At 39.8% G+C, this 60,948-nt stretch overlaps 6 protein-coding genes across 8 annotated transcripts; 2 read left to right on the top strand and 4 right to left on the bottom strand.

Moving 5' to 3' along the window:
• Positions 1-284: 284 nt before the first annotated feature.
• LOC135162715 (cAMP-dependent protein kinase type II regulatory subunit) lies at positions 285-9,461 on the bottom strand. Of its 2 annotated transcripts, XR_010299001.1 has the most exons (9): positions 8,376-9,461; positions 7,011-7,102; positions 5,308-5,391; positions 5,104-5,210; positions 4,750-5,008; positions 3,703-3,861; positions 3,262-3,364; positions 2,320-2,511; positions 285-2,213 (listed from the first exon to the last, which is right to left on the bottom strand). XR_010299001.1 is itself a non-coding variant. In XM_064121476.1 (8 exons), the coding sequence occupies exons 1-8, from the start codon at positions 8,587-8,589 to the stop codon at positions 2,381-2,383; spliced, it is 1,149 nt and encodes a 382-aa protein (XP_063977546.1). In that variant the 5' UTR covers positions 8,590-9,458; the 3' UTR covers positions 285-2,380. The 2 variants fall into 2 exon arrangements, 1 of the variants encoding a protein (XP_063977546.1); XM_064121476.1 differs by having other exon boundaries at positions 285-2,511; positions 8,376-9,458.
• Positions 9,462-10,576: 1,115 nt separating this feature from the next.
• LOC135162209 (ribonucleases P/MRP protein subunit POP1) lies at positions 10,577-13,757 on the top strand. The gene is made up of 3 exons (XM_064120419.1): positions 10,577-10,806; positions 11,028-12,272; positions 12,622-13,757. The coding sequence occupies exons 1-3, from the start codon at positions 10,686-10,688 to the stop codon at positions 13,599-13,601; spliced, it is 2,346 nt and encodes a 781-aa protein (XP_063976489.1). The 5' UTR covers positions 10,577-10,685; the 3' UTR covers positions 13,602-13,757.
• Positions 13,758-15,983: 2,226 nt separating this feature from the next.
• On the top strand, positions 15,984-19,146 carry LOC135162210 (acyl-protein thioesterase 1). The gene is made up of 7 exons (XM_064120420.1): positions 15,984-16,217; positions 16,541-16,572; positions 16,646-16,711; positions 16,775-16,822; positions 17,406-17,652; positions 17,736-17,900; positions 18,269-19,146. The coding sequence occupies exons 1-7, from the start codon at positions 16,170-16,172 to the stop codon at positions 18,314-18,316; spliced, it is 654 nt and encodes a 217-aa protein (XP_063976490.1). The 5' UTR covers positions 15,984-16,169; the 3' UTR covers positions 18,317-19,146.
• An 11,906-nt stretch (positions 19,147-31,052) lies between these two features.
• Positions 31,053-34,117, bottom strand: LOC135161998 (uncharacterized). Of its 2 annotated transcripts, none has more exons than XM_064120037.1 (2): positions 32,459-34,117; positions 31,053-32,359 (listed from the first exon to the last, which is right to left on the bottom strand). In XM_064120037.1, the coding sequence occupies exons 1-2, from the start codon at positions 32,684-32,686 to the stop codon at positions 31,940-31,942; spliced, it is 648 nt and encodes a 215-aa protein (XP_063976107.1). In that variant the 5' UTR covers positions 32,687-34,117; the 3' UTR covers positions 31,053-31,939. The 2 variants fall into 2 exon arrangements, with proteins under 2 accessions (XP_063976107.1, XP_063976104.1); XM_064120034.1 differs by having other exon boundaries at positions 31,056-32,386; positions 32,459-33,631.
• A 150-nt stretch (positions 34,118-34,267) lies between these two features.
• Positions 34,268-36,946, bottom strand: LOC135161997 (venom acid phosphatase Acph-1-like). Its single transcript, XM_064120033.1, has 4 exons — positions 36,700-36,946; positions 35,701-36,117; positions 34,813-35,145; positions 34,268-34,732 (listed from the first exon to the last, which is right to left on the bottom strand). Exons 1-4 carry the CDS (start codon positions 36,895-36,897, stop codon positions 34,562-34,564), a joined length of 1,119 nt encoding a protein of 372 aa, XP_063976103.1. The 5' UTR covers positions 36,898-36,946; the 3' UTR covers positions 34,268-34,561.
• A 1,100-nt stretch (positions 36,947-38,046) lies between these two features.
• LOC135162144 (venom acid phosphatase Acph-1-like) lies at positions 38,047-38,583 on the bottom strand. The gene is made up of 2 exons (XM_064120314.1): positions 38,287-38,583; positions 38,047-38,205 (listed from the first exon to the last, which is right to left on the bottom strand). The coding sequence occupies exons 1-2, from the start codon at positions 38,581-38,583 to the stop codon at positions 38,047-38,049; spliced, it is 456 nt and encodes a 151-aa protein (XP_063976384.1).
• Positions 38,584-60,948: the final 22,365 nt, after the last annotated feature.

Genomic DNA, 60,948 nt, shown 5'->3' with positions numbered 1-60,948 from the left:
CATGGATTTTCTAAATTCAATCGAATAAATAACTAATAAACTATACTAGACTATAACAAAATCGATATAATACAATCCAATTTTAGTTCGGTTCAAATCGATCTCAATAATAATTTTTTCTGCGACTATTCAATTTACAAAGGATTTGGATCAATAACAGAATTTTCATATCTCCGAAATGTTTTCTTGTCAGTGTGTTGATGATTGGAAATGCAAAAAAATGTCAGTTGCAGTCAAGACGACACGGTAATACTAGTAATATTATATAAATAGATCTCGAGTCGTTAAAATTTTTCACTTCATTTATTGATAACAGGAGAATACTTTCAGGACTCGGGAGTTGTTCAACACAATGCATACGTTAAGGCTATGACAAATTATCATCAGGATGCTATGTACAGCGCCCATTGTGGTTTGGAAATTCAACGCAGAGGATTATGTCTGCAGTTGTTGAGATAAATGAGTTTTTAATGCGTGAGTGGAATTTTTAAGGTCCGAATGAAGGTTTAAACAATCCCCTTGCCTCTCCCCTTGGGATAGTCCATGTCTCCAACTATCTAAAGATAGCAGACAATGCTAGATGAATAAATGAATAGTGAATTGATGAACCAATGTTGGATCAAATGGAGATATGGAGTATTGAAGAGAAAAAGGGGAAAGGGATTGTTGGGACCTTTTTTTCAGGCCTCACGATGAAAATTTTATGGATTGGGAAGAACATTGGTTGAAGGGATGATTTATCATCTGATGATATTTCTGGATAAGTTGACTAATCACCTAGGGAAAACACATAAACATCCTATGGTGATTAATAATTTACCAGTGAATTGGTGAATTATAACGAGAATAAATTGCCCATTCACGAATGTATGTTGGTGAGTAAAATTTTCAAATTTTAAACTTTATATACTCTCATTAAATTCACAATTTCATTGGTGACTCTTGCACACCGATAATTCTCAAATGTTAATTCCGATAACTTCAAATCCACAATTAAATAAATAATCACTCTTAATTTATATACATCACACAAAACATTAATTCCACTATTGCTGAGATGTTATCTTTCCATCGATATTTAACGTTAGATATCTTTTAATTACTTATGAAGCTCCGTAATGATGATTGTACCAACGTAACAACGAGTAGAGAGATAGGTAATTCAATTCAGTGATAATAACTCTCTCAATAATTGTTCATTTTTTTTTTTCATTTAGCTCCCTCCATCTTGAAATTAATAGGACATTTATCGATTATTGATTACTTCAACACAGGGAATTTCAAACCAATTTTTAAAAGCCCTTTGGATTCAATAAATATTTTTTTAGATGAGAATCTATTTAAGAAATTTAATACGTGATGAGGGAGAATTAAAAAAAATCAGAATATTGGTTGTTGTTTGTGAAGAAATTCTTGGAAATTTTTCCAAATGGTGTAGAAAATCTACGATACCCCCGGAAAATTGTAAAAATCAAAATAATTTTAGAACTTTTCACTTATGCATGGGCTTAAATTGAACTGTGGTAATTTGAGAATTTTTCTTATATTGCCCACGTATCGATAATATCGAGAAGAAAAGAGAATCATTAGTATTCCATTCAACCTCATGTATAACTAACCACTTTCGAAATTCCTGCAGGTGTTACGATTCTCCTAGGGTATCTCAAATTTTTAACGTGACTTTTGACCGATTCTCCCTCATGACACCATAAATACCTCGATGAAATTATCGATAATAATACAGTGAACTAGAATTAAATCCTATACAATAACATTAACAATATAATAATTATAATTATAATGCGATAGTTATTTTATTGGATTTCATAGTCGTTCACAGGATTGTTGGTCGTGTTTTTTGGATTTTTAATACGTGTATTAAATGAATTTAATCAAATTATTTCTTCTCGAGCATCGATCACAAATACTAGGATTTAACTAAAAATTGTCACTACATAATTAAATAAAGTCGTAGAACTGTAATACTTTCCAATTGATTTACAGTCTTAGGAAGTTTTCTCTTTTATGAATCGTTATGAATTTTCAAGCAGAAAGTTTTTCGATGGTGCGCTTTCACGCAACTATGGATGTGATTGTACTCTCACTGTCCCATTATTATTGCATTCAGGGTACGTGTGAATAGTGTGCTCTGCATATTAATCATCCATCTACCCATTTTATGGATTTTTTGGTTCTGAAATCGCTTACATGTGCTTTTTTCAAACAAAAAAAAACAACTTCATGAGGCTTTTTTTCATACGTTAAATCAATAAGCAGGTGATAAAGACTTTTGTGCTTAATATTATGATGTTACTATACCGTTTTTTTTCTTGTTATTACCCTACGCCGGCAATGATGACTCTTGGAGAGGGAATTACATTCATCGAATATCGGAGATGTCGGTTTTGCTGCCGAAAATTTTCACCAGTTGATCCTCGTAGTCCTCGATATTACGCTTCATGAGTTCCATACAGGGACCGAGCAGACGCTCAAATGCCTCGACATCCAAAACTGCAGATTTAAATGACTCGTTAAAGGTCGATTTGAGGAAGTAGAGTGTTTGGAAATTTGTTAATGTGTGAAATCGTCTAACGCTGCAGCCAAACGAGAGAGGTGAAGATAAAAAATTCTTTCACATATTTCCGATTGTTTAGAGTAACTCTATTAACATCGTAATTTCTTCAAAATTATTCAAGGTAATTATTAACCATTTATGAAAACTCTTAAAAACTTTAGCCTTTTTTTGGTCAGTTGCCTTCCCATTTTTGTTTCTTCAACAAAAAAACATGTTCCAAAAACTAGAATGTAGCAGTGTCTTATGAAAAATTCAATATTTTCATGATAATCTGAATTAAAAGCTCCTCGTGACAAAGTGCCTTGAAAATAAAATCAACCATATATAGATTAAAATCTAAATTTCTCAACATCAAATGTGAAAAAATCAATAAAGTGTTCTACATTAAAAAAAAAAAGATTCACTATTCGGCTTACGAACTCAAATATTTATTTGTAAGGGAAAAGCGTTTGAAAAGAAGAAAAACCATTTTTTGGAATTTAATTTAATTAACTCTGACTGAATATCATTTTTTTTTCAAATTAAGAACAATTAAGAAACCACTCATCACAAATCAAGTGCTGAAGAGAATAACTGTTACTTTCTATTTATCATTACAAGCACCTAATAATTGACATAATAATTATCATAACTATTGTGCGTACGTTTTTGTGGCTGGAAATGAATAGCTTGAGGCTGATACTTACAGGCTAATTTGACATTTCCGACGGCGTATGCTGAGGCGGCTCGTGGCTTGTGTGTGACTAGGGCGAGCTCACCCAAGTATCCGCCAGCGGGAACGCGATTTATCTGATGGAAATTAATTGATTTAGTGGGAAATGAACAGCAATTGAAAGAAATTTTATGTGATTTTTATGAGGTTTTTTAAATTCACATTTAAAAGTGATATTTTTCAATTCCAGAAAGAAATATCGAGAGAAATATTTCCCTCGATAATGTTTGAAATTGAATTACTCATCATCGAGATACTTTCACGCTTAAAGTGTCATTAGTAAAAGTAATGTATATTTAATATTGAAAAACGCAGTACTTTTATTTTTAAGCCAATCGAAAGTTGTTCTAAACAAAATTAAATCTTTTGAATTCATTTCGTTATTATGTAAAGGATTATTAGTTATGATATTAACCTCGACTTCACGGCCATTATCGTTAATTCTGGTGATCCTGACGACTCCATCTTCAACGAAGTACATTCCATCAGCTGTGTCCCCTTGTCGAATAATTTGTTCACCATCGAAGAAGGGCTTCGAGACGAGTGCATCGGCGAGATTCATACGTTCATATTTCTATTGAATAAAAATATTTCCTCAACTCTCAAATCAGCAAAATATATATATACATATATATGTATATAAAGAATACGAAATATATTCATGAAAAGAAAAAAACAAACAAAATATTCTTATTTCATTCAACTTGAAATTACATTTGCTCGTACAAAACTCATCAACAGAACAATTCATTATTGAATGAAATCGAAATGAAATTAACTATAACTGACTATATAATTCGGAAATTAATGATAGACTTAGCAATGAAATAATTCCATATGCAACGATGAAGTCGGCTAATTATAGTCCACTTGATATCCCTTTATCTTTCACCAAAAAATAGGGTACCAATAGTTTTATTATGAAACCCACAATTTTTAAATCGAAACCGTAGAATTACATAACGTCAAATTAACGGCTCCTATTATAATTTATATGGGTTCCATTGTAATTACTTTTTATATCGTACGAACGAAGTTGAATGAATAAATAAATAGACAAACAGAAAAAACGACTTAATAACAGACATTAGACAGAAAAAATAACACACCAAATTCAATAATTCCAAAATTAAAAAATTTCAATTCTTCCATTAATTTTTGTTTATAGATCTACATGTGAATAATTGACGCAAAGCCATTTGATGAAAATTGAAGTGAATTTGAACATTGCCTATTTTTGATAAAACTTCTAACTTTGCATAGAAAATATCTATGATTGTAAAAATGTAAAAAGGTAAAATATATCATTTCCTTCCCACGACGAGCCATTTCGTACCAAATAACCGAAACAAATGGATAAATGAAGAAGAAATATTTCATCAATCCCCAGCGATACTTGTACGTCCCCAAAAACGCTTTCATTAAGTAAATTAATCAATTAAACAATATTAAATCAACTTACCTGGAGTGACTTGAGCATTGGAACTTTATTAAGCAGAATCTCATACATCTTTCGCTTGTTGTACGCAGACTTGAGTATTATACGTCGGAATGTCTGACGATCCATGGCCCAGAGAGTTCCCTTAGTAATTGCCGTGATGGTAGCTGCCCTTGGCATATTGTAGAGGAGTGCAAGCTCCCCAAATGCACCTCCATTATCATACGTGTGAATAAGGGTATCTGCTCCCGTTGGACCTTTGACGTAGACCTCGAACTTTCCCCTAAAAACATGAAAATCGATAAGTGAATTTCCCCCCAGTCCTCCCCATTTCCCCATTGCCCAGAGGGAAAGACTTTCCCCTGAAAATGTATTTACCTCTCGATGACGTAAAAGTTGTCGCCGTCGTCGCCCTGTCGAATGATAAAGTCACCGGGTTCAACATTCTTTTCGAACATAGCATCTAGAACATCTGTCATTTGTTCCTGAAATAAAGAATACGCATATTCGGGTTTTATGCAACGATCAATGCCACCAAAATATCGAATTATTGGATAAAATAGGTGAGGGTTTTTTTGTTACCTTATCGAGTGCACGGAATAACAGAATATTCCTCACACTCTCGCTCAGCCTCTGCCGTTGCTCGTCACTTTTTGGATGTACCATCTGCAATTGAATAGTTCAAACAGTTGATGTTGTGTCTATTGAAACATGAAACTCCATTTTAGTTGATATTGCGAGGGAGGGGAAGGGAGAGAATTGGAGTGAAAGCAGAAGGTCATTTGGGAGGATTGTAATTAGATAATTTAATTGGTAAGGGGGATTATTGACACAGAGGAGGAGTGAATTTGCACAGAAATTCAAGAAGTTATTGTTGATATCAGCCCATCAGTTTTCAGGTTTTTTGTGATTTTCTGTGAGTTCGTAAGATTGAGAATTGTTTCAACGCTCTCCGAAAATTGTCCAAAGATTTTTGGGGATGTCCACAGGGCTTTATTAAAAATGTGCGAAACAATCGTATAACTAAGAAAATTTGTGAATCATTGAATGACGATAGAAGCTGAAGGCTATAGTTTTTTGCCACAATCTGGGCAATCATTTCCCAGAACATCGCAAAAAAACATGAACGTAGGCGTAACATTGATGATGAAATTTAAAATCTTAGCTAACTATTGGAGGAATATCGCAGAATCTAAAAGACATAACGGAATTCTCCTATTTCGAGTTATTCATTGATAAATTTCTGATTGAATTGCCGGGTTTTATCAGATAATAAAATATTCCAAATTACTTTTTTATTTTGGTCCCTCAATGCTTTCAGATCCTACTTTCGATACTGCAGCGGGAAATAGGAAAAATTATGTTGCCTAGAAAAGGTCATTCGATTGAATTTAATTGGATGAATGGTAATCAAATGATTCAATTGCAAGGAGAGATTATGAGTCACTGCAATAGAGAATTTTCCTTTGGAATTCATTTGAAAGAGCGTCCAATAGCGGAAATTATTTCAGTCCATAAAAAACTGTGATGTATAATGATAAAAAGTCAAGTTTAAATTCAACATAAAGAAGTTTTCTAGTTAAAAATAAAATGTAAAAATACTCATCAATTTTAATAATGCTCTTATAATCTAAATCTCGATATTTATTCTCTCCCATCAATATATTTTTGCCATGAAATACTAATAGAAATCATGTTTTTATAATAAAACTGATTTGTACTAACAATTCTAGTCTCAATGCAACATTTAAAAAAAATTCCAATCTATTAAAAAGGAAATCTCGAGATAATCATCAATCAGCTTTTAATAATTATCTCATAATAGAAAGATTCATGATTACTCTCCTCCATCAATATATTTTTGTACTAAATAGCGTAGCGATACTCAATATCCCTCGGTTAACCATCCCATCTACAAATTACGTTTATAGGCTGGGGTTATTGAGCATGTGGCTCTGACGTCATAAAAGCCTTTATCGCACGCATGATTGGGTAAGGCAGACCTTTTGTAATTTCTCAAAGAGGCAGGTGCAAAAACACGAGAAAATTCATTACTCGATGAGGCAAGGCTCGCTTTATCGATAAAACTACGAATACTGTGCCATTAGTTTTTTTATCATATAAATAGGCTTCTATAAAAATGTTCCTGAATTGTTAATCAGCTTAGCCACATCTTTCCTGATTATCAATTTTTCTCACTTGACTTTCACCGATGAGAGTTCTAATAGCTTCATTAATTTGGTTAGATGGAAAAACATGCAATGAGAGATGTTAATTGTCATTACCCTGACACCTTCCTCCTCCTCATCCTCCTCAGGATCATAAGTCTCGGCGAAAACACTCTTTCGTCGAGAAGCAAATCTTCCGACTGGTGGCTCTGGAATGAAAAAAATTATGAAAAATCTCAAGACCATTTCATCCCATTTGGAATAATATTATTATGGACCACTCGAACAGTCGGTTCAATTGCCCGAGGCCAGTTTTACCAGAAAATCCTACAAAGTCGCAGGAGATTTTCCACAATTTAGTAAATAACTAGTTTCACTCGGTACCATCTAAATTAAGGAGATAACAGGTGCAACGTGGTATGTTCCAATTACGAGAAAAACTTGAAGGTAAAATTGTCGTTTAGTTTATTTTCAACGAGGCCACATACTTCTGGGTAAATTTTAGTCTCCAATGAATACCGTAAACTTGATTGACATTAATGGCACGACATTGACACGACAAAATCATTCTAAGAAACGAGATGAACGGGGTAAAACCGAAGATGATATTCATGATAATAAACATAATATTTTTGTTTCATGTTGAAGAACGTTGGGGAATCAGCATTGACACCGGGAGCAGATTTTAAGACTATGAAAAATCAATTATGAGAAAAAATTAAATGAATGAGTTATGAAGCGTGGCAATAATAATTATGTTTTCAAGCCGGCATTAATAATGGTGAAAAAATTGTTGGAGCAGAACACTTGCGATTTGAGGAAAATAATTAGGCTGCCTAATGAATTATCACGTCTGCTAATTGTTATTATGAATTAATTGAAGGGTTGTCACCAATAAATTAACTTTTGTAAGCTAAAAAATATTACAGCAAAGAAGAAGTGTCTGAGAGAAACTTTGAATATGATTACTTGTTTGAAACATGACAGTTCCCATAGGACATGATAAATATGACAGAACAAATATTGAGAAACCAAATTTGTTTGGTTTTCTGGAATAAACGAACTTTTGAAAATTTAAAGTTAATAATGAAAGCTATCATTTGGGTTCCAGTTAATTATTTCACCTTTCCAGATCCGAATTGTACTCTCAAAGTTAAACATTTAAAAAACACTTCACACAAAGTCTGAATAAATTGGGAGTTTCTTTGAGGAGCAACATTCACAAAATAATGTCTAAAAAAAATGTCCTTTTTAACCTAAATATAATTTATTTATATTTCAAAATGTTCCGAGTAATCAAATGATTAATTTCTCTTATTTACTTATAATAAATATAAATGATTTCATCCCAAATATAATGTATGCAGTCGTCTGTACCAAACAGTAGGAAATAGTTGAATATTCTCAAATATAAATACAAAGTAATTGCGAATAAAGATGAAAATAATAAAATTAATTAAATAAATAAATAGTAAAACTCACCTTCGTCGACCGACTCGTCGGGGGTCGACGAGCAAGTAGCATTAGGCTGAATCAGCATTGTCTGTCTATTTTCCCGCAAACGAGTGAAGAAATCAACGGCATAGTCAACAATGTCCCCGGGCTGTTCAAGTAGGTAACTAATGGTAAACTCAAGTAGTATGTCCCTGAGATCGTCGGGCACCGTGATCTTGCCAGCGTTTCTTGGGCAACTCATCGTCGCGCAACGGAGAAAATCGAAGCAGACCGACGAGAGTCAACTCGTGCGCCGAGTATCTACCGGGTCACTCTCTCTCTATATGACGAATCACGATGTAACCAGACCAGAACACTTTTTTTCCCCAAATTTAACCGATATTTCAAGGCTTTCTTCACTCTCAGAGCACTTTTTGACACTGTCCCTGTACCTCTGGCTGCAATGCTGACTGTCGTTCTCTCAGAAAATGACTAAAAATGATATATTTATGTCACTAGAGACCAAACCAATGTCTAGTCTTAATTAGTCATTGAATTTCAACAATTTCTCAATGCTCATATCGTAATTATCTTTTGTGGGCTCGTCATACGATCCCCAGGGATTAATTCGATTGATCTGTTCACCTCTGACAACTTCACGATACACTGAATTCACCGTCACACGAATCACCAATTAATGATGGATTAAACAATTCGTCGATGCAATAACTCGTCTCACTATTGGCTGATGACGAATATGTGGTGTAGAATCAGATCTATTCGTACAACACCCACGAACGTGCGGTGGCACGGGCACTCGTCTTTTTTTTTTTAGATCTACCCACCCCTCCTCTCTCTCTCCTACTCTTTGTGCCCTAAAAAGATGGCGGACAGACACCAATCGGAGAGACTCGAGCGGAAGTTAACTGTAATCCCGATTATGTGGATGATAAAGTTTTATCTATTGGGGGTATGGAATATATCGCAGGAATGACCGGCTTTACACGCTTGCATTCAATTCTCGTGATTTTTCATGCAAAATTTATGAGAATTTCAGACTATTTTGTTGGACTTGAAAAACGCCAATTTCATTTTATTCAAAGTTGGGATTCAAACGACCGGAGACTCGAATTTTTTAAGGGGTTGTCGTGATCCTAATAAGCGAGTGATTTAGGGTGACATTTTGAAATTTATTATCACAGGAAAATTTAATTTGCTAGGAAATTGAAAACTCAGGGGTGGGGGTGCCGTGCACGCTCGGAAGATGGCGTTGTGGAATAATCGAGAATAGTAGTCGATTATTTTAAGGATCGATTGCTTTATGTGAATTGACGAGGCCAATGGCGAGCTCCGCTTTTGAATTTCTCGCTTCGGATATGGGCATATGGAAAGTGTATTGACATTCCCGAGTGGGCACAATTCCTTTCGGTGATAGATGAAGGAATACAAATAGAAACAGATCCAAAAATTTATCGACAAATGTTCATTTGGTACAACGTGGGTACTTGCAAATAAGCACCGATAATGTACATATTTTTCTGGAACATCGGTTATCTATTGTGAAATTTAATTCACAACAGATAAATTACCGACTGCGCTCTTCCATCTTCACTTAGTAGTACAAATCGATGTAAAGCTGACAGTGGGAGCATTGGAGCTGTTAAAAATTTTGAGGGAGAAATTTAGTTGAGCGGATTTCGCTGGTATCTATATTCTTGTTGGTCAAGTTTTATTGGTATTCAAAGGCTTACGAAGTTTCGTCGTAAACTTTCCAACAATTCAAAAAATTTTAGCAAAATTCGGAAAAATACACTCACGACTATCAAACTTTTTGTCGAATTTTATTCATGCAATTAATGGGAAAATTCGACGATGAAATTAACAAAACTCATCAGTAATGAACTTTTGAATATTTTACAAATATTCAGAAGAAGTGCATCAAGTTTGAAAGAGCGATTTCAGCGTAGTGGTGCAAACCTATCTAAACTAACTGTTTCACTTTAACTAAAATATTTCGAACTGCTTTCACCTCCCCAATATCTCCACTGGTCAGACCAAAGAGGATTTAGGCAATCCTCTTTAGGTCAGACTGAAAGCGATTTATACTACTAGGTGAACCGGTCATGGATGGATAACTGATTTTTCAAAGCAATACCTACATTACCGGCCCCTATTTTCATCGACTGCACGAGTTGTATCAGCTGAGAATGTTCCATTGTCGTTTGTAGTCGTGTCTTTTCGTGAGATGCCGAAATGAACTGGGTCCATTCGAAATTATAGAGAGAGAGAGACAGTTGTGGTTGTTCGCACATGGATTGTGTTGATTAATTAACGTGTTGATTTATAAGTTATTAAAAAATGGCTAAGCCGCAGTTTGACGAGACCCTAGGGGGGAGTGTCAGTATCTCTCATGATGTGGAAATTAATAAGTTGATTTCTGCAAGGGCCAGTGAGATATTGGCAATGACACACTCTGTCGGTGAGTTTAACCTCTTTGTTTCAACCAAAATAAATTGTCTAGACGCCGTAAATCAATACTTTATATACTTGTTCATGAATCATTACAGTTTTCCATTTTTCAAACTTTTCATCTGAATAAGTTTGAGGTGATTAGTTTGAAATTGCCCAATAAAAATGTCACGAATCTCATCAAGATGAAAATTAATTTACAATTTAATAAGTTTCAATCTCATCCTCTAGAGAATCCCCAACGAACAAAATTGGTCTTTCAAAAGCTGCCAGTCCATATGAGACGTCGTGTGATGTCGCACAACGCCAAGAGGATGCCCAGAAGATTGCGAGAAGCCCACCAGATGCAAATGGAGAAGTCTGGCCTTCCCCCAAGATCAAAAAGACCATCTAGAAAGTACAGAAGGCGTCCCCACAATCTCCTCCTGGAGTACAACCGAAGGAAACGTACGAAAAAATGGCTGGAGACCCACATTTGGCATGCAAAACGCTTCCACATGTGCGAGAAATGGGGCTATAAAATACCAAATTTCTCGAATGACAGAGGATATAGGGCTAGTTATCGAGCTGTGGCCAAACACTGCATGATACAGGATATCTCCTACTACAGTTGCATCGAGCTGACGGGTCCTGAGGGGGTTTTGATCGAGAGATTGAGAGTTCACTCTAGGGATGAACTGTCTTTTGGGGCCAGGTTATATCTGGCTGGCTCGAGAGAGGGTTCTCTAATGTTTTATAAAAGAGATCATTGTCCTGTGGGGGTTGTCCACTTCTTCTGGAGACCCAGAGTTGAGGAAAGCTTGAGAACTCTCTGGATTTGGGTGCATCCTGCCTTCTTTGACGATGTAGTTCATGAAATTTCATTGAGTTTTGGATTCTCTGGAACAGCTGGAGGCCAAGCATCGATGAATTCTGACGAGTCTGGATGCAGAGTAAACTTACTGGTAAATTACTTCAATAGATTCAGGCTTCGAGGACCTCTGAGTATTGCTGTACTATCATCTACTTTGAAGCTACCAAAATCACCAGGTCATGATGGCAAAACTGCCTGGAACGACGTGTGGTATGCGAATTCTAGGAATAAAAATGATTTCAATCTTCAGGATGAGTTTTTCCAGGGAATTCAGACGTTGAATTCACCTGGACAATTGCCTAGGAGCTCGGTGGTGGCCCTCACTGTTTTAGATCCTAGGATTTTCCTTCCTGAAAAAAGGAGAAAGGCTGTTTTGAATCAGGATGACTGCAGAAAAGTGCTTAAGGTGCCTGAGGGGGTGTCTGGAAGCCCTCTATGGGAGATAGATGTCAGGGAGAGGCTTAAAGAGGATTTCAAGACCAATCACGAGATTAATAAATTGAGGGAGGACAACCTCGTTCCTGGTGTGCAGAATGACCACGAAATTGATGAGGAGATTATGGCCAAAGTGCCTGTTATTCTCGTACAATGCCCGGGGGATACTGATAGGGGAAAGAGTACTGGTAATTATCGATAATCTTTTCATTTATGAGCTGTTCTTGTTACTCAATAATCTGCATGATAACTTAAAAAAAATGCAATTTTTAAACGATGAGGCATTGGTGATTTCTTCAATAGCAGATTTTAATTTTCGCAAAATATTAATCGTTATAGACATTACAAAATTAGTATCCCAATATTTTTTACTTTTTATAATTTTGCCTCTCAATTTCAAAGTAATGAATTGTAATGAATTGAGTTGAATATTCAAATTAAATCTCCATAAAAACAAAATATTCGGTAATAACTCATCTTTTCTTCATTACGTGGAGTTATTCCCGTTATAGTATATTGTCAAATATTTGTTTCTAGGTTTTGCTTCAGGAATAGACATAATCATTCCCTCTAGATGGGGAGTGGCCTTCTGGATAGCTTTCATACACAGGTGTGCTCGACCAATAGGCATTCGAGAGTATAAATCCTTGATTTTTGAGAACCTCAACCTAAATTCTCCAGAAATCCATCCCCCAGATACTTCAGCCTACTGCAAGGAATCATTGGAGATTAAAAATGAACTGACTGAGGTATATTTTCGTCGTCCACCGAACAGACGAATAAACTTCACAAAATTTTCCATAACGAGCCCTTTTTTCTGCGAATGGAGGCTTCTGGTGACGGAATGGACAGGTGGTGATGCTGTTAAAGTTATGAGGAATCCACGAGTTCTCCAAGCACTGGCCTCTACCCTTAGAGGCTTCTCATCGGATCAGAGAGATCGGAGGAGAAAGATCTCATCGAAACGTTTACCACTGAACATATTCGACGAATCTCTGGATCGCACCTCTCTAGTCCCTGTGAGGATTACAATTGTGGGTAAAGGGAGACCAAAGAAGTTCGCTCTCATCTGTATGCCGAACGAGGAGGACCTGAGAAGCCCTAAAGACCCTATCCAGAGTCTTAGGCCCGATCCCTTCCAGAATAAACGAAAAATCATGACGAAGAACCATAAAGAGGCCTTGAAACGAGCCATGAACCGACGAAGGAGGCTGAGAAAAGGGAATGAATTGCCGGATGGGAAAGACATGACCAGCGTTGATATCAAAGGGCATGCTGAGAGGATGAGGGCTTTATACCTCCCAGAATGCAGGGGAGTTCGTCACTCCTGCGATCGAGAGATTATGGGACATCTAAGTCAGGGGGATTTTTGTTTCACGGAATCCACTGGCATCGGATGGGGTTATGTTGTTATGGAGTCTCTGGTCAAATTGATGGGACGAGAGACAAATGTTGTTTTTGTGAGGAATGTACAGAGTAGACAGTATAGGAGGGCTAAGATAGATATTATTGAATAAAGAAAATTATTTGTTGTTCATGAATTCTATCAGAATTGAATTATTCAACTATTTAATGGAGAACATATTTTTTCATCCCTAATGGTTCCAAGCCCCTAAACAGTATTTTTCTTTATGTATAAATAAAAGAAACCATTAAAAAAATTTATGCAGACATCTATGGTATTTGTAATTCTTAAATAAATTTTTTCTATCTAAATTACATCACAGTTCTCGAAATCCTAAGGGAAATTAGTACACGTTCATAGAAGGCTCCGTCCACAAAAATTCCGTAGCGATGGCACATCTCCTTTTGTAAAAAGGACATACACCTCAAATCTCGAATCGAACATATCGAAATTCCGTAACACTTATTCGTGATTGGTAGATACATTCACAGCGGCAAAATTTGAATTTCACAAGTACACAAGTATCAAGTAAATCAAGTCAAAGGATGAGTTAATTAGTAGAAAATAAAAACTTAGAAAATGGAAATGAAACAAGTTACTCATCAAATGTAAATATCTATATCTTATCGAAACTCCTGTATTTTCCAAGTCGTCTTACAGCTTCAAGACATTTAAAATTTTGCATGTTGCCTACAAGTGGGAAATAGATCACCTGTGAATATACCAGCAATTTTTAAGATCCATGTTTACGAAATGAGGACGTGTTCAACGTCATACGCTATTACTTCAGGATCATTTTGGTATAATTATTTTGAGGTTAAATATTTCATTGACTTTTTATATCCATATAATTCAACTGCTCTACTCATACAGTAGTTAAAATAAGGTGCGCTCACCGCAAATGTGACTTAAATGAAAAATATCACAATAATTAAGATTAACCAAATTGCGCGCGGTGGCGCGCGGCTATGTCTCGTGAGTTAAAAAATAACTCGCATCTGAGAATAACGTGAAGTACGTCGATATCGGTGTTTGATTTTCCATATTCGCAATATTTTTGGTTCTACCGTGCTCCAAAATCCAAATGACCATGTGTTGGAGTTAACATGGTCAGATGGTCTTTCCACCCCACCTTCCCTAATGAAAAATGAGACATTCAATATTTCTAGTTAAAAGAAAGAAAAGCGAGGAGGAAACGAGAACCATCATCCTCCGAAATATCTTTAATTTTATCTTGCTCCAAAATGCAGGTGCTTATCTTTCAGATTCAAAATGGCTTCCCCCTCTGCCAACGCCGGTGGACGCCAGGTAAGAGATTGGGGAGGGGACTAATCACAATTTTTATTTGATTGTATTGGATGATTGGGATATGTACAAACGAGCAAACCTTTATATTCGTAACCTAGAAACGATTTCGTACAAAACAAGCTGCAACTCAATTAAAAAGTTGATTTTTAATTTTTTTTCCGGCCAGCCAGCATCATGGGAAAAATTCAAATGACAGTTATTAATTATCCACGGAGCTACATACAAAATCAATACATGTACAACGATGTACTAACGATGTACAATCATGTACATTAGTTAGTTTTTCCATTTGCAACCCTCCGCAGGCTAAATACATAGGGATCTGACGTGCAGATACGCCAGAATTTGCCTATGAGGCCCTCCTTCTTCTGGGCTCAGATACTATGATCCTACTGGCGTCATTCAAACGGGGGGGCTCCGTTTGTACTTTTCCAAATGTACAAATGATGAACAGTAGAGAGAATTTTCAAACGTTGAGAGCACCGGTGTGCAGGGATCCAACCAAAGAGGATAGACCAAAGTAGAGGCTCAGTTCTGGGGGTTTGAGTGACGCCAGTTTCTCCACGTTACCGACATGATTTCACCCCCGAGGAGACGGGGCGCCACGAGTCCTACTGGGGTATCTGCATATCGGCCAAGCGGGGGGACTCCGTTCGTACTTGTTCAACTGTACAAATAATCAACTGTACACAGAATTTTCAGACGATGAGAGCACCACTGTGCAGGGATTCAACTGTCGAGAGAAAAAGCTAGGCTGTACATGTGGACCCAGCGCCACATGTACAGCCTAGCTTTTTAGAATTTTAGAATTTTCAAACGGTGCTCTCACCGTTTGAAAATTCTGTGTACAGTTGATCATTTGTACAGTTGAACAAGTACGAACGGAGCCCCCCCGCTTGGCCGATATGCAGATACCACAGTAGGACTCGTGGCGCCCCGTCTCTTCGGGGGTGAAATCACGTCGGTAACGTGGAGAAACTGGCGTCACTCAAACCCCCAGAACTGAGCCTCTATTTTGGTCTATCCTCTTTGGATCCAACTGTCGAGACAAAAATGTGGCTGTACATGTGAACCCAGCGCCACATGTACAGCTTACCATTTGCAAAAGTACGAACGGAGCACCCCCACAGCCCTCACAGATTCGATTAAAAAAATGAACAGCGATGGCGGTGATGCTAAGTGGTGGGGATTTCTAGGGTCCCCATCAGTAGCATCGCCGAACGCGCTCCACCGATATCATTCCTTCCACATTCACTCTTCAGTATTTACAAATTTTGTTTTTTTGACAAAATCATCCAGTTGCTTCCCACGGCTGACTGCACAGATACTGACAATAGGTGACTTATTGATTCATTAAACTACTAGAATCGCGATGGCAAGTCCTGTGGTGATAGCTGCTACAGCCCGGCACACCGCAACAGTGAGTAAATACTGGAATTTCTCATGGGAAATATGTGCATTGGTTTTGGTTAAGCGTTGATATCTTCAGTTGGCTCATTTATTTAATTCTTCTGACGCAGATACAATATTTTCCAATTCACTGGTCCCGGGATCAACGATTTATCGATTAATATCCATCCTTTACATGTGTAATTTGATTAGAGATAAAAGTGACCCAGTTCACCCTGTGATTGCAGATTATAGAATGGGAACTAGATTTTTTATATTCACGTCTTAAGGGTGTGAATAATTTCGGAATACTAATGCTTGGTTTTTTCTTTCCATTTCCCTGGATTGTTTTAGCTGATTTTCTTTCATGGCCTCGGTGACACTGGGTAAGAATTAATTGATGAACTTATTTGTAGTCACCAATTTGCAAATCAATTGATAATTGTAATTAATTAACAGGCATGGATGGGCAAGCGCTATGGGCTCGATTCGCTCGCCACATATGAAAGTCATTTGTCCCACTGCGTAAGTTATGCACCGGGTGTTTGTGCAAGTTAAGGAATTTTATTATTGATTATTCATTTGCAGACCTACCATGCCTGTTACCTTGAATACTGGATTCCGAATGCCATCTTGGTAAGTAAAATTCAATTTTCTTTTCTTTTTGGTTTTTAGAGAAGAATGAGTGACACCTTTAAGGAGTTATGACGAAATCAGAAGTTAAAATAGCTCAAGGTTTCTTTTATCTGAATTAAGTCGATCAGCTTAAATTCAGGATTTAGATAGAATATAAAACACTCGTAAATTTATTCAATCGATATTTAGACTTTAGAATTCCCGCTTTGGAAATGTTGAAGTTAAACTTTCTCTATTTCTCACAGACGTTAGGATATTGGCGAAAAATTAACGTTGAAAATGATTCGATTTATCATTTCATGGATTAATTCATGAGGACTAGTGATATTTTGGATTATATATTTTTTTGCGAAAAATTTTCCGAGCTTTTCCCTCGATTTTGATGCGTTCACCAAAAACTGACGTTAACAATTACTCATTTATTTTATTTATAACAACTATAGTTATCACAACTACCAAAGACCTCAATGACTAAGAAATCGCAGAAGGGATTGATGACAAAAATGAAAACGTCAATTTGCTAAACGTGCCGAGCGATAATTCTCGAATCATCAGCAACTTCAGGTCTCGTGTAATTTTGCAGGTTTGATCTTCGATCCTTGGATGCGACAGGCCCCGAGGATGAGGAAGGAATAATACGAGCTGCTGCAGCCGTTCACGCAATGATCGAGGAGGAGGTTTCTGCTGGCATTCCAACAGAACGAATTGTCCTCGGTGGATTTAGTCAAGGTGGCGCACTGGCCCTGTACAGTGCCCTTACATACAACAAGCCCCTGGCAGGAGTAGTGGCTCTGTCTGCCTGGCTTCCCCTCCACCAAAAATTCCCAGCTGTAAGCCATCGTCATTTGTGCCAGTTGTTTTATAATTTTAATCATCCATTTTTCTGCTTCATTTGACATTCTGTTTTATTCAGATTGCAGTGGGAAATAAGGATACGCCAGTTCTCCAGTGTCATGGAGATTGCGATCCCATTGTGCCGTATAAGTGGGGACAAATGACGGCTTCACTCCTCAAGCAGTTCATGGGACGTACGGAGTTCAAGACGTACAGAGAAATGATGCATAGCTCATCTGAAGAGGTATTTCAACAGTTGAATTAATTTACTGGACATTCAATTGTTTTTGTGGATAAATTCTTAGAACATTAAACTATCTGGCATATTAGGAGATCACCCGAATCTGAACAATAAGTCCTTATCGATGTTTTTTAATAAAAAACCGTTGAAGAAAACAATGCAAATGATGTAAAGTAAATTGCTGCAAAAAAATAATTTTTTAAATTTCAATTGAAGGTCATGTTAGTTTCAAGAATTCAATAGACGAATAAACACGAAAAATAAATAGTCTCAGTTAAGAATGGATAGTTTAGTTTCATAGTCTTTATCGAAGTTCAAGTGATTAGGTCTGATTTATTCAACGTATACTACATAATTGTTTTCATTTTCAGGAAATGCGTGATATGAAGGCATTCATCGAGAAATATGTCAAGCCATAATGTAGATGAATATATTTGTACGAAGTACATATTGAACATAATCTATAATTATCTTTAGACATAAATAATGGCAGTATCAGCTAAACCAACAGCAATGAAGAAAAAAAACAATAATAATAAATATAGCGATAACGATAAACTAGTACTGAGGAGTTGATAAATAAAACCTCGAGATTTTGAGTGATTTTGGATGGAAATAGCGAGGGAATAAAGTGAGTCCAGTGAGGCAGAGTTATCTGTGCAAGTAAATTTCAATTGTGATTCTAGGTGACTCAAACTACTGTACAATCAATATAAATCGTATGAGAATACGATGTACGAATGATTATTTATATGTATATATAATTTTGTGGTCGTCTGCCTCGAACTACTTGACATTTTAATGCTTTTATCCTAGTGAATTTCGAGATTTAAAAAAATGTATAGTGAATTCAACGGCGTAATTAGTCGCATGCTATCTATGATAACACAAAAATTGAACCATATTTTAATTATATAACTTCGGCTTCCTACGAATACAGAATACAACTGTCGATTAGATCGTTAATTTCATCGAAGTCTTCGATATTTTCGGAATGAGATTTATATTGTTTTCATTTTAATTGAATTTTCTCTTGTCCATTTTTAGAGAAGTGAATTAGCAAGGGAAACTAATAAAGCAAAAAGAGTTTGATAATGATTTATCATGTATCTTTGTATTAATCGTAAATCCTCGATTGTCTTTGCGACATGTTAAGTAAAGAAAATCCACATTTACTGGGTTTAACAATGAAGAATTCGGTGATGTTAAAAATATGTCAAATGAAGAATAAACAAATTCAGACTGTCCAGTGCTTGGAATATTTACGCCTCGCTATTACCTGAAACTCAAGGGGAAATTTGAGGTTTTCCTTGCTTCAAACCTTTTACTTTGAATGAATATCATTATCGCGTCGAAATCCAACGAATATTTTACCTTTTAATAGGTAAAAAAAAGCAATTCTGTAGCAAAAATTGTCCTTGAAACTTCTTTATCTATACCACAGAAAAGACAGTTCCTATCCACCCTCTCCATTTCAAATAATATATTTTTTAACCATTTTAATGGAGTTTTATTCTCAATTTTCCTTCACTCAGAATACAAATTATTTAATTCAGTGAATTAAATCGTTTTTATCAAAATTCATCTCATTTAGTAAATTAAAAAAATTAATAACGAAATATTTTTTTTAATACGCTTCTATTGGCGCCAAGGGAGAAACTCAGTGGGCGGCACAGTTGATAGTTCTCGTTAAGAAATGATTTAGGGAGGTATCATCAGCAGAGATCGGATGGGTCTAAAATAGGTACAGCCGCAAAGAATGGTACAGGAAGTGGCGGGGGGGCTCCGTTCGTACCAGTGATGCCAGATGGGAATTCCCACACGCTTCCCACTCCTCTCGGTTAGTAGTGCGCAGCCTTTAGGGCGCAGTCGGCACGGCGCGACGTTTAAATATTTGATTCGGCTCGTTATTTCATTAGCGGGTCATTTTATACAGGACGAAAGGGCAATGAGGGGCCATGAGGAGAATGGCAAATTTCTGGAGGCCCACGAGGGTCACGAAGAAAAAGTCAAGCCTCATGAGGGTCATGAGGGGCAACGAGGGTGATAAGGGGAACGAGAACCACGAGGGCAACGAGGGGGATAAGGGGGACGAGGACGACGAGGGCAGCGAGGGGAAAGTCCAAATTCTCGTTCTCTTTCCCATATAGAAATCGAAAATATTTTGTGATTGAAGATGAAAATAAATTATGGAATATTCAATGGAGTTATAATTTTTAGGTCATTATAACTAAGAGTGTTATTGAATGATTCGCCAATTTCGGCATCATTTTTCAAATGACTCAAAATCCAACGCAAAAAAAAACAGGATTTTTGGTAATGAATTAAAAATTCCGAGTTGCCACCAAAATTTTAATCTGAATGTAAAACAAAAATTACAATTAACCTGAATTTTGCAACAGAATGAGCAATTTTGGTAAACGAGAGAATATTGCAAAATGTTATGAATTTATTACTCAATTTCAAAGATTTATTAACAGTGCTTCTATTACTATCGAATGTTATTGATGACTAGATAATTGAAAAACTAATAATGCGATCAATTTTATTTATTTCATTTATTTCTTTGATAGTTTTATTGGGCAATTTAATGTCTTCAATTTCATATATGGGCACTGAGCCTGGCATTAGGGGTGGGGACCCGAGGAGTGCGCGAGGGAGCTGCGCACGAAATTCCCACGCGTGGGATTTTTCCCCTCATCTGGCATCACTGGTTCGTACTTGCACAACTCTAAAAATGAACAACTGAACAGAAAATTTTCAAACTGTGAGAGCACCACTGTGCAGGGATTCAACTGTTGAGACAAAAATGTGGTTGTACATGTGGACCCAGCGCCACATGTACAGCTTAGCTTTTTGTCTCGACAGTTGAATCCCTGCACAGTGGTGCTCTCACAGTTTGAAAATTTTCTGTTCAGTTGTTCATTTTTAGAGTTGTGCAAGTACGAACGGAGCCCCCCCGAAGTGGCGGCCATTTTCCCCAGAAGTTTCGGGGGTAGGGCCATCTAGAATCACTGTAGGGAACTAAAAAAGAGAATTTCTTTACCTGTTGTGAAAATTACCGATCGGAGAAAGGAATGCGAATGTCCTCTATCATAATTTTGTTGTAACACAAAATTTTTATGTTTTATAGATGGCGATAGTAATCCAATAATCATCTTTCAACGTTCTGTCAAGGGATGCTCAACCTAAAATACTAACGAGAATGTGCATGGAAACTACATGCCCCGTTTTTTTCAAATAATTAATTAATTGTTAATTAATTAATTTATTGTATCGATGATGGTTATTCACTCTTTGAACTTAATCAGATATTTTTTTCGCAGGGCTCTATAATATTTCTTATTGTTACGATTAATTATATATAATCGAATGAACAACTATTTATTTATTATTTTGTTAAATTTTAAATTCCATCACCGGTAATTTAGGTTGGTCCAATTATATATAATTAACCGTAACAATAAGAAATATTATAGAGCACTGCGAAAAAAATATCTGATTAAGTTCAAAGAGTGAATAACCATCATCGATACAATAAATTAATTCATTAACAATTAATTAATTATTTGAAAAAAACGGGGCATATAGCTTCCATGCACATTCTCGTTAGTATTTTAGGTTGAGCATCCCTTGACAGAACGTTGAAAGAGCTCCGTCCTGTTAGCCCCCCATGTATGAATTTTCCCACTTTTCCGATTTTTCTCCGATTTATGGTCGTATGCTGGTGATTGATGGTTGATAAAAAATGTTTGCTGGTGATTACTTTTTTTTTAATTTAATTATAAAAATTTGTACCAAAAAAAAATCTGTTGACCCCCCCACTATACACTTTTGAAATTTTCTCACCACCAATAGTCGGGAAATCGTTTGCTGGCTATTGCTGGTCCATAGAAATCAACGTAATAAATAGTATTAAGGCCCGGATGAAGGGAATTTTTTGACAATTGGCGACTTTACGCCCTTCCACTCCGCGGTCAAACCCAGAAGCTTGATCTCGCGCGATGCCCTGTCGGGAGTGCGGGGGTGGGGGGATGTACGCAAAACTGCAATGTACTTTTCCCACCCTTACCAACCCTTTTCAAAATGATGTCATGGGGTCCTCAAATAAAAACTTCGACCCCCATATACACATATAAATTTTTACCCAATTTTCCCACCCTCATCACATAATTTCTAAGCCGACCGACGGGGTAAAAAAAAATGTCTCTACAAGGGTGGGTAAATCGACTCAGGGGGTGATTCTGAGTCGATCTGTACCTATAAAAATCCACCCCATTTTTCTACTCTCACTACCCTAGTTCAAAGATGGCCGAAGGAGTAAAAAAAAATGTCTCCACAGGATTTTTATAGGTACAAACTTGAAACAAACTCCGCTTTCGAGACGGTTTAATCCTAAACATGTGCTGAAATTTCAACAATGGACCGCGTTCATTTTCAGTCATAAAACTGTTTTTCTTTCGCCTGAGAGCGTTTTCCCTTTGATATAGTTTTCAGTCTCTGGACAACGGTCCTCTGTCTAAGACGTGTCTTCCTTGTGTTAATAAAGACTATTCTAAAAAGTATTTTCACTGTGTCTCAAATACTGTGCAACAAGTTAACATTAAAACAATAAAAATGCCACCAACGTGTAAAATTTCCGATGAAGAAGCACTCGCGATTCTGATGAAGTACGAAATTTATTTCCGATCAGGAGAGATTCCGATCTACTCACATAAGGTGTGGAAAGATCTTGAAAAAGAGAAAGACAATGCTTGGTCCCATCATAATTGGTACAATAAACTGAAACAACATAAAAAGCGTCAAAATAAAGCGGTTTTATGGTCGTTGCTCATGAAGAAATTGTCAGTTGAGTCAGTCCAAAACGAAACGCTGGACAGTACATTGGACTTATCATGGAAGACCATTGATATTCGATCAATTTGCTTTGATAGTCAATATCTATTTTTTTATTAATTAAAAACTTTTTCAAGCAAAAGTTAGCACCCCATTTTTTATTTTTCGATTGAAGGTCAAAAGTAACCTCGTCATTGGATTGAAAATTGTTTGTAGGTCATATATAGTCCATTGTCATTAGTCTATCAATCATCATTCATGGGCTATTAATTAATTAAAGAATATTATTCTGACGGAAGAGTGCGCATGCGGATGAGCACATGCGCTACAATATAAGAAAAATATCTACTCTTAAACAATAAATGATTTAGATTTAGATTCTACAAACGATTTCTTATTGATGACAGGAAGAGAATATTGTGATACTGTATTTTTCTGACCTGTCTCGGCTAATATAGTTCAAGGGGGGAGGGGGAACCTATGTCAAATGGTATTGAGAAAAATATATGATTCATAAGAAAGTATGGACTCTTAAACGATAATAATTATAGAGGCGGATTGTACAAACGATTTAGAATCGAATGAAAAAAAAAACTCAAAATAATTGATTTTTCAAAATTTCGTCGGCTAACTTCACGCATTATTTTGATTAATGAATTAAAGAAGAATAATCAACTCTTAAACGTTAAAAACGAAGGTACAATCACCTGCTAACGAACTACAAACGATTCTATAAGTTTTTTTGTTCAAAAATCGTTTTTTTGCGGCTAATAGGATACTGCTAAAAAATTCCCTTCATCCGGGCCTTAATACTATTTATTACGTTGATTTCTATGGACCAGCAATAGCCAGCAAACGATTTCCCGAATATTGGTGGTGAGAAAATTTCAAAAGTGTATAGTGGGGGGGTCAACAGATTTTTTTTTTGGTACAAATTTTTATAATTAAATTTTTAAAAAAGTAATCACCAGCAAACATTTTTTATCAACCATCAATCACCAGCATACGACCATAAATCGGAGAAAAATCGGAAAAGTGGGAAAATTCATACATGGGGGGCTAACGGGACGGAGCTCGTTGAAAGATGATTATTGGATTACTATCGCCATCTATAAAACATAAAAATTATGTGTTACAATAAAATTATGATAGAGGACACTCGCATTCTTTTCTCCGATCGGTAATTTTCACAACAGGTAAAGAAATTCTCTTTTTCAGTTCCCTACAGTGATTCTAGATGGCCCTACCCCCGAAACTTCTGGGGAAAATGGCCGCCACTTCCTGTACCATTCTTTGCGGCTGTACCTATTTTAGACCCATCCGTATTTTAGGATGAGCATCCTTCATCTTCTTCTTCTTCTAATTTTTGGTTGGCTCTGACTACAAGTCTTGCGGCCGTTGTTCCCAATGTAGGAACGTTACATGTGAATGGGTGGGAAGTGGTAAGGTAGGGAGTGAGGTAGTGTAGTTAGAAGGCGGGAAGGATTTGAAGTAGTGGTTAGACTGATTTGTGGATAGATTTTAAGTAGTTGTGAATGAGGAAGGCAACTTTGGTGCTTGGGTGAGAGATGAGCTTTAGGATGTTGAATGAGGAAATTTTTAACTTTTTCAAAACTTTCACAAAGGGGGTGCGTTCATTGGTATATAAGGGGCAGAACCAGAAAATATGTGATAGGGTTTCGGGAAGGTGACATTCACAGAGTGGAGAGTTGACTATATTTTTGCGGAAGAGGCTGTCGTTGAGGTTGAAATGGTTGGATCTCATTCTAGAGATTGAGGAGATTTGGGGTCTGTCAATACCTAAGGAGAGGAACCAGGGAGGGGGGGGGTGAAAATCTTTGTAGAAGTGTTTAAAGTAGAGGGAGCCTTTACGGATGCTTTGGGTTGTGAGGAGTTTGGCGGTTTTGGCTTTCAGGCTCCTCGAGAAAGATTCTCTGAAGTCAGAGTGGGGGATGCAGGTGTTGTGAAAGATGCCGTTGGTAATGGCCTCTTTGGCGTGACGATCAGCTAATTCATTGCCTGGGATTCCCGCGTGGGAGGGAATCCAGATGAGAGAGATGTGGTATCCATTGAGGGAGAGATTTGAGTAGAGTTCGAGGATTTCATAGACTATATGAGAGGAAGATATTTGGTATGAAAGATGGGATAGAGCTGTCAGAACGCTGAGGGAGTCTGAGAGGATAACGGAGTGTTCGATTTTAAGGGAATCAATGGTTTGGAGGGAAGTTAGTAAGGCTAGGGCTTCCGCTGTAAATATCGAGGCATAAGAAGTTATCTTATGTTTGATGATGATATCTTTGGAGGGGACAACAACTGCAAAGCCCACATAGGAGCCCTCACATGTTTTTGACCCATCAGTGTAAATTTGGGTGTGGAGGTCAAGGTTGTTTTTAGATAACTCATCAGACAGGGTGGCAGTTATGTTTTTGGCGTTCTTTAAAGAATGGCCAATGGAAGTGTTGATTAGAGGCGGGAAATTGATGAGAGAGAACGGAAATTGGTAAGGGGTAGCTAGGGAGTGGGAGTGAATTCGGTGCTTGTGATGTAGGAGTTTGGTGTACGAGCGATAAATGGGGAAATCGGTTTTGATGTTATGGATGTTGGAGTTTTTCCTAGAAAGGATCAAGTGTAGGGAGGCGAGCTTGTCGAGAGCAGGGTGGAGTGATTGGGAGAAACATTTAGCCATATACCTATTCGAAAGTTGGGAAATACGTAGATTTAGAGGGGATTCAGCAGCTTCAGCAAGGATAACGTTCGTGGGGGTAGAATTTCTAAGACCAATAGCAAAACGGAGAGCTTTGTATTGAAGCTTGTTGAGCTTGTCGAAATGAGAGAAGTTTGAGTACCGAAGGATGTGACTGCCATATTCTATGGAGCTCCGAATTAGACCTCTGTAGAAGGTGATGAGGTTATTGGGGTGTGCCCCATACCAGGTTTTTCTGAGGGATTTGATGAGTGAAATAACTTTGGTACATTTACTGGTTAAGGCTGAGATGTGAGGGGAGAAGGAGAACCGGAAATCTAAGGTGACCCCAAGAAATCTGGTGGTTTCTTTGGCTTGAATGAGGGTGTCGTTGATAGAGATGTGGTGGTCAGAAGGGATGAAGTGTTTTTTAGAAAAGATGATTAGGTGAGATTTTTCGGGGGAGATTTCAAGGTTTCTGTCAGATAGATGATTGGCTATGGAGTTGGTTGCTTCTTCTACAGATTCCAAACAAGAGGAGAGGTTGGAGTTGCGAGAAAAGATTACGAGGTCGTCGGCGAAGGCGATAGATTCAGCCTGGAACTGGTGGAGTTGGGGTAGGAAAGAAGTATAAATGTTAAATAGGATGGGGCTAAGGACTAGTCCTTGGCCTGTGCCTTTGTCCATAGGGTAGGGGCCGTTGAGCTCATCTTGCGTCACGAAGTAGAGTTGGCGGGAAGCTAGTAGGAAGTAGACGAAGTCAGCTAATTTTTGGGGAATTTCTATACGGGCTAGGTCATTGTATAGGGTGAGGGGGTTGACGTTGTCAAATGCTCCCTTTATGTCGATGAAGACACATGCAGTGAATTGGTTGGATGCGAAATCTGTAAGGATTTCGGTGCTTAAGATAGAGAGGTTGTCAGCGCAGGATCGGAATTTTCTGAAACCGAACTGATTATTGGGCAGGACATGTTCAGTTTCTAGCCACCACATGAGGCGGTTGGCTATTAATTTTTCGAGAAGTTTCAGGGTGCAGGAAGCAAGGGCTATGGGACGAAATTTGCCCGGGGTATTTTTGGGGAGGAGGAATACTAAGAATTTTCTCCATGAATCTGGAAATTGGCCGGAGTTAAGGAGGGAGTTGAAGATGTCTAGAAGACAGTTTTTGTAGGAGTTAGAGAGTTTTTTCAAAACAAAATAGTCGATTTTATCCAGGCCTGGAGAAGAGGTGCTTTTAGTGGCGGAGAGAGCATGTTTGAGTTCATGTGGGCTGAACTCTTTTTGAAGAAAGGGGTTGTTTTGGAAGGGGATGGCTGGAGGAAGTGGGGGGATATAGTTGGGCGGAAGTTTGGGACAGAAGTCGGAGATGAAACTCCGCATTTGATCGGCAGATCCATTGTCTTGATTAGGGATATTTGTGGGGGTGTATTCCTTGCGGTTTTTGAACCACTTGATTTTTTGCCGGACTAGGTTGATGGGGGTGTCTCTACTTAGGGATTCGCAAAATGTGGACCAGCCTTTTAATTTTTCTTTTCTGAGAGTGAGTTTGGTAAGGGCAGATTGGTTTTTCATCGCAATGTAGTGGTCTAGACAAATGACCTTTCTGAAAAGGGATGTGGCCTTCCTTCTGGGCGACGGCATGTGAGCAGTTTTCGTTCCACCAGGGAGCTGGGGGAGAGGGTCTGCGGTTACTTTGGTTGAAGTATTTAGACGAGTCTTTGGGTTTTGGAGACGAGGCTTGAATTGCTGACATAATGACATCAATTAGGGATTCGTATTTGAGTTGGGGGGACATGGAATTTGGGGTAATGTTAATGAGGTTTTCGTTAGCTTCAAGGTAGTCTTGGAAGGCATCCCAATCCACCTTGGAGTGGTTGATTTTATAGGAAAAACGTTTGAATTTGTCGGGAGGGACGTTCAGAAGAGTGGCAATGGGGTAGTGGTCGCTACCCATGTGGTCTTTAAGAACATGCCAAGAAGATTGGAGAGCTATATTGGAGGATGCAAGAGTGAGGTCAACGCATGAGGGGGGCGAGTTGGGGGGAGTGACTAGGGTGGGAGAACCATCGTTCAGGGGTAAGAGATTTGAGTTCGCAAGAGCATCTAGGAGTTCAGAGCCAGAGGGACAGGAATGGGACCTCAAGCCTCTGAGTGGGAGTTGAAGTCCCCAGCTATGATGGAAGCGTGGGCATTGGCGGATTTGGAGAAAAGTTGAGACCATTCTGAGGAGTGAACTGTGGCGTGAGGGTTTTTGTAAAGAGAGAAGATAGCTAGGGGTCCATCTCTGGAGGAGATATTAATGCCAATGACGTGGAGGTTTGGGGAGATGAGATTAAGGTTAGGAATTCGGGTGAAGCGTATAGATTCTTTGATCGCGATGGCAATGCCACCCCCCTGTTGGTTTAGAAGGTCATCTCTGTAGAGATAAAAGCCGCGGAGGGCGGTGTGAGGATGAGAGGGTTTGAGCCAGGTTTCAGAAAGGAGAATGATATCATAGTTGAAGGCAATATTTTGGAGGTCACCTAGCTTTGGTCGAAGACTGCGGGCATTCCATTGCAAGATTTTGAGTCCAGGACAGGCAGAATTAGTTGAGGTTGTGAAGTTCATAGTGTGGTGGATAATGAGGGGCGAGAGGTGTTGAAGGGTGACGTAGGGGCGGACAGGGAAGAGGAAGGAAGGTTTGGAGGGGGGGTGGTCTGGGAGGAGGGATGATATAGGTTGTTGATTAGGTTAGAGATGTTCGCGATTTTGTTGGTGAGGCCAAAGCTTTCAACTAAGGCAGCGAGTTTATGGAGGAAGAGATCGAGGAAGCTTCTAATTTGGTCAAGGACCTGAGAGAGGTCGGACGAGGGTAAGAGAGACGGTTGGTGAGAAGGGTATCTCATTTCTGAAGGAGGAGGAAGGTTGGAATAGTTAGCACCATTTGGAGAAATAAGGAGATGGGAATGGTTGGGGGAGGAAGAGTTGGAGATATGTGAGGTTCTTGAGGAGCTGCGGGGGGCTTTATGCATGAGCTTGCGGGAGTATTGGAGGTGCTTGTCACGAGACGAGTTTGACAAGGGTAGAGGGACGGGGTTTGAGTCTTTGCGCAGTGGAGTTGGAGGGATGGCAGGAGAGCGATGAGGCACAAGGTCGGAGTCAGGGAGATGACGAGGGGTGGGTTGGAGAGTGGTTGACATTGGTTGTGTGAGCGAGGAGGTGTGTGAGATTGGAGGGAAGTGATGAGGGGAGTTAGCAAAGTTAGAAGGTGAGGGGGCAGGTAAGTGCCCGGGGGGAGCATTTGGGAGATTGGAGGAGATAATGTGTCTAGCTTCAATATAGGAAATACCCCGTTGGGCGGCATATCTGTGTATGAGTCTTTGCCTGGCTAGTTGGGGGTAGTTGTTGTCGGTTGAGGGATGTCTCCCTTTGCAGTTGATGCAGAAAGGGTCCTGGTCAACTTTTGGACAAGGGGAGTTTGCGGGAAGGTTGTTGTGGTCCACTTTGCCAAAATGGTTGCAGGTTGTTTGGCGTCTACAGTGGGCTTTTGAGTGGCCGAAACGAAGGTAATTGGAGCATCTTTTGATTTGGGATGTGTAGGGGGAGACTTGGAGGCGAATGTTGTATAGAGATACATGGGTTGGGAGAGTCTGACCTTCGAACTTGATGAGTATGGAGGTAGAAGGGGACATGTGCCTGGTTCCATCGGAGAGGGATGTGAATCGGTTGCAACGGGAAATTTCTTTGATTGGGATATCGCTGATGAGGTCTGATTGAAGATCAGGGATGGAGATATTGAGGGGCACATCTTTAAGGGGTTATTCTCATGTGAGCACTTCAAAAAATCGATTTTTTTTTTTGATATTTTGACAGTAAAACCTATTGAAAACATGCTGTGAAAAATTCAGACCGAAATTCATAGTATTTGATAAGTTACAGCTCATAGTCGCCGACGTGTCGTAAGCGATTGTCTACCAGGCTTTCAACTTTAAACGCGTTTTTCTCGAATCATCATTTTCTGAAACGGTCAAGGTCCTACAAGAAAAAGTATTCAACCGATTGCTTTAAAATTTACATATGTTCTTCTACTCATTTATAGTTATCGTCCCTACCACAATTGTTTATTTTCGACAATATCTTCATATTTTTTTTAAACAATTTGTAACGAAAAAGAAGGAGATTTTCGTGATTTTTTTTTTGAAGTTCGATATTTTTTTTTGTTTTTAATGAAATTGATTATATTTGGTAGGGACGATAGCCTCCCTAGATAGATGAATGTTCATGAGAACTTTGGCTAGGTTGACTCCATGAATGTCAGGGGTGTTTGGGTTGGAGTAGTCGGCTTGGAAGAAGACCTCAAAGGATTGGTTTGAGGACTTGAGAGGGAAACAATTTTTCTGTAGTTCTTAGGATATGATGGGGCGTCGAGGTGTCCTCGTTGGGAGAATGGTAGGAGGGGCAGAGGACGAGGTTGAGGTTTCAGGATGAGGGGAGGAGGCTTCGTGAAGCTTTTTTTTCATGGATTTGGGGAGTTCGAAATCTGGTTCTTCGTCAGAGGATCTAGCTGTACGTTTGCCAAGAGCATTTTTTTCTGGGGTGCTCATCTCAGTGTCGTTAACAGGAGGTGATGAGGGATGAACAAGGGGGAGGTGATCGAATTTTGTGGTGAGAGTGCAGAGAAGTTATCAAGAGTGTTTTGGGAAATGGCGTTAAGAGTGAGGGGGGATATGTATCAAGGTAGGCCGAGCGTTGAGCAGCTTCGATAAGAAGTGAGTCGCTAGGATCATGTGGTGGAGAGGGCGAGGTTCGGTTAAGTTGAGGGGGAGATGGAGAGTTCTGGGGAAGGAATGGGTCGTTGAAGATTATATCGCGTTTTTTTAGTTGATGGCTGATGTCGTAGTTGTGCTCGTTGGTAACGTTGGTTGACTTGGTGTTGATTAAGATGGCCTTGGAGGCTGGGCGGTCCTCCATCTTGGAGCGGTAGCGTCACCTCGACGGGGACGCTGTTGAGGTTAGGGCGACACGTGGCCAAGCCACGTGCTACTTACGAGTTTAATTAGTATAGGCACTAATCGGTATGCAGATTCGGCGGCTTGATGTGATCTGCAAGATTTCGTCAGGATAGTAAAGTACGACACGGGAGGAAGCTACTACTGTGGTAGGAAAAACGAAAGTAGAGGCGCGCTGAGGAATACGTCCATACACGTCGGAGGCTGAAGGCCGAATCTCATGAGCATCCTTTGACAGAACGTTGAAAGATGATTTGTGGATTACTATCGCCATTTATAAAACATAAAAATTTTGTGTTACAACAAAATTATGATAGAGGACTTTCGCATTCCTTTCTTCGATCGGTAATTTTCACAACAAGTAAAGAAATTCTCTCTTTCAGTTTCCTACAGCGATTCTAGATGGCCCTACCCCCGAAACTGCTGGGGAAAATGGCCGCCACTTCCTGTACCATTGTTTGCGGATGTACCTAGTTTAGACCGTACCTAGTCATCCGCTAAGTTGCAGCAGCCCCCAGCAGCTTGAGCAAATACGTGACCACGAATGTGTCTCAACTCGCGAGGTGGCGTTAGTATCACCAGGGCGATCCATTTTCGAATATCAAATGTTAGGGAAGTAGGAAAAAACAATATAATTCGTAATATTGATAATAAAAGACGAAAGTAACAAATGTTTTAATCATTTTTATTAAACATAAAATGTGGCGAAAACAAATAAAAAAACAGGTTTCTTTTATACAGAACACATTGAGTGATGCTTTTTTTCAATACCACAATAGTCTTTTATCAATAATAAACGAATTACGACGTGCACCATTTCGATTGTTTTTTTTTGTATTGATTAGTTTTGATTTGACTCGCATTTAGACTAGTGCAATACTCTTGCATACGTCGCATTACAAAAAAATTGAATAATGTGCACTAACATTTCTGTACCGTGTTCAGTACATGGAAACGATACTCGCTTTGATTTTAATACATCAGTTATAATCAAGTCGAAAACATGTAAGGAGTCTCGGTGAATTTCAAAGAGACTTTCTAAATATAATATAAATTTATAAAAATGCGTATTAGGGTGATAATTATCAGTGTCTTTATTCCACTGCGTAAGCGAAGCTTCGGGTCTTCATTTTGAGCCACTGCTTCTTTCTGATAGGAGACAAAGGAATTTTCAATTTCTTTGGCTCTGTTTGCTTTTTCAATGTCTGGAGCCTTTTAGCCACAGTCCTTTTGGCCTTAAGACAGAAGTTACAGATTGTAGTTCCCTCCACAATCAAAAGACAGTGCGTGTGTCGCCAAACATTGCTTATGTCTCTCACTACTGTTTTGGAGTTTATTTTAGGAACGTCTTTCAGTTTACGAGAACCGGCGCAGACGTGAATTTTATCTAAATTGAATAATAGAGCCTCCACCTGCTGGACAGTGTGTAGTTTCTCATCCATACTCAGCCTCGACAAACTCACATTTTGATCGAGAATATATGCTTTCCCAACCATTTCTTGATTGATGATTATTCTTTTCGAAGCATATATCTTTTAATTATTGCCAAATTCAATGCAATGATTTTTTGAGGAGAAAGTGACATTTTCACTTTTCTGTGGCAGATATTCCACAGACCCATCAGCGGGAAGTTTAACCATTTCAGTTAAATTTTTCTGGTGAATCTGAGAAAGTTCGACTGTGGTAGATTGCCTGAACAAGTCGTCCAAAGAATGGTTGGAGGAGTTAATTGTTTCACTTTCTATTTCAAAATTAGAAGAACAAGCACTCAGAGGCCTTGCTTGTGACTCCATAGCCTCTGCATGATAAACACTCGAAACGTCAGATCTTGTCGAACAAGAACTCGAAGATCTGGTATGTTGCTTCGTAGCATGCAATTCCCAATTACTTGAGATATTCGAGATCACATCTGTGTCTACACCTGTCCACACGAATTGAGAAGGAATCGCGCCTTTCTGTAATCGAGCTATTTTATAAGGAATCTAGGAAAGAGAAATACTATTGTGAACTTTGTCAATGAAAATTAATTGATTAATTAGTTAATTAGGACTCACCTTCTGTACTATTGTTCCATCGATGGCATAAATGATTTTATGTCTCTCTATTTCACTTTCAAGAAAATGTTGATAACAAATTGGATCTCCTGACTTGAGCAAAGGCATTTTTGTGGCAAATTTCCATTCTTTCAAGCGTGCAAGATCTTTAGGAGTACTAAAACAAGGCCCTTTATCGGGGTTACTTGAATAGCCTACTGTACATCCAATGATCGTACACGATGGCATAATGTCACACAATTTTTCTTATTCATTTTATTTATTGAATTTTATTTATTCTGATTTTTTTATACTTCTATCAACTAAGTTGTTTGATCGCTCGGGGTTATGTCGGCTCCCAACCAAATGTAAACACGGTAAACACTCCCTGGTGACACATACGCCACCCCGCGGTTTAGTTCATACTTGAAGACAAGATCGGGCACGCCAATATTATATAGAGAAGTAGGAGAGTTACAGGGGGCTGGTTGCAGTGGGCTGCTTGAATCGAACCATATTGAGGTTAGAATCCCTGGGCACAGTTTCATCTCATTTTTCCCAGAAAAACCTCAACTACTAGTGTTCAATCAATGTTATTGCGCATAAAACAATTGTTGATAATTAATGATGAGCCGACGCGATGGCTGGGGCCCATCAGTGATTTCGAGTGGATTGTGATGTGATGACAAGTCACGTGAATTCGAGAGTCGATCGGTAAACAATAAATGGCCACGTGCGAGTGACTCGTAGACATTTACTTGGATTCGGAACATTTAATCCTTTGGAAGACACTCTTCGACTCTGGTTGAAGGCGTTGAAGAATCTCTGCGGTACAAAATGAGCAGATTTTCAAAGTGGATTGATATTTTATGGTTTTTTCTACTGCTTTGGGAATTATGATGACATTACTGGTGGCATAACCCTGGTACCAGATAGCCAAAATCCGACTTGCTGCCGTGTCACTGTCGACAAAAATTGCTGACCCACTGTTCTGGCACTGTCGACAGTGGCAAAATAGAAAGATCGACAGTACATCGACAGTAGTAAGCGGATTAATTTCGAGGGTCGTTTTTTGATGGGGCCCCATTAGACCTCTCTTACGAGCTAGGCTCGATGACTCAGAAGGGGTGGTAGACCCTTTTTTGAGAGATCCACGGTAGATGACACTACCGTGAATTTCGATGGACCAGTAGATGGCAGTAGGTTGGGGGATGGTGGGGAAAAAATCGGGGTCCGTTTTTCATTTAGCAAAATTATTACAAAAGTTATGAAACAGGGCTGCTAAATGAGTTAGATGAATAGAAAAAGAAAAACAGGATGACGAGGGAAGAACAATGGATGAGGAATCATTGGAAAAATCGCCAATACCCCTGCGTCCATCCGTTTACTCAAGCAGCCCGCCTGCAACTAACGCTCTGGTGTATCGACCGCCGGCGACCAGAACGTGGAGATTCGAAAAATTGACCCTACGTCATCTACTGGAAGGTTTTCAGACAAAAAGGTCACAAAGAAATAGTAGTAAAAGGCTTATGAGGGGCCTAAGGATGGACCCTTTGACAACGATACTTTTTTTTTATTCTCCCTCATAATCTCCCAACGAGAGCGCTGGCTATCTGGGGTATATCTTCAGTACACACTAATACATCAATCAAGCATTAAACAACAGAAATAATACAGTTCCTCATTTACTCTATAATTAACTATAAAAAAATTTTCCAACATATGTTTGTCCACACATATTTGATGAGAAAAAAAGTTTTTTGATTGCATTGGAAATTACCTTTGAAAATAATTACAGGAAAATGGGGTAACATAGAACATTTCCAGTAGTCACTGAATGAACTGATTTTTTAATTTCATAGGTTACAAACAATATCTCCAAATATAAAGAATTTATTCAAATTTATATCATCATATTTTTTGTAGATCTTCCTCCACTTTACAAACAAGACAAACATCAAAATCTCTACCACCCTTCCATGTACAGATTTGAGTTGCCTAATATCTTTTCATGATTTTACCGTAGAATTGATTTATGTCATTATCTTATTTACCTTTACTGAATTAACATACAAGCGTATCGAACCTGGCAGATCCGCTGTAAAATATTTGGAAAAACTGACATCAGTTTTTCTCTGTGCTATTGAGATCCGCACTGCAGGATAGTTGTTCCACATTCACACGTTGTATCCGGTTTTTCAACTTTAGTTTGAAATACCATAACGGACACTCATCGTATGACATCCACAGTTGTTCAGGTGGTTCCGTCGGAAATGTGCCATTCTGGTACATCACCTGAATTGAAAAAAAAACCATCTCATTGTCTAGATAATAATGATTCTTAATCATGTTATTTTTCTCCAATGACTACGAACCTTAACAATGAATTCTTCATCAATGTGGTGCAACTCCAACGCAACATAACTACCGTAATAAGGAACATGGGGCTCCCAATGAACATGTAGAGCTCTGATAAGTCCCATAATATTGATATCGTTACCTACTAGAATGGATAATCTACTCATTTCCACATCATTCAAGTAATTCTCTACATTGCGTAAGAACATGGCAAGCTGGATGCCTCCATTGTATCGAATGATGTCATCCGTTGCAGACTGCATACCATATTCGCACAGTACGAGTGCTTGCAATAATCCGTCAGGGTATACATCTTTGATGCACTCATCTATGGGAATGCCAACCTGTTCCTAAAAGTATTTTAGTATATTTTATTTTAGGGTGTCATTCATGATCAAGCTGTGAGTTTTTGGGTTAAGTCGACTATGCTAGCTATTCTCGGCGAAATTTTCACCCCAGCTAGTACCACCAAGAGCCTGGTGCCTCTAGCATTTTCATTTGGATTATGGTCTTTTATATCAATATACAGGGTGTCCCAGAATTGCGCGTCCAAACTTTAAACTTAAGTTGGGGGTGAAATTCTGGATCGAAAAGTCCTGAGCGACTTTTTGATCAGACGCACCCTCTTCAACTTATTCAGGGTTGAAGTTGACGAATCAGGGGCGTGGAATACCCGGTCGCACGACGGTGAGGAAAACATACGAGTGTGGTGGTGTCCCCACCATACCGTACTACTTCCCTGCGGCGGCAGAAAGAGATGACAGGCGGCGGCGGGTAAGAGGAAGGGGAGGGAAATTAAAAAAATGAAGGTGTGAATGAATTAAAAAAATAAGGTAACGCGACTATGAAATGATGAATTACATATGAATTAATTAAAGATGGTAGTTAATGAAAAAGTTTCAAACCATAGCACGAATTTGACGATACAGAAATCCGCTTCGAAAGTTCCAGAAAAAATTACTACCAGTGCATTCTTCAAAGTATTGCTGATATAATTCTGTGAAGTTCTTCCAGTCTTCAACCAATTCGGAATGCTGGACGGCTACTTTGGACAAAATAGGTTGACATTTAAGCCAGCCAATGAATAATGGATCCACTTCCAATTGAACTACATTGAACCAAGAATTGTTTTTGAACGTCATGTTGGCGATCTCTTGATCGGTTGGAACGTAATCTGGGACCAGTCCCTGTGCTAATTGCATCGCTGATTGAATTGATACCTTTGTTTTCTCCGGACGGAAATAAATTTTCTTAGCATCAATTAAATTTTTATACGCCTCACGCAGGGATGCCCCTAATTCGCGTGCCTTTTTTTCCCCAAGCTGTAACAAAAAGTGAAATTAATTTCTTGTGCATTTGATTTCCTCCTTGATAAATGGTGTCATACACGGTGTTTCGTTTAAGCTAATTTTTATGGTGCAATGTTGGGTCTAAAATTTCAATTTCATGGGGACACGACATTTAGGCCCAGAATAACCCTCCCCTCTCTATACATCCAAAAAAAAAAATCCCAATTCACAGAACATGTGAAGTTTTGTCTTGGAACTAAGAAATATTTTTTGGATTATTTTTTCTAAATGGGATCATTTGAAGAGGAAGAAACTTGGATCAAATTAATCATTGTTTTCTTATCCTGGGCCTAAATATATGGGAGTCCTGTTCCATTTTGCTCTGCTATGTACCTCTACCAACTTTTTCAAGTTCCACTTCGATCAACTACAGACTTGCTCCACCCAGTGAACTAGGAATTCTTAACTCTATGGTAAAAAAAAAATTGCTCGGTAGAATAGAGGTTTAGAAAATTTTTGCCCTGGATTAGTTATTTGAATATAAAAGTGGAAACTGCGTTGGTATAGAATAAAACCGATAGTTCAAAAACACAGTTACTAATAATTGCTTCATACTTTCGTCAATCTGTTGGATCCTTCTGGTATGTAGGACTTATTGATTTTTGATAGCAAAGGAAACTTAGCTTGTACACTAAGTCGACTTGGAGTAGACTCTGCGTGATGTACAAGAATTTGAGCTAGCAAAAGTTCTGCATGGGAAAACTTTAATTGTAGGATGAAAAAAACTACTGTCCATGCGTAATCGAGCTTCATCGTTACAAACTTGTTGATTTACGGGGAAAGTACAGAAAACTGATGGACTGATGGTAGCGCAACTGGTTTAAATAGTGTAGACAAGAAATTCTGAGCGATAAAGCGCCATTGTATTATGACACTATTAAATTTAGGAATTTCTCATTTTTGTCGCTTCCGTTTTCTAATAAAACGTATATGATATGGCGAAATGATGAAAAATACATTTACATTTCCAATCGATTGTTGTGCATGAAAACATCAATAACATGTTATCTCGTGAAGCAATAATAACTGTTTTGTCGGATTCCAAAATAATGACGACAACTTTGCTACATGTTACTCGTAATCTTTATTTATGCGACAAAAATCATTATCCGAATGGGTATTGGTCTGAATATTCAGAGGCCTTCAATTTAATTCCTTGAGGGTATTGGCAAGTCAAAGGGGTTTTTCTCTTAGTTAGGATATCGGCACTCTGAGGTGAGAGGGAGACGTGACATCAGGGTGTTAATAGAAATACGTGGATAATTGCAGAAAGGCTCGGAGGAGTATTAGGGAAAACTCCAGGGAACGAGTATTATTTTGTGCGAGGTCCGCAATTAACAACTTTCGTTAAGACAAATGTAGAGGCACATAGAAGGGGAGGCTCTTAATTATTAGTATTGATAAATAATATTATTATTTTGTAAAGAGGTGACTCATAATGATTACATAATCAAAAAGCGCCAAATCATACAGCAGTAAAGACAAAATCAAATTCCAATCTATATGTCGTGAGTCATCATTTCCCTCATCTATTTTTTAAAGTATTCCAGAAAGTAATAATTCTATGCCTCGGGGAAGTTTACAACTTCAAATAATCTTATCGTATTGTATTCCACGTGTAACTGCAAATTCCATAAAATCTCTTGACGTAAAGAAGATGAATAAAATTGATTCTTGAAAATAATTTCCGATTTCTCATGGACAGATCTCGTATATTTTTTGTGTGTCCTTTTTATGTAATTTATTATGATTTTTCAAGTATATCTTCAAAACCACTTATAAATAATATATGAGAAAACAAGAGAATAAGATTTTTTTCTAGGTATTTTTTCGATTCAATTGTTTTTCCTTCCAAAATACACATTGGTTCACGGATTCGTAAATTGACAAAGAATCTATGGACTATCGGCGGCAATCAAGCCGACTAAAGCTCTCTAGCTGCATGCAATCATTAAAAATGCTCTCAAATGTAAATAATGGACAGTCCGGGGTGGCCGAACACTCAGGAATTACCCGAGGTACAGGTGGTTCCCTGGAAGACGTGCCTTTGTGATACACAACCTAAATGTAAAAATAAAATCGTCATATCATCGAAAAAAAATGGTATTCGCCTCGTCTCATTGTCATAAAATATCTGCCAACCCTGACTATCAATTTTCTATTGATTGCGTGCAGTTCTAATGCAATGTAGCTACCGTAATCGGGAATATGGTGTTGGTCATAAACATCTAGAGCTTTGAGAAGTCCGACCATGTGGATATCGTCACCAACAAAAATGAATAGTTTCCTATTGTCCACATAATCTAAGTAATTGCTGACTAAACGCAGGAAAAGTCCGCTGTGGGCACCTCCATTCAGACGGATGTCATAGGTCGACTGAGCCTCATACTCCTCCATCATGAGTTTCTGCAACAGCCCATCGTGATACGCGTACTTCATTCAGGGCTCTAGGGGAATGCCAGCGCTCTCCTAAAAGAATCCAATGGTATTTTACGTGAATTATGAATGTAGACGATGATGCGGTATTTTGAAAATAATCAAAATCCGAAATATCGATTATTTTTTGGGCGAAGTGTTGGGCTATTATCCAAATATCGGTCTATGGAACTTGTAGAAATTTGACCAAATTTTTACTGAAGCCTTTTCCTCAATCAAACATGAATTCAGAAGCGAAGTAGTAAATCGAATGATCTCCCGACTGCGAGACAAGTCAATTATCTCCTTTTGGTGTTTCGCTACTCAATTTTAAGGAAATTGTATTCATTATTATTATTACTATTCGCCGGAAACATTTGTGTAGTGTTTGAATCGTGTCGGAAACAGAGGAAAAATTTAGAATTCCTTTTAGTTGAATATAAAGGGATAAAAATTAAGAAAAAAGTCGAACCCTCGCGTGCAGATGACGGTACAGAATTCCACTTTGAAGGGTCCCGAACACATTGCTTCCTGTATGATTTAACAGATATCCGTACGGGGAATCTAAGGGTTCAGTAATCATATCGCCATATCGCTCGAATCCATCGTGAGCGAAAAATTGAGAAAAGTTTTGACAGTGGAACCAGCCCATGTATATCGGATCCATTCGGAGGATAGCTATATCGAACCATGGGTTGCTTTTGAATTTCCCATGGGCGACATCTTCGTTGGGAACGTATTCAGGTACAAGCCCATGTGCAATTAGAGAGGATATATCAATTGCCTCCTCGGTGCACTCTGGGCGCATATAAATTTTCGTATTGCCATACAAATTCCCATAGGCCTCACGTAAAGAGACTCCTAATTTATCAGCATTCACTCTTCCTTTCTGCAAAAAAACCCATCACTTTCTGTTTTGATGATAGTGATGATCAAAATAGGCATTCAGAAAAGACTGCATTGAAGATTTTGGAATGTTTATCTGGATGCGTAAATATCGACTGTCGAAGTCTGCAACATTTAACGGCTCTAGGGTTGGAAACTAAGGGGCATAACCTTTTCCACATTCCACATTTATAAATTAGGTCACACGGAGACATATTGTTCAATAAAAGTAACGCAAAAGTTCTATAATTATCGTGTGAAATGGTCTGATGTGAATTAGGAAGGCTCCATAAAGAAGACCCTCTGAACTTCTACGTAATCTTTACTGAATATTTTTTTTCCCATGAATACGAACTTATTCCACTCTATGCAACTAAAAATCTGGCAATGGCAATGGCAATAGGAGCGTTCTTCAGATGGGGGGCATTATATTCAATAATTTGTTCATACTTGCGTCAACATGATGGATCCCTGCGGTATGGTAGAACTGTTGATGCTAGGCATCAAAGGAAACAAATTTGTCATGTTCTTGTCTGGTTTATACTCTGTGTGATACGCCAGGACTTGAACAAGTAGAAGTTTTGCATTAGAGAACTCTGAATGCAAGAGGAAACAAAGTATTGTCCATCCGTAATGGATCTTCATTGTCGAAGCTTTTTGGCTTTCGGTGATGACAAAGAAGACTAACTATGATTAAGGCTAGGTGAGTTCGCTTAAATAGTTTGACCAGGTCTCACAGAGTGATTCAAGGGATACGTTAGCCTTGGGGTATGGCATAACCAACTTTATCGATAAATTCACAAATTAATGGTAACGATAGTCCATTAATAGCTATTAGGGATACCACCATCTTTGTTCCACCTGCTTATTCCAATAGACGTAACGTGTGATAGATACTCAAAAATCTCTTTAGCTCCTAAGCGACTATTCAATAAAATATACTTAGCATGTCAATTCTTCAAGCAAAAATAATGAAGTTTTGATAGTTGTTTATCCAAATTTCTTTTTTTATCTACTTTAAACTGTATGTTTGAGAATTTGTCTTTACTTTCTTCCATTTGATTACGAAATTGATGATGAAAAACCTCGCACTCGAAAAATTCCTGAAATTTATGCCATTTTCGAATCAACCATTGACAGTGTTCCATATTGTCCCGATCGTCCCAATGGAGAAAATCTCTCTCAAAAAAATCTCTTATGCTGTAATTTCTGCGTGTTATCAGAGGTCGCGAGTGTTAACGATAAATGTAATACGTTTCAGAGCCAAATGTGACTTTTATCCCTCGGAAAACATGAGATAGTACGTGCACCAGCTTGTATTGAACTTGAGATTGATAATTGGACGCTGGAAGACAGTGGGAAGGCATCATGAATTACTTTGTCGGGGTTGATGTGGGGACTGGTAGCATCCGGGCTGCACTTTTTGACAGCGATGGAAAATTAATTAAGATCTCCAACAGTCCCATTGAGATATTTAACTCTGTTCTGGATTTTTATGAACAGTCCTCGGAGGACATCTGGGATTCTGTCAAGAAAGTTATCAAGATCTGGATTTTTAGAGGGCATTGATCGAAAAGTTGATGAATATTTTTTTACGAACCCTATAAAAAGTAATTGTTTACTGTTTGAGCTTTTCAATGTGATTTTATTTTATTTGCGTAGAATATTGTTAATGGAACGCCCAAGGAATTTATCAAAGGTATTGGGTTCGATGCGACTTGCTCTCTGGTGCTTCTGGATGGAGCCGAAAGGCCTGTGACAGCGAGTTTAAATGGTAAATGATTAATTTGTTGGGGAATCAGAGGGAGAGAGGGGGGGGGAGGAAGGACAAAGAGGGGCGGAAAGAGAAGGACCCCTGTGAGCCACGAGGAGGAAGGGGGAAGAGAGCGCAGAAAAGGAGGAGGGTGTGATGTCCAAAACCCTATATCAATAGTTTTTCCTGCATTTCCCATAAATATTAACCACAAGGAAACACATTCCTTAAATAATAAATTCTACCTTCCATAAACCAATCCAATTTCACCATCCCAGTCACAAAAACACTACGTCATCCAAAAATTGGTTTCGCCATTTAGGTGAGTGCATTCACCCTAACAAAAGAATGACACATGCCAGAGCATTGAACTCCACCGCGGAAATCATGCACTGCCAAAACCGCTGACTTGACAGGTCGATCCCCTTTAAGAATTGGTAGTGGGAAAACCACGCCATAATTTCCACTAATCAGAAATCAATTCGTGTAACCACCACGAATCGATCCGCTCCCCAAAATCAAAAATCGAAAGCAGTCTAGAAGCAACCGTTGGAGCGATAATTTGACTTGGTGGAAATCACTTTCCGGAATCGATCTGTTTCTTTCGGGCCTCCCAAATTATAATTCGCGATAGAGTCGATATAGTGCGTGGTAGTCTATTTAATCATAATAAATAGCTAAACGGTCGGAAGTATACAGGGGTACTGCATCCTTCAATCGAAAGTAGGAGTGTTTCTTACATTTTAAGAGGACTAATTAATCAGTTTCCGTGGTTGTGGACATTCTCAAAAACTTATCCAAAAACATTGTGCATTAATTATAAGCGAGTGGGTGAACGTGGCATGAATAAGAAGTATTCATGATAGGATCAGAGGCCATTCTGATTCTGGTGAAGAAAGACGATTGTGTCACCGAAGGATCCACACATCCCCAATACATAAGGGATAGTATACATTTACACACTTGAACTGTGAGTCTCATAAAAATAATTATATTCTTCTTCAATTCCAAATTAATTGGCTAATCAACTCTCTAAGAACCTATTCGGGGATAAATATTTTACCGTTAATAAAGAATAAATTATTGTTAATTGTAATTCAAAAAGGTTCGTAATAGAGAATATGATTTTTGAGAATAAAATTTACTCGGAATCATTTGATTATTCCTAATTCCTTTATTCCCCTTTTCATTTAGATTAACAACATAATTAAGGTAAGAGCGAAAAAACTAAACCTAGCGTCGTCCAAACAAAATCTCAAATATAAAAATACTTAGCTTCATTCCATATTTTCAATTTAGCTATTCCATATTTTTATATCAAAATTTCTAGTTCTTGTTTTCCGCAAATAACCCAATTATATAACAGTTGTCCTCCGACGCTGACAACGTCTCTGGACATAACAGCTAGAATTTCATGGCGCAGTCGGTAGGACCGTTCTAGCTTTCCTTTCACTCTTACCGCCAAATTTATAGTAAAGAATTTTCCTCAGATATCGTATAAATTCCCTTTTCTTTTCGATCATTCATTAAATTTGTTTTGAGATCGACTCCTTCCTACCCAGAGTAGGAATTCTTTTATTCCTTTCTGAACAAACTCGGTTAATTCTATCAGAAAATTCATTCCTCTATTTTTTCTCGCGAAAATTAAGCTATACATATTTTCAGCATCAAATGCAATAATTTCAAAAGTTTTAAAGAAGGAGGTAGCCTAAATTCTATTCGAGATTTTGCTATCACAAACAAATTTTCATTTACTTATTTTTATTTATTTTTGACCTCCTTCAAAACGATTTTTCAATGGCTAATAGTTCCGTCAATATCACCTATACAGGTGATTCAAATGCCACAGGGCTTATTGGGAACCATGAAGATTATATTAAAGCAAGAGATATCGCTAGTAGTATACCAATTTTTTCTGGTACCTCCCAACACGCTTCCCTAGATGAATTTGAATATGCTGTTAGAGCAAATCTATCATCGATTCCTACTGAAAATGGTAGGAAAGAGGAGTACATTCTTCAGATATTGAAACGCCTCCTACCCCCCGCTAAGTTCGCCGTATCGAACAAAACCCTGAACTCCGTTGAAGACATCCTCAAAATCCTTGTCAAACGATTCCGAGGTCAATACGGTTTCACTTATTACGTTAACCAAGTCCGTGGTCTATGCAAATACGCAAACGAACCCCTAGAATGCTTCTTGGAAAGATTGGCAGCTTTGGTTCAATTTGGGTTGAGAACACTCGAAGGGGAAACAGAGAATAAGAGAGGTGTTCTGGAAGAATACCTGAACAATGAGGCTCTGGCCAGGTTTAAAGAGTATGCAACACCTGGAGTTAAGGATACGTTATGTCGGCAGAAATGTAAAAAAATTGATGATGTACTGAGGGTACTCGATTCAGAAGAGTTCCGACCGAGTATGACCTTGCCTGCACCTGAGATACAAGACCAAAACCAATACCGGTACGTGACGGAGTATCCTTCAGTTGGGATACACAATGATATGTGGGCGAATGAATCAACACCGCAGTCATTCAAGGCGTATCCTCAAACACAAACGTCAAGTCCTCGATGTGCAGTCCCTCAGCATCACCAGCGACGTTATGGCAACACTCCATCTTTTACACCAACACCCAGTAGAGGCTATGGAAACCCAGGATTTCAAGTCAACTATGATGGGAGAAATCAGCCAGTCAACAAGGATTTGGTAGTTTCGCTGCTGCAAGACTATCTGCCCCCGAGACGTCCGCCCGGACCGTCAAGGGGATCAGCGAACTCGGAACCATTTTCATCCAGGGGTCCATTCTCACCACCTCGCCTCAACGGGGGTAACGTTATCGCCATGGCAACAGCTCGAGCGACAACAGTCCAATGAAGATTTAGCCGATGGAGCCTCAGCTGAACTCAGTCTTCACCAATTAGCTGCAATCTTGACTGGATCCTCACAACCACCGAAGGAGCCTGTTCCTAAGAGGGAGCAGAGGAGTGAGCGACGAAACGATGACCTGGCTGAAATAAAGCAGCTCCTCCAAACTCTAGTATTGAAGATGAACCAACCGCCCGCCATACCCAATTGAACACGAGATAATTCTCGGGAACGGGGTCGGACAGATTATCACCAGAGATCTGGGGGAAATCAAAACCCACAAGTCCTGAACTCCACTGTGACACCTGGACTTCCCATCCAGGCTTTAAACGAGTATCTGACTCGTCAAGCGGGTGCGATGACGAGCGACCAGGGTCAGAACCAATACCATACCCTGACGAGCACTCACCGCAACCACCAATAAAGGAGATGGTCCTGTGCGGCCCCAAGCGAGGTCCCCATATCCGGATCCAGGGTCCATACCTGACCAATGATGGGATCAGTGCCCTGGTGGACACGGGGGCTTCCATAAATCTTATAGACATTCAGTCGTTACAACCAGAGGTCATCGTGGATATAAGAGAGACGTGTAAAATTGTGGGGCTCTCCAATGATGTGATGGAATCGTTGGGGACTGTCATGCTACCCCTTCACCCAAAGGTGAAAATTAAATTCCACGTCATACCTCACCAACCTGGCGGATATGGAGCAATTGTTGGTGACGATATGCTGAACAAGCTGAAGACGCATCTATCCTTCAGCACACGAACCATAACATTCAACATATCTCCGTTAAAACCTCTGCATATGTGTGTCCCGAGTTGTCCCACGAGAAAAGAGTGCAGGATATCATCTCTGACCGGGGGTGGACCCAGAATTAACTTACGAGTTAAAAACTTAGTGGGGAACACACACCAATTCTTGATAGACACCGGAGCGGAGATAAATCTCATCGAGCGACGCGCAATTAAACCTGGTGCCAAGATCGAACCTCCAATCGTGAGGTATTTAACGGGGGTAACAGAAGACGCATTGCCAACGTGTGGTTTGATTCGCCTCAGAATCCTAGGAGCGGAGGTCCCCTTTCACATAATTGATGGCGAATTACCAGTGCAAGGATCAGGACTTCTCGGCCTAGAATTTCTGATTCAGGAAAAGGTAGACATCAGGTATCTTCAGAGGACCATCACTACCGAGAGAAGACCGAATCTACCCATTCATTGGTTCGATTACCACCGACCATACGGACCCAAGATAATTCCTGCCAGAACGCGGATGGTCATAGGAATCCCAATACAAAACTCAGACTTAGAAGTTGGATACCTACCCAAGGTCGATACACCTCAAGGAATATATCTAGGCCGAAGTGCAGTGACCGTCACAAATGGAATAGCCTGTGCAGTAGCCATTAATACCACCGAAGACCCCATCGAACTCAATATTCCCCCACAACGGATAGAACCATTTGATGAGGAAATTTACTGCCCTGGAACTGACGTCACATTCTGCAATATGGCAATATCCTCAGAAGAAAATGAAAGTTTCCACCAAAGAGCAGCTGACATTGTTCGAGCGTTACCTGAACAAGAGCTCAAACTCTTAGAGAGGAAGAAAGTGATCGACTTGATGAGAACATTTGATGATGTCTTTCACCTCCCGGGAGATCAACTAGGGAAAGCTAGACACTTCAAATGCAAAATCCGTACAATAGGCAACAAGCCGATCCATAAACAGCAATATAAATTCCCTAAACAACACAAGGATGAAATCAAAACTCAATGCAAGACACTGGAAGAACAAGGAATCATACGGCCGTCTGTCTCCCCCTACAATTCTCCGCTTTGGATTGTCCCCAAAAAAGCGGACTCCAGAGGACGGAAACGATGGAGGATGGTGATCGATTTCCAGGCTTTAAATCAGAAAACCATCGGAGATTCTTACCCACTGCCTGACATCTCGGAAATCTTATCACAGCTTGGAGGAGCGAAATATTTCAGCGTTTTCGATCTTGCAAGTGGCTTCCACCAGATCGAGATGGATGAAGCAGACAGCGAGAAGACCGCCTTCACGGGTCCCGACGGACATTATGAATACGCCAGAATGCCGTTTGGCTTACAAAATTCCCCACCGATCTTCCAGAGGATGATGGACCAGACTCTCGCAGGTTTGAAGGGCACGGAGCTTTACGTGTATCTGGACGATATTGTTGTCTACTCCAGAACATTTGAAGAACACACCCATAGGCTTCACAACCTGTTTGAATGCCTTCGAGACAAGAGACTTACCCTCCAACCTGACAAATGCAAATTCTTCATGAAAGAGGTAGCCTATTTAGGACATATCATTGATGAAGAGGGGATTCATCCTGATCCCTCCAAGGTTAGAGCTCTAGTGGAAATGCCCAAACCAATCAATCAACACGGGATTCGGAGATTCCTAGGTTTCAGCAATTACTATCGTAGATTCGTTAAGGACTATGCTGAAAAATCGGAACCTCTGACCCGGCTACTGAAGAAGGACTGCCAATACCATTGGAGAACGGAACACGATGAATCCTTCAATTTCCTAAAACATGCCCTCACTGAAGATTCCCTGCTGTACCATCCAGATATGAACGAACCCTTCATAGTGCACGTATCGAGCACTGAAAAAGGACTAGGGACAATACTGAGCCAAAAAGACGAAGAAGGGGATGAACACCCGATCCTCTATGCATCCAGAACATTGCGAGGAGCTGAAAGTCGCTACACATCTGCAGAGAGAGACTGCCTAGCTGTGGTATACGCTCTAGGGCAGTTCAAACCCTACATTTATGGAGTGCCTTTCACTATTATCACGAATAGTCCAGCCCTCAATTGGCTGCGAGATTCCAACAATCCCACCTCCAGACAAGTTAAATGGAAAACTTATTTGAACGACTTCGACTTCGAGGTGAAAATAAAGAAGCAGAAGAAGGCACAACTGGCCGATGCATTTGCAGAGAACCCATTGGAGGACGACCAGCCTGGAGAAACTGTGCTTACTGTTTGTCTACCGGGAACCAATGCATCACGTCGAACCCTTAAACCACCAAGAACAGTGGGAAATCCCAATTTACGGGTTTGTTTCAAATCGCAACCTGAGGTCATCCAAACACCAGTCCCTGATAGTTCAGTTGCAGAACGAATTAAAACAAGGCGAATGACCGACCTCGCCACGGGCAGGAGAGAACCTATCTCTTATCGAGATAGTCGTCAGTATCAGTCCGCACTAAAAAAAAAATAAATCCGAGTGGCAGCGCTACGCCAGAAAAGACTCCGGAAAATATCGATACCGATGCCACAACAGTCACACCTAGTTCAGCGGAAATAGGGAACGAGTCAATAGTCGAAAGCACAACACCAACCCCCTCTGCCTCAGGAAGCCCGGAATCAGGAAGGGATAGCACGGAAACGATTCACCTTGACAAGGAAAAGGAATACTCCAACTCTGACACCCCAATCACGAAAGATAAGGATTCCGAAGACACAGAAGACTCCCGAGGGTCCACCGAGAGACCTGATGAAATGAACATTTCTCTGGAAGGAGAACCAATGGAGGATGACGTGTTTGAAGAAAGAGAGCAACTAGACGGCCTGAATCAAGGAATAATTGAATCAGAATCTTTAATGGAAGAACAGGACGATGACCCTGAAGAACCATCAGAAGCTGAGATAAGTAGGCTCAAGGGCTTACAGCTATTCGAAAAATTCCTAGAAAAATCTGAAGAGTCACAAAACGAAAGTCTACCAGAGTGGGACTATTACCAACCGCCCCCTCTATACCAGCTGAAAAGAGCAAATCTGAGCCCAGGTTTCCTCGACGAGCTGAACGCTTCTACCCAGCTGTTCGACCAGAAGATAGCAGATCTCGAAGAGCGATCGAAACCCTTCATCAACTTGTCCGATGAGTTCCAGGAGGACGACATAGCGTCACCGGGGGTGAAGGTTAAATCCACAAAGCTTTCCCATCTAATAGCAGAGCAATTAGAGCCCTCACTCATCACACCTTCCCCCTTTTCCTCTCAGGGTACCTCCCAAGAACAAGTGAAGACAGACATCATAAAAGACGATAAGCTCAGCATTCCCCACGATGAGTCCTATCAAGCTGCATCCAACATTCACGAAACAAGAGATGGACTTACGTTCTCGAAGGGAAACCTTGCACATTTTCTGGCCGCGGATGCAGAGCCAACTAAACAGAACACAAAACTTCTCAGAGATCTGAACCTCATAATTTTAGAGCACATCAATAAGCTTAAGCCTCTACCAGGTCAGGTAATAGTCACCAAATGTGGAAAATTCTACACGTTCACACTAATAGTGAAGCAATGGCACTTTGAGAAAGTCAAGAACAAAAACCTCAAACTCTGTTTGAAGAATCTACACCAGGCCTTGATAAAATACCAAGCAACAACGGTTAAAATGGTAAATCAGGGAGACGAAATCGATTAAGACATCCGCATTCGATTCTTCTTAGAAAGGGAATTCTACGAACAACCGATCGACATAACCCTGTTTCACGGAACCATTGGAATGCCACCAGTAGCTCTGAGACAGGAAATCATTAAGGAATGTCATGAAACCCTGCCAGCCGGCCATAAAGGGATCGTCAAAACATTCCACTGAATTAGAGAACGATTTTACTGGCCAGGAATGAAGCAAGAGGTTGAAAGGTTCATCAAGAAATGCAGAACCTGTCAACTGGAAAAGATACGACGTGTAAAATTTCGACAACCAATGCTGATCACGGAAACACCAAGTGAATGCTTCGAGAGAATCTCGATTGATACCGTTGGTCCACTCCCAACGACCTCGAAAGGGCACAATCACATCCTTACGATCCAGGATAATTTTGCCAAGCATTGTGTTGCCGTACCTCTTAAAGATACCAAAGCCCATACCATCGCACATGCTATAGCAACCAAGTATGTAGCACAATATGGTTCCCCGAAGATCATTCTCTCCGACAAAGGCACAAGTTTCTTCAGCAAGCTTTTCGCTCAGTTAAGCAAAATCATGAGATTCCACCACATCACCACTTCAGGTTATCGGCCGCAATCCAATGGAGCTTTAGAACGAAGTCATCATTCCCTTGTAGAATATCTTAAGGCATACACCAACGAGTTCAATGAGTGGGATGAACTGTTACCCTTTGCTATGTTGTCGTACAACACCACGGTTCATAGCGCAACAAATTTTACCCCTTTCAAATTATTATACGGCAAACCAGCCAGGATACCCTCCAATCTTAATAAGACAGACCAGGGGAAGGAAACCTACTCGGACTACATGATCGAGATGATCACAAAACTCGAAAGAATCCATGAAATCGCCTACATACATCTTCAAGAATCCAAACTCAATTCGAAAAGGATTTATGATCTAAAGGCAAGGCCTCTAGAGTTAAAAATAGGTCAGTTCGTGTACGCCGAAAAAGAACCAAAAACGGGAAAGTTGGATCAAGCCTACACCGGGCCTTATGAAATTGTAGATATCACCGCCAAAGGGAATGTATATCTCGAAACAGAAGATGTGCAGCGGTTCATGAAACATCCCAACAAGCTGAAACCATGTGAGGAAGATTAGTACAAGAAGACAAAAACCAATAGATAGCAATAACGCAAAAACCAGAACCGACCAACAATTGAATGATTCGAGGAGGTACCAATGGCCACCATCAGCATGCCTGCCGTATGAATCGCCCCAGCACTACCAGCACCCCCACCAGCAATCCGAAAAGAGATTCAAGAGACCTCCCCATCCGAGACACCTCAAAGGTCGGGTGTAACCATCAACTACATCCAAGAAAACATCAGATAAAATAAATAATAACAATAATAATAATAAAAGTAATAACAGTCAAAATAATTCGATAAGTTTACAAATGGGGAAAAATAAACTTATTCAATAAATAGAGAATAGAAAGAAACATGTGTAAGAGAAAATTCACAGCCACTGACCAAAACTATTTATTTTACAGAAAATATCTATAATAATCCAAATGCAATCAATACGATCAAAACATATTCAAAATTAGTGACATGCAACAGAAACACTCTGAAATCAGGGATAGAGTCCCCACAAACATCGCGAACTTTCGGCCAACAGTCCCAAAAATACTTCCGTTCGATGCGCAAGATCCTCGCAATGCTATGGCCTGCTGTCCCAAAAATTACAGGAGGACTCCCTCACCCCCAATCATCTTTCCAAACTTCAGACCACCCCCATCGAGTTAAAATAAATAAATTATCCATATTCCCAGGCTTACCAGTGAAAAAAGCAAATGGCCTTCATTACCCGAACACGAGAGATACATGAAACCCACCAGGTCAAGTTACACCTAATCATGCGAAATTGCAGACACTCCTCAAAATCAATTTCAACTGAGTGCAATAATGATTCTGAGCGGGGGCTGTGATGTCCAAAACCCTATATCAATAGTTTTTCCTGCATTTCCCATAAATATTAACCACAAGGAAACACATTCCTTAAATAATAAATTCTACCTTCCATAAACCAATCCAATTTCACCATCCCAGTCACAAAAACACTACGTCATCCAAAAATTGGTTTCGCCATTTAGGTGAGTGCATTCACCCTAACAAAAGAATGACACATGCCAGAGCATTGAACTCCACCGCGGAAATCATGCACTGCCAAAACCGCTGACTTGACAGGTCGATCCCCTTTAAGAATTGGTAGTGGGAAAACCACGCCATAATTTCCACTAATCAGAAATCAATTCGTGTAACCACCACGAATCGATCCGCTCCCCAAAATCAAAAATCGAAAGCAGTCTAGAAGCAACCGTTGGAGCGATAATTTGACTTGGTGGAAATCACTTTCCGGAATCGATCTGTTTCTTTCGGGCCTCCCAAATTATAATTCGCGATAGAGTCGATATAGTGCGTGGTAGTCTATTTAATCATAATAAATAGCTAAACGGTCGGAAGTATACAGGGGTACTGCATCCTTCAATCGAAAGTAGGAGTGTTTCTTACATTTTAAGAGGACTAATTAATCAGTTTCCGTGGTTGTGGACATTCTCAAAAACTTATCCAAAAACATTGTGCATTAATTATAAGCGAGTGGGTGAACGTGGCATGAATAAGAAGTATTCATGATAGGATCAGAGGCCATTCTGATTCTGGTGAAGAAAGACGATTGTGTCACCGAAGGATCCACACATCCCCAATACATAAGGGATAGTATACATTTACACACTTGAACTGTGAGTCTCATAAAAATAATTATATTCTTCTTCAATTCCAAATTAATTGGCTAATCAACTCTCTAAGAACCTATTCGGGGATAAATATTTTACCGTTAATAAAGAATAAATTATTGTTAATTGTAATTCAAAAAGGTTCGTAATAGAGAATATGATTTTTGAGAATAAAATTTACTCGGAATCATTTGATTATTCCTAATTCCTTTATTCCCCTTTTCATTTAGATTAACAACATAATTAAGGTAAGAGCGAAAAAACTAAACCTAGCGTCGTCCAAACAAAATCTCAAATATAAAAATACTTAGCTTCATTCCATATTTTCAATTTAGCTATTCCATATTTTTATATCAAAATTTCTAGTTCTTGTTTTCCGCAAATAACCCAATTATATAACAGTTGTCCTCCGACGCTGACAACGTCTCTGGACATAACAGCTAGAATTTCATGGCGCAGTCGGTAGGACCGTTCTAGCTTTCCTTTCACTCTTACCGCCAAATTTATAGTAAAGAATTTTCCTCAGATATCGTATAAATTCCCTTTTCTTTTCGATCATTCATTAAATTTGTTTTGAGATCGACTCCTTCCTACCCAGAGTAGGAATTCTTTTATTCCTTTCTGAACAAACTCGGTTAATTCTATCAGAAAATTCATTCCTCTATTTTTTCTCGCGAAAATTAAGCTATACATATTTTCAGCATCAAATGCAATAATTTCAAAAGTTTTAAAGAAGGAGGTAGCCTAAATTCTATTCGAGATTTTGCTATCACAAACAAATTTTCATTTACTTATTTTTATTTATTTTTGACCTCCTTCAAAACGATTTTTCAATGGCTAATAGTTCCGTCAATATCACCTATACAGGTGATTCAAATGCCACAGGGCTTATTGGGAACCATGAAGATTATATTAAAGCAAGAGATATCGCTAGTAGTATACCAATTTTTTCTGGTACCTCCCAACACGCTTCCCTAGATGAATTTGAATATGCTGTTAGAGCAAATCTATCATCGATTCCTACTGAAAATGGTAGGAAAGAGGAGTACATTCTTCAGATATTGAAACGCCTCCTACCCCCCGCTAAGTTCGCCGTATCGAACAAAACCCTGAACTCCGTTGAAGACATCCTCAAAATCCTTGTCAAACGATTCCGAGGTCAATACGGTTTCACTTATTACGTTAACCAAGTCCGTGGTCTATGCAAATACGCAAACGAACCCCTAGAATGCTTCTTGGAAAGATTGGCAGCTTTGGTTCAATTTGGGTTGAGAACACTCGAAGGGGAAACAGAGAATAAGAGAGGTGTTCTGGAAGAATACCTGAACAATGAGGCTCTGGCCAGGTTTAAAGAGTATGCAACACCTGGAGTTAAGGATACGTTATGTCGGCAGAAATGTAAAAAAATTGATGATGTACTGAGGGTACTCGATTCAGAAGAGTTCCGACCGAGTATGACCTTGCCTGCACCTGAGATACAAGACCAAAACCAATACCGGTACGTGACGGAGTATCCTTCAGTTGGGATACACAATGATATGTGGGCGAATGAATCAACACCGCAGTCATTCAAGGCGTATCCTCAAACACAAACGTCAAGTCCTCGATGTGCAGTCCCTCAGCATCACCAGCGACGTTATGGCAACACTCCATCTTTTACACCAACACCCAGTAGAGGCTATGGAAACCCAGGATTTCAAGTCAACTATGATGGGAGAAATCAGCCAGTCAACAAGGATTTGGTAGTTTCGCTGCTGCAAGACTATCTGCCCCCGAGACGTCCGCCCGGACCGTCAAGGGGATCAGCGAACTCGGAACCATTTTCATCCAGGGGTCCATTCTCACCACCTCGCCTCAACGGGGGTAACGTTATCGCCATGGCAACAGCTCGAGCGACAACAGTCCAATGAAGATTTAGCCGATGGAGCCTCAGCTGAACTCAGTCTTCACCAATTAGCTGCAATCTTGACTGGATCCTCACAACCACCGAAGGAGCCTGTTCCTAAGAGGGAGCAGAGGAGTGAGCGACGAAACGATGACCTGGCTGAAATAAAGCAGCTCCTCCAAACTCTAGTATTGAAGATGAACCAACCGCCCGCCATACCCAATTGAACACGAGATAATTCTCGGGAACGGGGTCGGACAGATTATCACCAGAGATCTGGGGGAAATCAAAACCCACAAGTCCTGAACTCCACTGTGACACCTGGACTTCCCATCCAGGCTTTAAACGAGTATCTGACTCGTCAAGCGGGTGCGATGACGAGCGACCAGGGTCAGAACCAATACCATACCCTGACGAGCACTCACCGCAACCACCAATAAAGGAGATGGTCCTGTGCGGCCCCAAGCGAGGTCCCCATATCCGGATCCAGGGTCCATACCTGACCAATGATGGGATCAGTGCCCTGGTGGACACGGGGGCTTCCATAAATCTTATAGACATTCAGTCGTTACAACCAGAGGTCATCGTGGATATAAGAGAGACGTGTAAAATTGTGGGGCTCTCCAATGATGTGATGGAATCGTTGGGGACTGTCATGCTACCCCTTCACCCAAAGGTGAAAATTAAATTCCACGTCATACCTCACCAACCTGGCGGATATGGAGCAATTGTTGGTGACGATATGCTGAACAAGCTGAAGACGCATCTATCCTTCAGCACACGAACCATAACATTCAACATATCTCCGTTAAAACCTCTGCATATGTGTGTCCCGAGTTGTCCCACGAGAAAAGAGTGCAGGATATCATCTCTGACCGGGGGTGGACCCAGAATTAACTTACGAGTTAAAAACTTAGTGGGGAACACACACCAATTCTTGATAGACACCGGAGCGGAGATAAATCTCATCGAGCGACGCGCAATTAAACCTGGTGCCAAGATCGAACCTCCAATCGTGAGGTATTTAACGGGGGTAACAGAAGACGCATTGCCAACGTGTGGTTTGATTCGCCTCAGAATCCTAGGAGCGGAGGTCCCCTTTCACATAATTGATGGCGAATTACCAGTGCAAGGATCAGGACTTCTCGGCCTAGAATTTCTGATTCAGGAAAAGGTAGACATCAGGTATCTTCAGAGGACCATCACTACCGAGAGAAGACCGAATCTACCCATTCATTGGTTCGATTACCACCGACCATACGGACCCAAGATAATTCCTGCCAGAACGCGGATGGTCATAGGAATCCCAATACAAAACTCAGACTTAGAAGTTGGATACCTACCCAAGGTCGATACACCTCAAGGAATATATCTAGGCCGAAGTGCAGTGACCGTCACAAATGGAATAGCCTGTGCAGTAGCCATTAATACCACCGAAGACCCCATCGAACTCAATATTCCCCCACAACGGATAGAACCATTTGATGAGGAAATTTACTGCCCTGGAACTGACGTCACATTCTGCAATATGGCAATATCCTCAGAAGAAAATGAAAGTTTCCACCAAAGAGCAGCTGACATTGTTCGAGCGTTACCTGAACAAGAGCTCAAACTCTTAGAGAGGAAGAAAGTGATCGACTTGATGAGAACATTTGATGATGTCTTTCACCTCCCGGGAGATCAACTAGGGAAAGCTAGACACTTCAAATGCAAAATCCGTACAATAGGCAACAAGCCGATCCATAAACAGCAATATAAATTCCCTAAACAACACAAGGATGAAATCAAAACTCAATGCAAGACACTGGAAGAACAAGGAATCATACGGCCGTCTGTCTCCCCCTACAATTCTCCGCTTTGGATTGTCCCCAAAAAAGCGGACTCCAGAGGACGGAAACGATGGAGGATGGTGATCGATTTCCAGGCTTTAAATCAGAAAACCATCGGAGATTCTTACCCACTGCCTGACATCTCGGAAATCTTATCACAGCTTGGAGGAGCGAAATATTTCAGCGTTTTCGATCTTGCAAGTGGCTTCCACCAGATCGAGATGGATGAAGCAGACAGCGAGAAGACCGCCTTCACGGGTCCCGACGGACATTATGAATACGCCAGAATGCCGTTTGGCTTACAAAATTCCCCACCGATCTTCCAGAGGATGATGGACCAGACTCTCGCAGGTTTGAAGGGCACGGAGCTTTACGTGTATCTGGACGATATTGTTGTCTACTCCAGAACATTTGAAGAACACACCCATAGGCTTCACAACCTGTTTGAATGCCTTCGAGACAAGAGACTTACCCTCCAACCTGACAAATGCAAATTCTTCATGAAAGAGGTAGCCTATTTAGGACATATCATTGATGAAGAGGGGATTCATCCTGATCCCTCCAAGGTTAGAGCTCTAGTGGAAATGCCCAAACCAATCAATCAACACGGGATTCGGAGATTCCTAGGTTTCAGCAATTACTATCGTAGATTCGTTAAGGACTATGCTGAAAAATCGGAACCTCTGACCCGGCTACTGAAGAAGGACTGCCAATACCATTGGAGAACGGAACACGATGAATCCTTCAATTTCCTAAAACATGCCCTCACTGAAGATTCCCTGCTGTACCATCCAGATATGAACGAACCCTTCATAGTGCACGTATCGAGCACTGAAAAAGGACTAGGGACAATACTGAGCCAAAAAGACGAAGAAGGGGATGAACACCCGATCCTCTATGCATCCAGAACATTGCGAGGAGCTGAAAGTCGCTACACATCTGCAGAGAGAGACTGCCTAGCTGTGGTATACGCTCTAGGGCAGTTCAAACCCTACATTTATGGAGTGCCTTTCACTATTATCACGAATAGTCCAGCCCTCAATTGGCTGCGAGATTCCAACAATCCCACCTCCAGACAAGTTAAATGGAAAACTTATTTGAACGACTTCGACTTCGAGGTGAAAATAAAGAAGCAGAAGAAGGCACAACTGGCCGATGCATTTGCAGAGAACCCATTGGAGGACGACCAGCCTGGAGAAACTGTGCTTACTGTTTGTCTACCGGGAACCAATGCATCACGTCGAACCCTTAAACCACCAAGAACAGTGGGAAATCCCAATTTACGGGTTTGTTTCAAATCGCAACCTGAGGTCATCCAAACACCAGTCCCTGATAGTTCAGTTGCAGAACGAATTAAAACAAGGCGAATGACCGACCTCGCCACGGGCAGGAGAGAACCTATCTCTTATCGAGATAGTCGTCAGTATCAGTCCGCACTAAAAAAAAAATAAATCCGAGTGGCAGCGCTACGCCAGAAAAGACTCCGGAAAATATCGATACCGATGCCACAACAGTCACACCTAGTTCAGCGGAAATAGGGAACGAGTCAATAGTCGAAAGCACAACACCAACCCCCTCTGCCTCAGGAAGCCCGGAATCAGGAAGGGATAGCACGGAAACGATTCACCTTGACAAGGAAAAGGAATACTCCAACTCTGACACCCCAATCACGAAAGATAAGGATTCCGAAGACACAGAAGACTCCCGAGGGTCCACCGAGAGACCTGATGAAATGAACATTTCTCTGGAAGGAGAACCAATGGAGGATGACGTGTTTGAAGAAAGAGAGCAACTAGACGGCCTGAATCAAGGAATAATTGAATCAGAATCTTTAATGGAAGAACAGGACGATGACCCTGAAGAACCATCAGAAGCTGAGATAAGTAGGCTCAAGGGCTTACAGCTATTCGAAAAATTCCTAGAAAAATCTGAAGAGTCACAAAACGAAAGTCTACCAGAGTGGGACTATTACCAACCGCCCCCTCTATACCAGCTGAAAAGAGCAAATCTGAGCCCAGGTTTCCTCGACGAGCTGAACGCTTCTACCCAGCTGTTCGACCAGAAGATAGCAGATCTCGAAGAGCGATCGAAACCCTTCATCAACTTGTCCGATGAGTTCCAGGAGGACGACATAGCGTCACCGGGGGTGAAGGTTAAATCCACAAAGCTTTCCCATCTAATAGCAGAGCAATTAGAGCCCTCACTCATCACACCTTCCCCCTTTTCCTCTCAGGGTACCTCCCAAGAACAAGTGAAGACAGACATCATAAAAGACGATAAGCTCAGCATTCCCCACGATGAGTCCTATCAAGCTGCATCCAACATTCACGAAACAAGAGATGGACTTACGTTCTCGAAGGGAAACCTTGCACATTTTCTGGCCGCGGATGCAGAGCCAACTAAACAGAACACAAAACTTCTCAGAGATCTGAACCTCATAATTTTAGAGCACATCAATAAGCTTAAGCCTCTACCAGGTCAGGTAATAGTCACCAAATGTGGAAAATTCTACACGTTCACACTAATAGTGAAGCAATGGCACTTTGAGAAAGTCAAGAACAAAAACCTCAAACTCTGTTTGAAGAATCTACACCAGGCCTTGATAAAATACCAAGCAACAACGGTTAAAATGGTAAATCAGGGAGACGAAATCGATTAAGACATCCGCATTCGATTCTTCTTAGAAAGGGAATTCTACGAACAACCGATCGACATAACCCTGTTTCACGGAACCATTGGAATGCCACCAGTAGCTCTGAGACAGGAAATCATTAAGGAATGTCATGAAACCCTGCCAGCCGGCCATAAAGGGATCGTCAAAACATTCCACTGAATTAGAGAACGATTTTACTGGCCAGGAATGAAGCAAGAGGTTGAAAGGTTCATCAAGAAATGCAGAACCTGTCAACTGGAAAAGATACGACGTGTAAAATTTCGACAACCAATGCTGATCACGGAAACACCAAGTGAATGCTTCGAGAGAATCTCGATTGATACCGTTGGTCCACTCCCAACGACCTCGAAAGGGCACAATCACATCCTTACGATCCAGGATAATTTTGCCAAGCATTGTGTTGCCGTACCTCTTAAAGATACCAAAGCCCATACCATCGCACATGCTATAGCAACCAAGTATGTAGCACAATATGGTTCCCCGAAGATCATTCTCTCCGACAAAGGCACAAGTTTCTTCAGCAAGCTTTTCGCTCAGTTAAGCAAAATCATGAGATTCCACCACATCACCACTTCAGGTTATCGGCCGCAATCCAATGGAGCTTTAGAACGAAGTCATCATTCCCTTGTAGAATATCTTAAGGCATACACCAACGAGTTCAATGAGTGGGATGAACTGTTACCCTTTGCTATGTTGTCGTACAACACCACGGTTCATAGCGCAACAAATTTTACCCCTTTCAAATTATTATACGGCAAACCAGCCAGGATACCCTCCAATCTTAATAAGACAGACCAGGGGAAGGAAACCTACTCGGACTACATGATCGAGATGATCACAAAACTCGAAAGAATCCATGAAATCGCCTACATACATCTTCAAGAATCCAAACTCAATTCGAAAAGGATTTATGATCTAAAGGCAAGGCCTCTAGAGTTAAAAATAGGTCAGTTCGTGTACGCCGAAAAAGAACCAAAAACGGGAAAGTTGGATCAAGCCTACACCGGGCCTTATGAAATTGTAGATATCACCGCCAAAGGGAATGTATATCTCGAAACAGAAGATGTGCAGCGGTTCATGAAACATCCCAACAAGCTGAAACCATGTGAGGAAGATTAGTACAAGAAGACAAAAACCAATAGATAGCAATAACGCAAAAACCAGAACCGACCAACAATTGAATGATTCGAGGAGGTACCAATGGCCACCATCAGCATGCCTGCCGTATGAATCGCCCCAGCACTACCAGCACCCCCACCAGCAATCCGAAAAGAGATTCAAGAGACCTCCCCATCCGAGACACCTCAAAGGTCGGGTGTAACCATCAACTACATCCAAGAAAACATCAGATAAAATAAATAATAACAATAATAATAATAAAAGTAATAACAGTCAAAATAATTCGATAAGTTTACAAATGGGGAAAAATAAACTTATTCAATAAATAGAGAATAGAAAGAAACATGTGTAAGAGAAAATTCACAGCCACTGACCAAAACTATTTATTTTACAGAAAATATCTATAATAATCCAAATGCAATCAATACGATCAAAACATATTCAAAATTAGTGACATGCAACAGAAACACTCTGAAATCAGGGATAGAGTCCCCACAAACATCGCGAACTTTCGGCCAACAGTCCCAAAAATACTTCCGTTCGATGCGCAAGATCCTCGCAATGCTATGGCCTGCTGTCCCAAAAATTACAGGAGGACTCCCTCACCCCCAATCATCTTTCCAAACTTCAGACCACCCCCATCGAGTTAAAATAAATAAATTATCCATATTCCCAGGCTTACCAGTGAAAAAAGCAAATGGCCTTCATTACCCGAACACGAGAGATACATGAAACCCACCAGGTCAAGTTACACCTAATCATGCGAAATTGCAGACACTCCTCAAAATCAATTTCAACTGAGTGCAATAATGATTCTGAGCGGGGGCTGTGATGTCCAAAACCCTATATCAATAGTTTTTCCTGCATTTCCCATAAATATTAACCACAAGGAAACACATTCCTTAAATAATAAATTCTACCTTCCATAAACCAATCCAATTTCACCATCCCAGTCACAAAAACACTACGTCATCCAAAAATTGGTTTCGCCATTTAGGTGAGTGCATTCACCCTAACAAAAGAATGACACATGCCAGAGCATTGAACTCCACCGCGGAAATCATGCACTGCCAAAACCGCTGACTTGACAGGTCGATCCCCTTTAAGAATTGGTAGTGGGAAAACCACGCCATAATTTCCACTAATCAGAAATCAATTCGTGTAACCACCACGAATCGATCCGCTCCCCAAAATCAAAAATCGAAAGCAGTGTAGAAGCAACCGTTGGAGCGATAATTTGACTTGGTGGAAATCACTTTCCGGAATCGATCTGTTTCTTTCGGGCCTCCCAAATTATAATTCGCGATAGAGTCGATATAGTGCGTGGTAGTCTATTTAATCATAATAAATAGCTAAACGGTCGGAAGTATACAGGGATACTGCATCCTTCAATCGAAAGTAGGAGTGTTTCTTACATTTTAAGAGGACTAATTAATCAGTTTCCGTGGTTGTGGACATTCTCAAAAACTTATCCAAAAACATTGTGCATTAATTATAAGCGAGTGGGTGAACGTGGCATGAATAAGAAGTGTTCATGATAGGATCAGAGGCCATTCTGATTCTGGTGAAGAAAGACGATTGTGTCACCGAAGGATCCACACATCCCCAATACATAAGGGATAGTATACATTTACACACTTGAACTGTGAATCTCATAAAAATAATTATATTCTTCTTCAATTCCAAATTAATTGGTTAATCAACTCTCTAAGAACCTATTCGGGGATAAATATTTTACCGTTAATACTTTCTTGTCAAATAAAATTTACATAAAATTCTAGATAAGAATAAATTATTGTTAATTGTAATTCAAAAAGGTTCGTAATAGAGAATATCATTTTTGAGAATAAAATTTACTCGGAATCATTTGATTATTCCTAATTCCTTTATTCCCCTTTTCATTTAGATTAACAACATAATTAAGGTAAGAGCGAAAAACCTAAACCTAGCGTCGTCCAAACAAAATCTCAAATATAAAAATACTTAGCTTCATTCCATATTTTCAATTTAGCTATTCCATATTTTTATATCAAAATTTCTAGTTTTTGTTTTCCGCAAATAATCCAATTACATAACAGTTGTCCTCCGACGCTGACAACGTCTCCGGACATAACAAGGGAGAAACCACCCCAAG

Source organism: Diachasmimorpha longicaudata, chromosome 5, assembly GCF_034640455.1.
Source record: "Diachasmimorpha longicaudata isolate KC_UGA_2023 chromosome 5, iyDiaLong2, whole genome shotgun sequence".
NCBI classification, from domain to species: Eukaryota; Metazoa; Arthropoda; class Insecta; order Hymenoptera; family Braconidae; genus Diachasmimorpha; species Diachasmimorpha longicaudata.
The sequence above is the reverse complement of the archived record's forward strand: the minus strand, read 5'-3'. Positions and strand labels throughout refer to the sequence as shown.

Excerpts from the sequence above, each read along its gene's own strand:
- LOC135162715 (XM_064121476.1), bottom strand. The coding sequence starts at position 8,589 with ATGAGTTGCCCAAGAAACGCTGGCAAGATCACGGTGCCCGACGATCTC. Across the intron at positions 5,392-7,010 it reads AGGAGGAGGAAGGTGTCAGG|ATGGTACATCCAAAAAGTGA; the intron begins GTAATGACAATT and ends ATTCAATTGCAG. Across the intron at positions 3,365-3,702 it reads ATAATGGCCGTGAAGTCGAG|ATAAATCGCGTTCCCGCTGG; the intron begins GTTAATATCATA and ends AATTTCCATCAG.
- LOC135162209 (XM_064120419.1), top strand. The coding sequence starts at position 10,686 with ATGGCTAAGCCGCAGTTTGACGAGACCCTAGGGGGGAGTGTCAGTATC. Across the intron at positions 10,807-11,027 it reads GGCAATGACACACTCTGTCG|AGAATCCCCAACGAACAAAA; the intron begins GTGAGTTTAACC and ends CTCATCCTCTAG. Across the intron at positions 12,273-12,621 it reads TGATAGGGGAAAGAGTACTG|GTTTTGCTTCAGGAATAGAC; the intron begins GTAATTATCGAT and ends ATTTGTTTCTAG.
- LOC135162210 (XM_064120420.1), top strand. The coding sequence starts at position 16,170 with ATGGCAAGTCCTGTGGTGATAGCTGCTACAGCCCGGCACACCGCAACA. Across the intron at positions 16,712-16,774 it reads AAAGTCATTTGTCCCACTGC|ACCTACCATGCCTGTTACCT; the intron begins GTAAGTTATGCA and ends ATTCATTTGCAG. Across the intron at positions 17,653-17,735 it reads TCCACCAAAAATTCCCAGCT|ATTGCAGTGGGAAATAAGGA; the intron begins GTAAGCCATCGT and ends TGTTTTATTCAG.
- LOC135161998 (XM_064120034.1), bottom strand. The coding sequence starts at position 32,686 with ATGCCATCGTGTACGATCATTGGATGTACAGTAGGCTATTCAAGTAAC. Across the intron at positions 32,387-32,458 it reads ATGGAACAATAGTACAGAAG|ATTCCTTATAAAATAGCTCG; the intron begins GTGAGTCCTAAT and ends TCTCTTTCCTAG.
- LOC135161997 (XM_064120033.1), bottom strand. The coding sequence starts at position 36,897 with ATGAAGCTCGATTACGCATGGACAGTAGTTTTTTTCATCCTACAATTA. Across the intron at positions 36,118-36,699 it reads GATCCAACAGATTGACGAAA|CTTGGGGAAAAAAAGGCACG; the intron begins GTATGAAGCAAT and ends TTTTTGTTACAG. Across the intron at positions 35,146-35,700 it reads ATCGTCAAATTCGTGCTATG|GAACAGGTTGGCATTCCCAT; the intron begins GTTTGAAACTTT and ends AAATACTTTTAG.
- LOC135162144 (XM_064120314.1), bottom strand. The coding sequence starts at position 38,583 with ATGAAGTACGCGTATCACGATGGGCTGTTGCAGAAACTCATGATGGAG. Across the intron at positions 38,206-38,286 it reads ATAGAAAATTGATAGTCAGG|GTTGTGTATCACAAAGGCAC; the intron begins GTTGGCAGATAT and ends TTTTACATTTAG.